Genomic DNA, 70725 nt, shown 5'->3' on the forward strand with positions numbered 1-70725 from the left:
CTGTTGGCTGAGTCACTCATTGATGAAAGCTCACTGACAGTTTCTCACTTGTGGACAGGGCCCACTGTGGCACCAACCAAGGGCTAAGCAGAACTCCTGAAGGTCCCGCAGTAACTGTTGCTGCTAACAGGGTGTGAGGTCTTGGCACACAGCAACAACCTGTGCTAAGGGCTGCACTCAGCTGGGCTATATTACAGTCACTGTATTATACTCAGGATTTTTTTCCCCTACAATGTTGAAATGGTGTGAAAAAACTAGAGAAACAAAGAACATCAAGACTATCTAAAAGTTTTCCATTTTTCTACAAGAAAAAGTATCTTCATGACAGTCCTTAAACAATGAAAGAATTGGAAAAATCTCAATTCCTTCATGTTTTCTATGCTTGCAAGAGTAAACATTACAAAGCAGGCTTAAATTTTAGAAAGAGATAGTTTTGTGGTATCAGTACAAGGGTACACAAATATGGAGAGTGGCTGCTGAGGGAATGTCCCTGTCAGTGGCAACCTTCAGAACAGACCAGGTGGCCTTTAGTATCAGTATGGCCTAGTCCACTGGAAGACAGGAGCTCCCAAAATTACATGACACCCCCATTTTCCAGTTCTGTTATGGCAACTCCACGTGGTTACCTGCCAAGCTGGGTCCTCCCTCTGGCACTCGTGTCAGAGCCTGACCTCTGAGCTTTGGCTTCTTGTGCCTTATTTTTGCAGTTAAGGATTCTCAGAGTTGTGAAAGGCTGACAAAGTCTAGACCAAAAGTTACTAATAAATTATATCTATATTCTTTGCAAACCTGTTAAAAGACATTTCTTCACTTAATGAAAACTTATGAAGGTATAATTTACATACTATAATACTCACCCAGTATCATTGTCTGCTTCATTGATTTCAGTAATTTACCAGGCAGTACATCCATCACCATAATTCATTCATTTGTCTTTAATTTCTTATTTCTTTGGGTTTCTTCTCCCAAGGCTCTGGCTCTACCTCTTCCACCCTAAGCTTCAGCATGGCAGTATCTCTCACCACTTTCTCTGGTCCGAGGACAGAAATGGGCATCCTGGAAATCAACCAGTGCTTGAGCCCCCAGCTGGAAAAAAGGAAATAGGACTTTTAGAAACTCACAGAGAAATTCCTCATGTCCCAAGCTACTGTTTACTCCCTGGCCAACTAGTCGCATACAGTAAGTCCTCAGGGTCACAGTCACCATAGTGATAAAAGATTGTCCATCTTTCCCCAAAGAAACTAAACAAGCTCCAGACTTTCTTTTCCCTCCTTCATCAAGATAATCTCATCCTTACTACACTCCTAGAAAGGTAGAAACAGGTACCTTACCCCCACTTTGCAGAGGATGGAGACACTGAGGCACAAAGGAGTAAAGTTTGCCATGAGAGTGTAGGAGGAATAGAGGTTAAGATCTCATTCAGGCACTAAACTTTCTTTTCTCTCCCAGGAATACATTTCAGATTCTATAAACATATAATATAATATCAGATTCTATAAACATATAATATAATGTCATTGTTGACTTAAACGTCTTAGGATTAATTCAAATTTTTGCAGCTCATCCATTTGCAAAGCACTGTATTAGTTGCATGAGGGCAGAATGAAGTGATAGGATATCCTGCCTACCTTAAAGGAACTTAAAGCTGTCTGCTCCCAACTGAACCATATAAATTGGAGATGAGAACACTAATAGCAGACAGCGAGGGAAGTCCTGATGTCTGGAGCAAGATCCTTTCCCCATATATGTTCAAAAAAGACATTCCTCACACTCTTGTGAGATTGAGGGTATTTCCTGGAACTCAGAGGCTCCTTAACACCTTTGCTGTCTCTCCCTGAATATGAATTTGTAGACAGCAAGCAAGTCCAGGATCTGAACTTTGAGACACATGGCCCAAATGAAAATGATGCCAAGTGGAGGAGACCTCCAGTCCCAGGAATGGGCCAGGTCAGTGAAGAAGCCAGCACTTCATGCTCCACAGTCAGCCTTCACATTTGAAAATCCACTGGAGCATCTCAAGCCTGTTCAAGACTGAGAGGACAAATGGAGCTGTCATGACTGAGGAATGAGGGAACAAGAGCACAAGAGGGACAGGGATATAAGGGGAGGATTCTTAGTGACACTGAAGTTGTTTGCTTTCAATTTTCTATGATTATTTTTCAATAAACCTATGGGGGATAAAATTTTCTATCCAACTTACTGACATGGACTAAAAAGTTAAAATTAGCTCTCGGCCTTAGCACCATCTTTTGAGAAACTTCTGCACCATGTGAGTGAAGTGGAGGAAGAAGCAAATGTGCAGGCTGAAGCACAAAAGAAGATGAGGCAGAGGTCCAAATGAATTTGTACACCAATGCAAGCCACAGAAGCAGAAACAAGGGAAGCCAGAGGCCAGGGATGCTGGTACAAATTGTGGACTGCATGCCTACTATCTAGAACTTGTCTCAATGGATCTGGGACATCTAGGACCATTTTGATTGCCTCAACCACCATTGAGAGATCCACCTTGCTCGTATCAAAGCTGTCCCTTTTGGTCCTTTGCCCTGGACCTGTGATACTATGGACTAGTTCTCTTCTCAGTTGTGGCTGAAAGTAATGTCTACAATAAATCATCTATTTTGTTGTCTTACATGAAGAAAAAAAAGTTTAAATTAAAGCCTACTTATCAAAGAAGTGAAATGACAAGCACTGGAGTATGGGAATGTAAGGAGATTCTTTCTTTATATCTTTTATTGTTATCATAATACAGCTTCTTTGAAATTGTAGAAAGAAGGATACCATCCAACATCTTCATGAAAAGATAGCACAGTGCAGAGATTAAGAGCCTGTGTCCTGATGCCAGACTTCTGGGTTCAAATCCATGTTGTTCATCTTCTCTGTGCCTCAGTTTCCTCATCTGTAATGGTAACAGGAGTAGTATCTACCTCCTCAGGGAGTGGTGATGATTATAGGATGATCATTCTCGAAAATCTACTAGAATAGGGCCTTGGCAAACACAGTGCATTAGTCCTCCTTCCAACCTAACACAACACCCTTAGCATTTGAGCACATGTCTTTCAGGCTTTTTTTCTCTTCACGTGCACTTTTGCACAGAAGTATCCAGATAAATTTTAAAAACTTCAAAATATTAAGGGAATTACTGAAACTCAGCATGGGGAAACTATCAGCCCTACAGTCCCCAGAGCCTTCCCAAACACATAGGGAATTCCTACTCTGTGACCAGGTTCATATTTTCCTTAAGAGGCTATGAGGCTTGGTAAAGTGGCCCAAGATTTGGAGTCAGAGCTCAGCATATGTGAATTCTGACTTTGCTTCATTCCGGTTGAATCACCTCGAGTTATTTTACCCTCTATGAGGTTCTCTATCCCCAGCTCTAATTTGGGGAGAATCAAATGCTAGTAGCTGGGAGGCTGAGGAATCAGATGTGGGATTCCCTGCGTGGAACCTGGTACCCAGGTGATATCCGTCCTGGGGTGGCCCCTCCTTCTCCCTTGAGGGTGGGACCACAGCAGCAGGGCCAGTTTTCCTTGAGACAGTGTCTCTGTTTCCCCCAAGTATGAAGAATACAAGGACCTCACTGAATCTGTGCTGGAGGAGAAAGTGCCCTTTGAGGAGGTGGAGTTGGTAGAGAAGAGGAGACTGGCTACACGGCTTGGATTAGGAGGAACCTGTGTGGGAAAGTATGTCAAGTGGGGAAGCCCAGGGCAGTAGAATACAGAGTGAACAGAAGGGCAGAAATGTACACGCAGGCACAGAGCTAGACAAAGACAGCCTGCGAAGCTGTAGGAACTGATGGAGGACTAGTTAGGTCTCTGGATTCTCCCTGAAGTTATATACGAATAAAATGGAGTCACATGCCTGGGTTGGAACACTAGTAATGTAGCTTCTAGCTGTGACCTTGGGCAAATGAACTCAACTTTACTGCATCTCAGTTACCTCAGCAACCTCATCTGTAAAATGGGAACACCAACAGTATTTACTTCAGAGGGTTATCAAGATTAAATGCATGATGACCAGTGGTTAGAACCATCTCACACACATGTGAAGCTCTGAACAAATATTTGCTTAATTATAATACTTATTTTTACTTTTTTATAGGTGTGGTGATTGTCTTCTTTTTTTAATATTAGATTTGGTTTATATTGTAGAGCATATACAAGGGCAAAGTGTTTCTACACAACTGCAAATCACATTTGGAAAGTAAGCTGTGAATAACCTGTTACTGTGTCAGCTATGCAGTCCCGACTCAAGGAATGCATGGTGGGAAAACAGTCCTGGCTCCTGAGAGGGGCTTCCTGATGGTGGCTGCCCCAGGTTATCCTGTCTCAGGCCTGGGACTTTGTAAGACTAGGCCTCTGGGGAGTGGCAGCAGGGGACTGGGAGGACCTCTGCTCTTGACAAGCCTGAAACTTGGCCATGGCTGGGAAAATACACTCCTAATTTCCAACATTCTCAAGTGTCTTTCTTGATAATAATGTTTCTCTGGAACATTTGATTTTTTTTTCTAAGTGTCAGACTATAAGGAGTGTTAGCTGGTAGGGCCATTGACTAGATAGATAATTGAGCAGCTATGCCTAGACAATGAATTATTAATTTGAAAGGACCAGCATTGCCCATCCTTGGAGAGTTTCAAATAAAAGGTATTAATAGATTGTGGCATTCAAGACATCTTTTAACCTTGGTTGAAGTGAAATCTGAGCAGCTCAAATGTGAAAGAGTCACTAAAGAAGAGATACTTGATTGAAGGAAGCCTGCGTCTGGAGATCCTCTTTCTCCCTAGTCTCTGCCTTCACCTCCTCTGACACTTTATAGCAACTCTAAGGAACAGAGACTCAGACATGAATTTGAGCAAACTTAGTAGAGGACAGAGGAGCCTGGTGGGTTATAGTCCATGAGGTCGCAGAGAGTCAGACAGGATATAGTGACTGAACAACAACAAGAAATAGAGTTCAAAAGACAATCTGTAGAAGATCATTTACTTGTGAGGCAATTCAGGCATCAGATAGGTTAGATGACTGTCAATCTTTAGTCTACCATTTTAAGATTACGTGGTTCTAAATATTAACTGATTGCCTACTCGGGCGTGTATGCTGTACTGTGTACTGTAAGTTGGGTCATATGACACTGTCATTAGCCTCACAAAGCTCACATTCTAGTTGGATATCTATGAGAAATATTTGTACAATAATTACAAAATTATGAAATCCCACAGAGTGATGCAATTATTACTCAGAATTTTAATTACTCTTAAGGGCCTCCTTACTACTATGGTTTATGTTCATGTCATTCAAAACAATGCTCTTCATCTTGACAGACACTGATTTTTCTTTTCATCCTTTCAATTAATACCAGATGTACCTGTCCAACACTTCTGTACCTGGCTTCCCCCCTGCCTAGGGTTTCATAGATTCACTCTTTATTGGTGACTTTAAAACAGAAGAGGGAATTAAAGTGCAGAAAGGTAAAGGTGGTGCCTGCTCAGTTGTGGGTAATTCATTGTGACCCCCATGGACTATAGCCTGCCAGGATCCTCTGTCCCCTGAATTTTCCTTGCAAGAATACTGGGGTGGATTGTCATTTCCCCTTCTAGGGGATCTTCCTGACCCAGGGATCAAACCCACATCTCCAACATTGGCAGGCGGGTTGTTTACCACTGAGCTACCTAGGAAGTCCCACAGTAAGGAAAAACAAGCAGTCAAACACCAGCTATTTAAATCCAGCAGGGTCTCCTGAAAGAAGAGAAACTTCAGAGATGGGGCAGCCTGCCTCTTCATCTAGTCCTGTAGCTCTCCTTGTGATTCTTTGAAACAGCTGTCTTTGAAGTGAATGCCTCAGGAATCAGTAAAAATATCACTCACTTGGGTTACAATTTTAAAAGAAGGTGCTCACATGACACCTGCTGTTCACCTTGTATTCTGGGGACCGTGACAATCTCCACAGACTGGCTGGGGGCATGTACAGTAGAGAATACACGGGGCTGGAGGCCACATTATTACAACTGCCTCTTTCATCACAAGCTTTTGGAGCCCTTCTGGAATAATTCTCCCAGAGCATTCTGAACAAACATATAGAGTATTGTGTCTGTGGTCAGATAGGCCGTTGTATCTGTAAAACATGAAATGGGCCCTGCTCAGTTACCCACCAGCTCTATTTTTGGTTCACAGAAAATCACCATGATAAGAAGGGTGAAGACAGACAGGAGTCACTGGCAGCCAGGTAACTCTGAGTGATGAAAGGGCTGATCATAGAGTGGTGAAACCTAGAGAGGAGTCCAGAAGCAAGAGACCCAGAGGCCAAAGGTCCCAGATCCAGGAGAAACCAGAAGTTGCTGATTATTCCTATTTCATTCATTCATCATACAATGATGTGTCCTTTAATCCATGTTATCTGTTCTCATTGAAGTTCTTGTATTGGTTGCCATTTCTTAGTAATTCCTCAAGTTTCCTTAAGAGTCATTCTGAACTAAAGGTAAACTGAGCAGAGAACCCTAGTCTCTATTTTCTAAAAACCTAGTTAAAAACCAAAGTGAGATGCTTACCTTATATTCCTGCACATTTGTTCTAATGTATGTTGGGAGATGTTTCATAGTCCAGTTCAGTTCAGTCGCTCAGTCGTGTCCGACTGTTTGTGACCCCATGGACTGCAGCACGCCAGGTCTCCCTGTCCATCACCAACTCCTGGAGCTTGCTCAAACTCATGTCCATTGAGTCGGTGACGCCATCCAACCATCTCATCCTCTGTCGTCCTCTTCTCCTCCTCCCTTCAATCTTTCCCAGCATCAGGGTCTTTTCCAATGGGTCAGTTCTTTGCATCAAGTGGCCAAAGTATTGGAATTTCAGCTTCAGCATCAGTCTTTCCAATGAATATTCAGGACTGATCTCCTTTAGGATTGACTGGTTTGATCTCCTTGCAGTCCAAGGTAAAGTCAATCATTAAATATTTAAAGAGAGAGAGACCTAAAAGCTACAAGAGCCCTAGGAGGTTATTCTGTCAGGAGACAGTATTCAATGGACCCTTTCATATACTATTGCATAAAATTTGTTCACAGCATTTTAATGTCAGTATTATAGGTCTCTATGTGTCCTGTGTGTTGGAATATATTTTAGAGGAGACATTGAGTCTACTTCCTCATCCATGTTATGAGATCAGTCCACTGAACACATATTGCTCTCTCCCCTACCCCAACTGTGGGCACACCGAAACACCAGTCAGAAGTTAATTGTTTGTGTTTTTTTTCTCTTTGAGAGAATGACCCCTTTAGTTTCTGATGTCTCTTCCATGAGCTTCAGATGAGCACCAGCTGTCAGGCTGTGGTTTCAGGGTGCCTTATCTTCATCTCCTGTCTTGTCTGCTTCCTTCTCCATCCCCACTCAGGCTCAGCATGGGGCTCCAGGAAGAAGAAGCAAATGAAGTCCTAGAGGATTCACTAGATGAGAAGTATCTGATGCATTCCAGTCAGCATGACTCCCACAAGCCTCCCAGCAGCAATGCCTGTGTGTGTGATGTGCAGGACGCCAGCTCTGCTGTGGACAGAGCCAGTGAGTACTCCCAATACAAAGAGAATAACCCCCAACAACTAGAAGACTGAATAATAAAGCTCTGGTAGCTGCTACTTGCTAACCACCTCTGTCTAGGTTAATTGAGATAATTTATGCAGGCAGAACCTAAGAACTAAGCTTGAAAAAGTAATTAGGCTGAACACAGCTCTGGGACCAAGTTTCAAGTAACAATCCTTAGTGGATCTGTTCATTTGCATTCTTCCTGGTCCACACCTCACCTCCCTTCCTCTGTCCCTCTCTGGCAAATGCAAGCTGAGGAACCCCTGGTAAACCAGACTGCAGAGAGTAAATGGGTCATAAGAAACTCTCTGCCACCCTTCAGCACATGTACAGAATCTGTCTAATAAACTTCCTTGTTTAAGATGAAGCATCTTAGCTTTCCTGAAATGTTCTTGCTAATTACAGCTTCTGACAACATCTTGGATTTTCAAGTTTCCAAGACTGTCAGCAGTCCTGCCCATATTCAAAGTCCACTTATCACGCTTCCTGTGTTCAAATATCAGTGTCCATCCTCCCCCAGGTGGCTTCTCTCCCATTAAGGTTCCATCTCAGTATTAAAATATCAGGTTGTATCTCTAGGCCAAGGCTCTGATCTTGGCAGTTCTGTTTAGTCGCTCATTCAGTCGTGTCTGACTCTTTGAGACCCCATGAGCTGCAGCATGCCAGGCCTCCCTGTCCATCACCAACTCCCAGAGCTTGCTCAAACTTATGTCCATTGAGTTGGTGATGCCATCCAACCATTTCATACTCTGTCATCCCCTTTTCCTCCTGCCCTCACTCAATCTTTCCCAGCATCAGGGTCTTTTCAAATGAGTCAGCTCTTCGCATCAGGTGGCCAAAGTATTGGAGTTTCAGCTTCAACATCAGTCCTTCCAATGAACACCCAGGACTGATCTCCTTTAGGATGGACTGGTTGGATCTCCTTGCAGTCCAAGGGACTCTCAAGAGTCTTCTCCAACACCACAGTTCAAAAGCATCAATTCTTCAGTGCTCAGCTTTCTTTATGATGCAACTCTCACATCCATACATGATTACTAATATATGCTTCAGGTATAAATTGTTTAAATGTTTAAAAATGTCATATCTATATAGATATATACATGGGTATGTCTATAAATATAGATGCATTTAATATATGCATCTAGATTATATATATATATGAGTGAGAGATTAAGAATTAGGTGTGTGTGTTGTGGTACTGTTATCTGCCCCATTCCAATTAAAGTTTCTAAATTGCACTTTGGTTCTTACTACCTGGAAGTTTCTCCTGATTTCTTTGCTTTTGTTGTTTCTGATGGCACTGAATTTCTGAAGAAGACAGGCTAATCATCTTGTTTAGTGTCCTACATTCTGATCAAACTAAACATTTTTTGAAAAATCAGCACATAGTATTTTTGCTTCCTATTGCATCTTGTCAGGACCAAGTTGTGAAAGAACAAAGCAACTAAATATTGTGATATCTTATATCAAAAATATTAAAGGAAATGCAGATTCTCCCAGCAAAGTTAGTCTGTGTTTTGGCTGCAGTAACCCTGGCTCCAATCTAAAAGTGCTGCATCTGGCATCTATCTGGACGTGAAGTGATACATCTTTCAGTTTGCTTTTAATCTCAGCACCAAATGTGACTCTTATTTGCAGTCAGAGAGCAGGAAAACCTGCAGCAAACAAACCTTGAGCTAGGCTACTGGAAACCTTGGACACGCCCCATGCTCAGAAACCACCCCTCAAAAGTGAAATGGTTCTCTCAAGAAACCTTGTCTGAAGCTTCCGTTAATGAAATGGTGCTGACACAGCCATGTTTTCTAGTTGAGGTATTTACAATATTAGTGGGCTTCTGCGGGGGAAGGAGGATGAGCTTAGTGTGTTTAAAATACGCAAATCAAAACCCTTACACTGTCAAAATGAGTATTATCAAAAAGTCTACAAATAACAAAGGTAGGTGAGAAGGTGGAGAAAAAAGAACCATTGTACACTATTTATTAATGGAAATGTAAATTGATGCAACTATTGTAGAAACAGTGTGGAAGTTCAACTAAAAATAGAACTACCATATAATCCAGCAATTCCACTCCTGGGCATAATCCAAAGAAGATGAAAACACTGGTTCTAAAAGATATACATACATCTCAATATTCAAAGCAGCATTATTTTACAATTGTCAAGATATAGAAGCAATTCACATCACTCAATAGATAAATGTACACATACACACACACACACACACACACACACACACGTCACTATGGAATAGTTCTCAGTCTTAAAAAAAGAATGAAGTTTTGCCATTTCCTGGGTATGAAGGGTATTACACTTAGAGAAATAAGTCAGAGAGCTTATATGAGACAGACACTGTATATTATCACTTATATGTGGAATCTAAACAATGAGATGAATGAATATGACATAACAGAAACAAACTTTCATATTTGGAAGATGAACGAATGGTTACCAGGTGTGAGAGGGAAGGCAGAAGGAGCAAAGTAGGGATAGAGAATAAAGAAGTACACACTACTATATAAAACAAATAAGCTACAAGTATATGTTGTGTAGCACAGGGATTATAGCCAATATTTAAAGTTTTAAGTGGAGTATAATCTATTAAAATATTGAATCATGGAACTTCCCTGGTGGCCCAGTGGTTGAGACTTCACCTTCTAATGTAGGGTGGTCCAGGTTCAATAGCTCCTGTCAGGAGACTAAGTTCCCATTTTTTTTTTTTTTTTTTGTTGCCAAAAAAACAAAATATAAAAAACAGAAGCAATATTGTTGCAAATTCAATAAAGGCTTTAAAGATGATCCACATTTTAAAAATAATTTTTAAAAACATTTAAATGTTTAAAAAGTATTAAATCAAAAAAAAAAGTATTAAATCATGTTGTGTACTTGAAAGTAGTATAATATGTAGTTCAACTACACGTCAATAAAAATAATATTTATAAGTTCAGGGGGACTTTCCCAGTGGCCCAGTTGTTAAGAATACACCTTGCTGTTGGTGGGAATGCAAACTAGTACAGCCGCTATGGAAAACAGTGTGGAGATTTCTTAAAAACTGGAAATAGAACTGCCATATGACCCAGCAATCCCACTTCTGGGCATACACACTGAGGAAACCAGATCTGAAAGAGACACGTGCACCCCAATGTTCATCGCAGCACTGTTTATAATAGCCAGGACATGGAAGCAACCTAGATGCCCATCAGCAGGTGAATGGATAAGGAAGCTGTGGTACATATACACCATGGAATATTACTCAGCCATTAAAAAGAATTCATTTGAAACAGTCCTAATGAGATGGATGAAACTGGAGCCCCTTATACAGAGTGAAGTAAGCCAGAAAGATAAAGAACATTACAGCATACTAACACATATATATGGAATTTAGAAAGATGGTAACGATAACCCTATATGCAAAACAGAAAAAGAGACACAGAAATACAGAACAGACTTATGAACTCTGTGGGAGAATGTGAGGGTGGGATATTTCAAAAGAACAGCATATATACTATCTATGGTGAAACAGATCACCAGCCCAGGTGGGATGCATGAGACAAGTGCTCGGGCCTGGTGCACTGGGAAGACCCAGAGGAATCGGGTGGAGAGGGAGGTGGGAGGGGGGATCGGGATGGGGAATACGTGTAAATCTATGGCTGATTCATATCAATGTATGACAAAACCCACTGAAATGTTGTGAAGTAATTAGCCTCCAACTAATAAAAAAAATTTAAAAAAAAAAAAAAAAAGAATACACCTTGCAATGTAGGAGACTCAAGTTCAGTCCTTGGTCAGGGAATTAAGATCCCAAATGGTGCAGAACAAATAAGATCATGCACTCTGGAGCCCATGCGTCACTAGAGAGAGCCCATGGGTCACAAGGAAACAGCCCACTTGATGCAGCAAAGATCCTGTGTGCCACAACTAAGACCTGCCACCAGCAAATAAATAATTTTTAAATAAAAAATTAAAGCTTAAAAATAATGTAAAATCACTAGGATCAACAACATCATCTTCTTTATCCTCTGGATTATTTACTGACAACCACTGGCCTGTTGGTTTTTTTTCACTTTAGTCTTGCATCTTCTAGAACTTCATGTAAACAGAAGCATAGCATATGTATGCCTTTGTGTCCAGCTTCTTTTCACCATGTCTCTAAATTTTATCCATACTGTTGAGTATATCAGATACTCCTTCCTTTTTTGTTGTTCGGTGGTATTCGTTTGCTTGGATATACCAAGTTTCCTTACTCTTCACCTGATAATGTACATTCCAGTTTTTCCAGTCCTGGTTGTTGTAAATAAAGTTGCTTTGAACATTCTTTACACAGGAGATTTTGTGCATATGTTTCCCCTTCTCTTGGAAAAATATCTAGGTGAAGAATTACTGATACCCAAGCAAGGTATATGCTCAAGTTCATAAAACACACCCAAGCATTTTCCAAAGCAGTTGTTATCAGTTTATATCCCCACCAACATTGTATGAAAGTTGTGATTTTTTTTCACATCTTTGCCAAGATTGAGTGTTTTTTTGTCTTTTTAATTTTAGCCATGCTACTAGGAATAGTGGTCTCACAGTGTGGTTTCAGTATTCATTTCTCTAATAGTTAATCATATAAAGCACACTTTTATGTGCTTTATTGGACATGAATATATCTTCCTTTCTGAACTATCTGTTCAAATCTATTATCTCTTTTAATCAAGGCCTAGGGCCTGGGGAAAAACTTTGGATATTCCCCTGAGAAAACCATTCTGCACCTGTATTGTTTTCATCCTTAGTGGAAATTCTTTGCTCCCATCCTCCCAATGCTTAGAGTAAAAAATTCCCCATAGAGTTCTTTTTGATGCCAATATTTTACTCAAATACCATGCATGTTTTCTTGTTTGTTAAGTCTGGACCTTGCTCTTCACAATCCTACCCTTTCCTGTTCTCTAAATGAGATTGGATAAAAGAGACCAACCTAAAATGAGATCCTCAGCTCCTTCAAGATCTTAGTTTCCAGACAGTCTCAAGGTGGTGGGGTTAGCCTGTCCTTTGCACTTTTTCCCTGGCTCTACCCTTAACTTCAGCTTTTTCCCAGGCCTGTCCCAGAAGCTTAGGGACACGTCTGAGGACTGTTTGGGCTGCTCCTCTGAGTCAGGAACCCCACACATCCCTGTTCAGCCAGCAGAGAAGCTTCAGGCAGTGCTTTTGGGGGTCTGTCAGGATCCCCTTAGGTATAGGTGCCCAGGGGTCCAGGAACTGAGTCTGTGGTTCCTTTGGTGCCCTTAGCTGTTCCCAGTCCTGTAGGGGAAAGGGCAACCACTCCCTTTATTCTGTCTAGAAGAGATGCCAAAGTGTCCTCCAAGGCAGGAAGAGAATGAATCCTGTTCCCTGAATGGGTGGGGAAAGAGGGAGATAGATCAAAGAGGGAAGGGAAGTATCAGGAAATTTTCTGATTAAGCTATCATGACATCTGCCTCACCTGGAACTGTCATTCCAGTCTCTGGTGTGGCTGACAGAGTCAATTCCTGTCCCATTTTGAGCCAAAGCAGAACAACACTGACCTTGAGGACAGGATGTTCCTGTTCCTGCCTTGGGGGATGAGGGGTGAATTTTTTGAGTATGAACAATTGAGGGAATTTATTATATGAAGAAAAGCTACTGCTGGGGACTTCCCTGGTGGTCCAGCAGTTAAGAATCCACCTGCCAGTGCAGGGGACATGGGTTCAATCCCTAATCTGGAAAGATCCCACATGTCATCAGGCCCATAGCATGAAAGAGTAACCTGGCTGCCAGCAACTAGAGAAAGCCCCAGCACAGCAACGAAGACCCAGTGTAGCAATGAAAACCCAAAGCATCAATAAATAAATACTTGGGTTGGTTTTTTTTAAAAGGAAAATCAACTGATGGGGGAAAAAAGAATATGGCTCAACCAGCTTTTATTTTTAACTTCATGTCAAAAACTCCTTAAGAAGAAAAAACATTAATATCTTTCAGCAAAGGAAATGCTTTCTGCTCATGGTCTTTTGCTGTGTGGAAAACGTGGGAATTTTTCAGATACTACCTTTCTCTGAAAACTGACTCTTTCTCATGGTTAAAATCCCACCTCATGACCCGCTAAGCAGGAAAATTAAGCAGGCAAATAAAACGAAGTTTAATTTCTAATAGTTGAAATCAAACTGCCCTTTTGAAAATAATCTCAGAAAAGAGGCGAGATTCTGTGATCTGAAATCTGCACTGACTTTTCCAGGATCTTCAGGCAGGTCCAGAGCCCCTAGCGCTTCTTGAACAGTCTGGTGGCCAGAGCTTCAACTGAATTCAGTACAGGCCTAGAAAGTTTGATCGGCCTGCGTTGATGTTCCGCGTCAAAGAGCCAAAAGCCCTAAAGCAGAGCCTTTGTTACAGTACCTGCTAAAACGTGAAAATGGGATTAAACAACAGGACTCTAAAAGTCGACTGGCATACACCACAGCAGGACCGGGGCGCCCGCAGTCCCACCCCCAGGCCTCTGCGGGGAGGACAGCGGGTAAGCCCAGCGGGGAAAGGGCTTGCGAGTAAGGAGCCCGCGGGTCAGGCGCTTCGAAGCAGAGGGAGAGCGAGAACAGCAGGTCCTACGGCTCCCGGGTGGATTCGAAACATCGATCATTTCCGAGGGCGCCGAAAAGGCCGACTCCCTGCGCGGTGAACACGGTGGCGCCGGCGCTGGTCCACAGCACGGGAGGAGCAGCGTTTACACTGCTGGGCAACCGGGTCACCCGGGTCTCAAACAAAGCCAAACCCCCCATGCCCACTCCTGTGGCTTCCGGGAGCTGAAGCGTCCGCAGAGGCGACCCCCGCCCCCGGGTGCATAGCAGCACAGCTGGAGACTCTGTACTGGGTGTGGGATCCGGAAGCCAGACTCTGAGGGGCCCGAGGGGCCCGGTTTCGGGGGTGGGGAGGAGCCCTAAAGCAGGGGCTCTTTGGGAGCCGCAGTCTCCTCGCCTGAGATTGGTGGTTCCAGGTTCATTCTTCTATTTGAAAGACTGGTGACCACGAGAGTGCAGGCAGGACCTGAGGTTTTTCAGTGGACATAGGGTCAACTCCAGCGCGGACCTCGTTTCTGTAGTGTAGTGGTTATCACGTTCGCCTCACACGCGGAAGGTCCCCGGTTCAAAACCGGGCAGGAACAGACGTGCTCTTTTCCCGAGATTTACATTCCCATTCAAGACACTGAAAGGGGGGGCAGAAGGTGTAGCAGTAGTGGGTTCTCTTGAATTTTCCTTGGCCCAAAAAATATGGGAGGAGTTCCTTGCCACCTGAAAGCCCCATCGGCCCTAGAACCAACCCTGGTTTCTCTGCTTTGAGTCACACTGTAGACCAAGCCATAGTCAGTGAATCCAAGGAGGGCACAGGACAAGACTGGCTTCAGGATACCTTTGCCGTCTGAAATCCCCACACCTTCTCATCTGGGGCCTAAAGAGCCTCTACCCCTGACACCTACTATGTCTCTGAAAACCAAGAAGTTCATTCCTTGTGAAGACACTTAGCTTTCCCTCACCCCAGCACACGTGAGAGACACCTAATTTGAGTCACAGAACAAAAGAGAACGAATTCAACTCTACACCGCCGGCTGGAGCCAAAGACGCACGATGAAGAGCATCAGGCTCTGCGGATTGAGCTGATCGCGGAGGAAAAGCAACCGGTCCTCTTGCCATTATTAGGGGAGGCCCTGAAGTAGGTCAGAGATAAGGGAGTGGACGGACCCGCTCATCACCGGCTGAGAGCCAAGTGGCCCCTGCTTCACAAGGAAACAGGTTCAGAAGGAGAGCTTGATCTCTCACCAAACCTGGATTCCAGGTCTTCCCCCAAGATCTGCCGCGCCTGCTGTATCCGCACCTTGGATGACTCCAACTTCCTCGCGCTCAGACCAAGAGTAGTCTCTGATGCAGGGCTTTCCTCAGACCCCACATCCAGTTAGGACTTTGTGTTTGCTTCTCGGCCCATGTGGACTTTGGCCTACACAGGCCCTCTAGTTCTAGACTCTGGATTTGTGTAAACGACTTTGCTGATCAAGGCGGGAAATCAGTGGAACGCTCGGCTCCCTCACCCTGAAGCTCAGGTGAGGATGGTGGGGGCAGTTGGGCGGCCGTTGGGCTCCATGCTGGGCGGCTTCCTTCTTCTGGGCCCGGCCTCATGGGCAGGGGCAGGGCCGGGTTCCCTCAGCGCGCTCCCCTCGCGGGCTCAGGAGCCCCCCGCCTTCCCTTGCGGATGCAGGGAACCGTGTGTCTGTGGTCCGTCGGACGCCTGTTGTCCCTCTGCCCCGTCCGGAAAACGACCACCGACCCCCGGTCCAGTAGACGTGATACGGTAGCGCCGCCGGGGGCGACAGAAAGTTGGCGAATCCGTTCCTCTGGCTGAACGCGGAAGGTGAAAACTAGGACCTGCAGGGGAGGCAAACAGGGGAAAGCTCATGAAATGTCCTGATCTAAAGCTGTTTTGAAGTCCGCCTCTTTGGGGACTCAGGCTCCAGCGCTGGTGAAGATGCTGCCGCGCGGTCGCACCCTCGATTGCAGTCGGAGTCCAAGCGGAACCAGAGGGAGACCCGCGCCTTGGGGGCCGGTGCGCCGCGGCCCGCGCCTTCCCCAGAGTAGGAGCCCCTGACCGGAAGAAAAGGCGGTGACTGCCGCACTAAGAAAAGGAGAAAACCACTGCCGGAGAAAACGGCACATGCACCTCCAAACTTGTTGCCCTTCTAAAGGAAACCAGAGACAGACACACAGACAACCTTGCATTAAAGTCTTTCAGCAAAAAGAAACTGCCTGCTGTGAGGTGAACACGAAAACCCCTCCAGACAGAACAGGAAAACCCCTATTTTCCGGGGAAACAGCCTTTATCTCTCCTCCTAGGTTAAAATTCGAGCTCCAAGACCTGTTGGAAAATATTATAGAAGGCAAATAAAAGGCGTTTCAGGCATTGTAAAAGGTAAAACAAAGCTGTCCTTCAAACAGAATCTCAAGCACAATAAGGTGGGGATGAACAACCATGAAATCTATGTGGACCGAGCCTGGCTCCTCCGCGGCCCTATGCAGGGCCTGGTCTGCAAGCAAACTCAACACAGGCTGGGAGGCCCGACCCGCGTTCTTGTTCGGTATTTCCAAACAGACAAAAGCCCTGAGCCGTCAGCCTTTGCTGCGCTTCCTGCTAAAACGTGAAAGTGTGACGAAAGACATGGACATAAACTTGACTAGAATAAGCCACAGAGGCAGGAACCTGAGGAATCCCCTTTCCCAGGGACAACGCTGGAGAAGCGAGGCTGTGAAAGGGCTGCGAGGAAAGAGCGCGCGGGTTAGGCGCATCGGAACAGAGAGGAGGGCGGGTCCTCCGGTTCCCGGGTGGCTTTAAAGCATGGATCATTTCCGAGAGCCGAGCCCACTGACCGCCGGCGCCGTGAAAAAGGCCACCGAGGCGCGGGTCTGCAGCCGGTAAGGGGCTGTGTCCTTCCTGCTGAGCGTCGGGATGGTCTGGGTCTGAGAGGCACCTAAAGCCCCAGGCTCCTGCGGCTTCCGGGAACTGGAGAGTCAGCGAGGGCGAGCCCTGCTTTCCGGTTCGTAGCTGTACTTTAGTTGCAGGATCCCGAGGTTAAACTGTCGGGGGTCCCCGGGGACCTCGCTCCAGAAGCGAGGAACCCTAAACCAGGGCCTTTCAGAAGCTAGTCTCCTTATCTAAGGGATAGCCTGTGCTTCCAGGATCCCCTTCCTTCGAAAATTTCTGAGGGCCACTGTGGTCAAACAGAATTCTTAGGTATGTCATTAGGGATCTGCATCCGTGTGGTTTCCGTAGTGTAGTGGTTATCACGTTCGCCTAACACGCGAAAGGTCCCCGGTTCGAAACCGGGCGGAAACAGCTTTGCTTTTTTTCCCCAGTTTCAGATTTACATTTTAAACACAAAAAAGAGGCCAGCGGCGTGGAGAGAGACCTCGAATGTTGCTGCATTTTCCATCCCCAAGAAACAGGAGTTCCGTGACAGCCTGAAAGCCTGCTCCGCACTACAAACCAAGCCTCCTTTGTCTGAGTCACTGTGGACTCCAGCGCACAACCAGTTACTCCAAGGAAGGCACAGAACAAAACTTTTACCTCCGGAAATCCCCTCAGCTCCTCTGGCGCCTATATTTCCTCTACACCCTGACACATTATGGCTCTGAAAACCAAGAAGTTCATCCGTCTGAAGCACGCTTGGCTTTTTCCCACCTGAGCACACTTGGTTTGCATGAAAGAGCAATAGAAACCGGGGGCTGGAGCCAAAGACGGGTAGAAGAGAACTCTGCTCAGCTGAGCTGTCCGGGCATGAAAAGGTGCCCATACACGTGCCATTAGCAGGAGAGGCACCTGAGCCAGGTCAGCAATCAGGAAGTAGGGCGATCCACCCATCACCCCCTGAGAGCCAGTCAGCACCTGACTCATAAGGACAGCAGAGGTTCAGAAAGAGCTTGACCTTGGCTCTGATGCATTCAGAGCTAAAGCTAGACCAGGATGGAACCCAGCCTGTCACCTTTCAGCCTGGCCCCAGAGCCCAAAGTATGGCCCAGGAGAGGAGAGGGGAAGGGTAATTAATGAACAGCGGGGCACAAGCTGGGAGACTTGCACAGCTTTATTCAGCCCTGGGCCGCTGGGAATCGCCTCCTTTCCTGCTCTCAGCAACTATGGAATATAATATTTACTTTAGTTTTTACGTGGAGACGCTAAATAGGACACTTTGTGAGGTTCCCTGGTGGTCTTGTGGCTAGGATTTGGGGCTTTCACCACCACAGACTGGGTTTGATTCCTTTTTGCCGGCATTCTGATTTGTAGTTTGTATTGATTTCACTGTGTCTGTGTTCATTCCACTCTGTCCCTCCCCAAAATAAAGTACTGATACAGCTTCTAGGTTGAGAATTCCAGTGGATAACATCCAAGGAGTTTTTGTTGAAATTTCTCACTGAACTGTAACTCTGAAGAAGAAAAAAACAAAAAGTTTAGCTTTATTTTATCATAGAAACAAATTAGTATGTACCCTAGTGTGCTAGTATAATAATTCAAGTCGATAATAAGGATAAATCTCAAATATTTTTAACACTATAGAAAATTATAATAATTGATATGTGATCGTACAGAAATTGTTGTACTTCTAGAGAAGACTCCTTGTATGCATCACACCAGTTTAGTAATTTAGGTCTAAAAACTACTTTGTTTTCCAAATATTGTAATAATATGGAAAATATTGGTAGCATAGTATTCTAGTTTGCACAAGTCTTGGGTTTATTTTCTCTTCAAAATTCTAATAACACTGAACTGCCTAAATTTTCTATACTGGTTTTACTTGTTTATCAAAATTTTTAAAATCCAATAAATATTTATGTTTATAAAAGTTAAAATTATGTGTTCCAGTAAATTAAGTATACCATATATGCTAAATGGAGATTGGTGTTATAATTCTAGAAATCATAGTCACTTAATTATTCTACTTAAAATTTAGGGTATCATTTACTGTATGATTCCAACATACATTTCTCTATTATATGTCAGATCAACTTTTGATGTTAAGGTCTATTTTATCTTTGAAGTGTTTGACTGATATTAAATTCATTGATGTGTAATCTTTGCCTGTATAATGTATAACTGAGATAGAAATGAGAAACACTGTTTTACTTCAATGCTGCCTCCTATGTTTCTAGATTGTAGAATGGCCATATGTGAACAGGTTAAGAGGAGGCTCAGGTACCTTTTATAAGTAGGTTAGTGACTGTGTCCCTCAATGTCACTGTAAGAATTGTGGAACACATGGAATGTCTGCTCCAGGAAGTGGGGTGCTGTCACTGAAAGCCTGCTGTTTCCTTAAAGTGCTTGTTTATGTAATAATACTTTTAAAAAAGGTTTTGGTTCTTGGTTTCCTGCCTTCTAAATCTGAAGTCATCCATCCTAGTGCTATCATCTTCATTATGCTTCTCTTATCTCCATCACTGCTAGAACCCTAGGCAGAGATGAGCAGATTAGCCTGGGAAAAACACACTGCCAGGAACCAGTTCTGCTCCCACTACACTGTCCCTTTTCGATGCCTCCAGATGTGTACTCACCAGGGCAGAGACCTTGAGTTGACTCAAAATGCAGCATTTATCTCCCCCTTCCCCCACAGCAGGGCTGGCATCTAATAATTGCCTGAGTAGTGCTCAGTGATTAAAAGCAATCTAGTGCAATGGTGAAAGAAAAGATGAAAAGGAGAAGAAATGAGGTAGATTTAGGGAGACCTAGAATACGAGGAACAGAGGATGACAGACAGACAAAGACACAGAGAGAGTAGAGAGAATCTCCAAGAGTTAGGTTTACTTTGTGAGACGCTAAGAGCTCATGAGTGCTCATGAGATTCAACAGAAGAACTCAGGTCTGCACAAGATGGATTGCCAGGTGCAGAATCCTACTGGTCCCAACAATTTGCCTCAAATGGGATAATTTTTGCAGAAACAGCCAAACACTGTCAAGGAATCACATAGAGACAGTGATTGGCCTGTGAAGGTAGCCTTAAATAAGAGGTCAACCAGTTATTAAATGTGTGCATCCAGATGGCAAAAATATATTCATGAAGAAAAGGGAAGAATAAATGTCTGAGATCAGTGTTCTCCCCCTCCTATCAATAAACTTAGTGTGAAGCAATTTGGAGTCATTCTGGTCAATCTTCTCTGGACTTGAATAAGTAGGTCACCACCAGAATTAATTAGAGTTATTGGAAGGCTTTCTAGAAACATCTTGGAAGTTTAGCTGCTGAACATATGCAACAGGGTGATGTCCACTTGGACTTTTGTTGTACCTCTAGCTTAGTTGAATCAGGAGGGTACCACTTCCCTTGTTAGAGGATCATATAGACATATATCATGTTTGTCATGATGACAAGAATATGAAGAAAAAATCTGTTTCATGGAGTTGGAAAAATGGGAATACAAATTGGCACACCTGCTATTGAAATCAAGCTAAGAACACTTAAAATGCCTTCAGCTTCTTACAAAGGTGGAGTGAAAAAATCAGATTTACCCTCCAGCCTGAAATCAGATCTCACCCTCCCCTTCTTCCTTGTTCCCAAAGGAAAAATAAAGAAAATTATATAATATCAGTTTCTAGAAACAGAAAATCAGGCAAAAGGTGACAGAAGCCTCTGAGAGATGATGAGAGAAACAAGGTGAGTCTTGCCACTGGCCCACATTAATGCTTTTAAAGAGTGTCCAGGTTGGTCAAGAGAAGGAGAATCTGAGACCAACTCTTTGGATTGTCAAGGGGAAGCTGAGTTTTGCTGGAGATTAAGGCAGCCAGAGTTCAGAGAACAAAGGTCCAGTGATGAGAAATCGATCCAGAGATACAAAAAAGTCTGCCTTAAGTAGTAAGCAGAGTTCTAATAAAAGTAGGCTTGTGGAGAGATGCCAAAGACCAAGAAAAGAAATTTTGAACAAGATCGTAGAACAGTGCTTAATGTTCATCTAGGACAGGCAATTGTACTCACTGTTGTCAGTCAGACTAGACTACTGATATAACTCATGAACCTTGGAGAAGACCACAGCTCTAGAATAGTCAGCCCTTGAATGACCTACCCAAAAAATCATAAAGCAAAATCCAAAGAGATCAAACAGTTTACAAGTCACTTAACTGTACCCCAAAACAAAACTCAAGGTAATTCATAGAAATACCAAAATAGCTAGTATCCAGAAGGGGACTTTTGATGATGTCTGGCATCCAAACAACAACAAAATGTCAGGCATGCAAAGAGGCAGGAAAATATGATGCAAAAGAAAGAATATAATTAATCAAAACTGAACCAGAATTGATATGATGTAAAACTCAGTAGAGAGGACTTTAAACAGTTACCATGACTATGTTACATATGATCAAAGAGTTTATTAGAAATGTGGAACACAAAAATGGCGTAAAAGCAAGCTTTAGAGATGAAAATTATAATATCTGTGAATCAACAACAGATTAGACATTGTAGGAAAAGGTCAGGGAATACTAAGCCTTGAACAACTAAAAATGTCTAAAATTAAATGCCAGTAATTAAAAAAAAATGAACATAGCACCATTGAAAGGTAGAACAACTTTAAAAGGCCTAATATAGGAGTGGTTGGAGTCTCTGAAAATCCAGGAGAAATTTTTTGAAGAAAAAAAACTTTGAGGAAACAAACAGAAAATACTCCAATCATAATGAAAGTTATGAACCCACCAATCTAAGGAGCCAAATGAACTGTGAGTACAAGAAACAGGAAGAAAACCATACATTATAATTAAACTGCTCTAATCCATTGAAAATGGAAAAAACAACAACAACACAATGCAGCCAGACAGAAAACACACAGCACGTTCTTAAAACAAAAATAAAGTTTGTGTCAGATTTCTCATCAAAAGAAATGGAAGGGAGAAGTCAGTGAAGCAACATTTTTAAAGGACTGAGAGTGGAAAAAGTCAGGGTGGAAGTCTATGCCTACTCCCTACCAAAAAAAAAAAAAAAAAAACCTGAAATAAAAGTCGAATGATGACATTTATAGACATACACAGGCTGAAAGATTTCATTACCAGCAAATTCACACAGCAAGAGAAGTTAAAGGAATCCTTCAAGAAGAAGGGAACTCACATCAGATGCAATTCCTGATGTACACAAGGAAATGAAAGAAAAGAGACATGGTATATGCATGGGAAAATACATGCTTTTTATTATCAATTAAATCTCGTTAAAAATATGAAATAAGGAAAAGTAATAACCTTGAATTTGGGGTTCATAACATGCAAAGTAAAATACCAGACAACAAAAGCATAAGGGCAGGCAGGGGAGAAATGTGAGGAGACGTGCCATCCCTCAAAGGCAGACTGTGCTGAATTACAGATGTATGCATGCTATCACACCTAAAGCAATTGCTGAAATAACAAGATATTTATAGCCAATAAGTCAACAAAGACAAGAAAAAGGAATCACATACAAAACCATGTAAAGGCTGCGATAGAGCAATCACTCTTCCAGGATTCTACCCTGTCCCCATGTGTACAAGAATGATAACTGTCAGAAGAAAAGCGTAGAACCAAACCTCAAAAGTACATGGAAGGGGTTAAATAGAAACTACTACAACAGTGGGAAAGCTTCATTGGTAAAAGGAGTTTACAGAGTAAAGAAAATAAGCCTACTCCTTCATGAATTACAGGATTCCCAGTGACCTGTTTTCCTCCAGAGAGGATGAAGGAATATCTGGACATAAGTCCTTGTGTGTATGTGTGTGTGTGTATACAAGACACAGGGGGCACTTGGGTAGTGGGTTTGGGAGAAGATGCGCGAACTAGAAACAACCGTTCATTATTTACATTCTAAAAGAGTGACACGCGTCCCTGGGTGGGCTTGAACCACCAACCTTTCGGTTAACAGCCGAACGCGCTCACCGATTGCGCCACAGAGACACGAGAGGACACCCCTCTCTATTCTCACCGAAAGCAAGCCTAACTACCAAGCTAGGCGGAGCCACCTGTCTCTCACACGACAGCGGCTTCTGCTCCAAGCCTCGGACAACCATGGAAATGGAGTCCACTCAGCGCGTCGGATCCCGTGGGGAAGCCGGGCGATGCCGAAGGCAGAAGGGCAGCCGAGCGTCTCCGCCCCGCCTTGCTCCTCTCCCGCCTCAGATGCAGCGCCGGGAGACGCCCGAGCCTGAGCCGAGGGGTGCCGGAGGGAAGCGGAACGTCCGATGGGCTCAGTGATGCCTCCTTGTTTGCTATGCCTTTCCTCAACCACTTGCGCCGCTGGGCAGCGGTTTAGTAGGTGAGGTCCGTGTGGCCGCCGCTGGAAAGAGATCAGATCCAAAGAGGAAAAGTGAAAAGCAGGGAGAACAAGAAAAGGCATGAATGAAACAAAGAGACCTCCCAGAAAACCTGTGAGGAAATTCGGGCCAGATCCTGAGAGAGAAAAATTACTTTTATCAAGTAGCAGAATAGGGAGGGAGAATCGGAGAAAACATCAAAGAGAGAAAAGCACGAACTTCTGTTAAGTGTCATGAACGAAACAGCAAAGACCTTTATGTGGAGACCTGGTCTGTGCAGTTATGACTGCAGTTATGCAGGTCTGTGGTGCATTGGGCTCGTATAGTGTAGGTGCTGCATTGTAGCAGCAGCAGCCTCGGTTCCGATCGAGGCTATAGCAAGGTAGTGTCTATAACCTGTCTTTCCATTTGCCTTTTTTCTCTTTTTCAGTTGACTTATAGTTGACTTACAATGTTCTGTTAGTTTCAGGTATACAACAAAGTGATTCAGTTATATGTACATATATGTCTATTTTTTTCAGATTCATTTTCCTTGTACATTACTACAAAATATTGAGCATAGTTCCCTGTGCTATACAGTAGGTCCTTGTTGGTTATCTATTTTATATATAGCATGTGTGTATGTTAATCCCAAACTCCTAATTTATCCATCCCTCTTTTTCCCTTTAGTAACCATAATGTTTTTTATGTCAGCAGGGCCATCTGTTTTGTATACAAGTTCATTTGTATCATTTTTTATTTTGTGTCTTAGATTCCTCATGTAAGCGATATCATATGATATTTGTCTTTGTCTGGCTTACTTCAGTTAGTGTGACAATCTCTAGGCCCATTCAAGTTGCTGCAGTTGGCATTATTTCATTCTTTTTTATGTCTGAGTACTGTAACAACTGTTTGCTTTTAATTCCAGCACCAGCTATGTCCCTTAGCAGTGGTGGGAGAGCAGAGTTTGCCACTGGCCTTGCTGTGATACACAATGAGAAGAGGAGTAAATCCCAAAGCGCACAAATCTACTGGTCAAAGCAAAACCTAGGACAATTACCTGTCTCACTGTTAAGCAGAACACATCCCCAAAGTTGAAATATCGCCTCTCAAGGAGACTTGTCTATAGTTTGCACTAACGAAATAACATGGTCATTGCTGGCTTTTTCTGGTAAAGCTATTTCTTTTTGTTTTGTTTTTAAATTTATATTTAATTTATTTATTTTTAATTGAAGGATAATTGCTTTACAATATTGTGTTCGTTTCTGCCATACATCAACATATATCAGTCATGGGTATACATATGTCCCCTCTTGATCCTCCCTCCCACCTCCCACCCCATCCCACTCCTTTAGGTTGTTACAGAGCCCCTGGTTTGAGTTTCCTGAGTAATACAGCAATTTTCCACTGGCTGTCTGTTTTACATGCAATAGCCTATGTGTTTCCATGCTACTCTCCATTCCTCCCACTCTCCCCTTCACCCCTCCCCCATGTCCATAAGTCTGTTCTCTATGTCTGTGTCTCTACTGCTGTCCTGCAAATAGGTTCCTCAGTACCGTCTTTCTAGATTCCATATATATGTGTTAATATACAGTATTTGTTTTTCTCTCACTGAGAGTGAAGATATTTCTGACATCAGTGAGGGCTTTTTTTACACTAAAGGAAAACAAGTATTTAATAGCTTTACAATAAATGCAAACTAGTCCTCCCAGTCTATCTACAACAACTTGTCTCCACTCACTATTACTGATTTTTATGGAAACAGTAAATCATTGAACTATATTTTACATAGTATAATAAGTACACACCTTTAGTTCATAGGCAGTTTGTTGAATTTGGGCAAATGTAGTCATCACCTGGATCAAGTTATAGAAAACTCCCACCATCCTAGAAAGTCATTTGAGCCCCATTTCTAGACAATCCCTATACTAGATCAATTGCTAATTATTATTGTGAGGTCTATTGTGAGTAAGCAACAGTGTGCTGTTGAATGAATGCACGTTTTTTGGTAACTTCTATTTTATGCAAAATTTTGTTCATTAAACATATTCATATTATTATGCATATCACATTAATTTTGGCATTACTGGAGTAATTTTGGTGGGGATTTTCTGGTGTCAATTGGTGTTCTTGATGAATATTCTTAGTATTTTGATGGATATTCCATAACAGACTTTTTGTGTACGTGTACATTCACAGAAGTTCTGCAATTGCTGGGTCATGGAGTAAAAGATTAACTTTATTAGAAATTGCCAACAGTCTTCCAAAATTATATCAAACCAACTACTTCAGATGCAATTGCTCCACATATGTCAGCATTTGATGTACAAATTCTTTTAAATATAGTCATGCTGGAGGGTGTGTAATGATATCTCCTTATAGTATTAATGTTTATTTCCCTAATGAGTAAAATTATTAAGAATATTTTGTTACAACTCCTGGTCATTAAAATATCTACCTTTGTGATCCAGGAAGACCCTGGCTTAGGTTTCCCAGCAAAAGGAAAAGGGGTGCTGTGATCTATCCCCGCAGTGCAGACGGATCCTCCAAAGTATCTCTGGTAGACAGAGATCCAAGTTAGAGTTGTTCCCAGGGGCCACTGGTTCACATCCAATGACTGGCCCAGCAAAAGCAAATGCTGCCCACCTCCCAGGTTTTTGTCATCTCCACCCACTTGTCAGTTGAGCAGGGTGGAATATATTTTTAAAATACTCTCTTTCAATCTATTCATTCACATTCATTTCCCTGAGTAATTGGAATTTCCAATTCATCTCACTACCACAAAGAAAAACCTGTTACTGGTGACATAAGCAGACAGTTACTGTAAAAATCAACACCAAAATATCATTGCTGAGGCCCGGGGCATCTCCAGGTGATCTAGATAAATGCCCTGACTCTCCAGATGCTGCTGTTTGGAATCCCCATGGTCTCTACCAGGCAGTGGGCACGTTTTCCCTTTTCCCTTGGACACTTGCTCAGAAGACCTGTTAGGACAAATGTTATGTCCACTGTAGGGCAAGAGGTGAGCGAGGGAGTGGGGCTGGTGTATGAGGGGCGGGGGGTGTGGACCAAGCCTGCAGAGGCAGCAGTGGAAGAGACAGCACAGTGGCTGTGGGTGTGTGTGGGTCTGGAAGAGCTGCTGAAAGGCAGTCAGGCTGGTGGGTGAGCGTGTGTGCTCTGCCTGTGTGGGGAGGAGCAGGAAGATTGGGAGATCTTTGCTAGAATTACTTTGCAGAGAGGGATTTAATAAGGATGGAGGGGAGGAGGGTGACCCTGAAAGAAAGACGGTGGCTCATAGGATACCTGGCAGCAGAGATACTGTGATCTTGAAGGGGCTTTATCCAGGGCAAAGGCTTGTCCATTGCCTTCATGTGGTGCTGAACTCTGTGATTTCCTTACTACTGGGAAACTCGACTTCAGAATTTCTGCTTGATAATCCCTAGATAGTAAAATGTGTATATTCATTTAGGTGAGTTTGAAGAAAGGACAAGCTTAAACTGTGGAGTGGCCATCAGAATAGCTTAGAGTAGCAGGGGATGGATAGGCATTACCTGGAAAATGTATCGAAGGGCCTCATCCATGTATCAAAGTGTATCATCCATACTTGGCTGATAAAAATTTTCTACATCTTGATCCTGGTAATTATTTCACATCGAATAGCTGTTCATTTGTGCATCTTGTTCTGTGATTACACACCTTGATAATTTCCTTTTTGGATAGAACTGGCGGTCACATTTCAGAGAACCCAGTGTAGACCATTACCGGGTTTTAGGGGAAAAGGGAAGCAGATAACAGGTGTAACCTAATGCCGTGACTCGGATTCGAACCGAGGTTGCTGCGGCCACAACGCAGAGTACTAACCACTATACGATCACGGCGCGCCACACTCAAAGCTACAACTGGCTTTGATCTATGTTATTTGACTTAAAATGATTCCAATCATTGCGCCGCTTTATTCTTGGAAACTGCAGGTATTCTTTTTCTCTCTTTCATCTCCAATCCCTGGTTTTCCCTCTCTTCCTCTCAATCCTGATACATGATGAGAAAACGAAACCAAACCGAAAACCAATTCTCACCTCCCCAGATCTGGCACGCTCTTTCTGGGAAGTCTGGCTGTCTTCGTCCCCACCTCGCCAGCTTCTTTTCTGCCTCTTCGCGTTTGTCCCTTTGGACCGACCTTCCCCACCCGCTGGTTCCAGCTTTTGCCCCACCGACCGCGGCCGATCGGAGCCAGGGCAGCGCTGGCGGCGCAGACGGCTAGGTGAAGGCGGAGTAAAGGAAGAACCATTACGAGCCCACCCGGCGTTCAGCTTCCCTCGGGCCCCCCCCGGCTTAGGCCCGGGGCATCTCCCGGGCGCTGCTTCTGCGGCGGGGACGCTCGGCTGCACTTCTGCCTTCGGAATCGCCCGACGGCCGGCTTGCCCACGGCTTCTCCGGCTGTCCGAGGCTTGGATCCGGCGCCGCTCTCCCAGGAAAGGCGGGTGGCTCCGCCTGGCGTGGAAGGAGTGATCGCTCATCCACGGGGATGAGAAGAACCTGACGTACGCGTATCTCTGGGGCGGAATCGGTTTGCGCGTTTGGTTGCTAAGCAAAAGATTTGGTGGTTCAAACCTACACAGGGACGCCTTGCCTGTGAGCACCTGTAAGTACTTAAAGGCTTTGTGGTTTCTACTCCTCGCATCCTTTCCGGGAAAGGCCAAAAACGCCTCTTCTCCTACCACCCTCCAGCTCCAAGAATGAGTGCAAGGAGCAACTAACTATCTATTCACATTCCTCCTTCACTGTGCATGTTATAAACCCCATAACTCACCGTTGTTTTAAAAAATTTGTCCCATTAAAAAGAATTCATTTGAACCAGTTCTAATGAGATGGCTGAAACTGGAGCCCATTATACAGAGTGAAGTAAGCCAGAAAGATAAAGAACATTACAGCATACTAACACATATATATGGAATTTAGAAAGATGGTAACGACAACCCTTTATGCAAAACAGAAAAAGAGACACAGAAGTACAGAACAGACTTTTGAACTCTGTGGGAGAAGGTGAGGGTGGGATGTTGCGAAAGAACAGCATGTATATTATCTATGGTGAAACAGGTCACCAGCCCAGGTGGGATGCATGAGACAAGTGCTCGGGCCTGGTGCACTGGGAAGACCCAGAGGAATCGGGTGGAGAGGGAGGTGGGAGGGGGGATCGGGATGGGGAATACGTGTAAATCTATTGCTGATTCATGTCAATGTATGACAAAACCCACTGAAAAAATAAATAAATAAAAAAAAGAAAAAAAATTTTTGTCCCATATTTCCAAAGAGATTTAAATAAAAAATCTTGTATTTTTCCCAGGCAGATGTCATCTCTCTTTTCCTTCATCCCTGTGTGTACATCTAGATTTCCACCTGGTGGTGTTCTTCCTGGAGGGCTACTGTAACGTTATTTGAAATGTGGGTCTGTTGGTGATAAAGTCTTTCCGCATTTGTATGTCTGTAAAGGTCATTATTCACCTTCATTTTGAAAGACTTTTAGGGGTGGGTAGTGATAGAATTCCACCTTGACTTTTTAGGCTTCAGTCCTTTAAAGAGGTTGCTCCACTGTCTTATCACTTCTATGCTTCTCTCTTTTTTAAATCTTTGTTGGATTTGTTACAATATTGTTTCTGTTTCTTTTTTTTTTTTTTTTTTTTCTTTTGCCACGAGGCATGTAGGCTCTTAGCTCCCCAACCAGGGATCCAACCCACAACAAGGACCATCAAGGAAGTCCCTCACTTACATGTTTATGATGAAAAATCTGATGTCTTTATTTTTGCTTCTGTAGATACTGGTCTTTTTCCTCTGGTCTCTTGGGGATTGTATTCTTTTTCAAAGGCTTTGAGCATTTTAATTATGATGTGACTAGACATGGTTTAGTTTAGCACTGTTGTGCTCATTTATTTTGTTCATGTGGCTCCTTGGATCAGTGGGCTTATAATCTTTACTACAATTGGAATTATCTGACATTGTTCCTCCAAACACTATTTCTTGTCCCTGGGTATTTTCAGAAACATTAATAACCTATGTATCATCTCTTTTAATGTTGCCCTACCATTAAGTGACACTGTTTTCATTAAAAAACATTCTATTTTGGCCTGAGTTTCCTTTTGGAAACAACTGTCCTTGACTTTGTGTTCCCTAATCTTGTTCTTTTTTTTTTTTTTTGCAATATCTAATCTGCTGTTCAATCTGATTGTCTTGGATATTACAGTTTTCATCTCTTAAGTTTGATTTTTGGCCATTTTTGTATATTCCACAGTTCTAATCAACTCTGGGGACATATACACACAGTCACAATAACTGTTTAAAGTCTTCTCTGCTGATTTTTACATCATGTCAGTTCTGGTTCAGTTCTGGTTGATTAATTGATTCATTCATTCATTAGGAGATTTCCTCCCTATCTGTTTTCCTGCCTCTTTGCATGACTGGCATTCTTTGGTAGGAGGCCAGACATAATCTAAATTCCCCTTTCTGGACACTGGCTATTTTGATATTTTTATAAATCTCCTTGAGTTTTACTCTGGGGTACAGTTGAGTGACTTGTAAATGGTTAGATTCCTTTGGATCTTGTTTTCCTGATTTTTTAGGTAGGTCAGTCTAATGCTAATTATTTCCATCACTGTAAAAAGAGTTTCCTGACCAATGGTCAATGAACTACAAGTAGTCCAGACTGTCTGGGGGGATCTATTATTCTGACAAGGAGAGTAGTGACCTACTGACTCAGCTTATTGGGAGGTACAATGGAAGGACAATGTGGGCATTACCCAGAGATACTATGTTGCACATGTGCCGGGAGCCAGCACACGAGATCCTACCCATGACAAAGTCATGAGGGAGAAAACCTGACGGGCAAGGTGGATCAGGTTTTCAAGGATTCCAAAAAGGCTAGCTCACGAGATCCCACCCATGACAAGGTCATGGGGAGAAAGCCTGACGGGCAAGGGGGGTCAGGCTTTCAGGGATTCCGAAAAGCTGCCCCAAAGCTGCCCCTGGCTCTCACCTTAAAGATGATATCTGTCTTTCTGATGCCTGCCTCAATGGACTACTCCCTAATTTCTCTGACACAGGCAGGAAGGCCTTCCCCGATCTCTTTCCAAATAAGAATTAATTTAGAACTTTAATCTATAAGTTTTTAGGGTGGTGGTATTTTATGAGATTATTTAGGGTGAAAGGAGTGTTTTAATTTGAGCTCCTTTGCTGGTAGTTTGTTAGTCAAATGCATTTATGCCCTTGGTACTAATATGCATGATTGCTTATGATATTTTAATCATAGAATAGCATAAAGAACCTGATTATATAAAAGCCCTAATAGATATAGAGCATTTTTGAGGGATGAAGGAGTTTTATTAAAAAATATAAGAAAAATTATTATAAAAGTGGTTATTGGGTTAATGTTTGCTTGCTGTGTTTTTGCTTTTAGTGTGTTAAAGCTGTGCTATGGTAACCATTGTTAATATAGTTATAGATCTAGAAAAATAAGAGCTTAGCCCTAGTATTGTAACAATGAAATAGTTGTTAATTATTAGCCAGGAGTGCTAGGCAGAGGCCGTCTTATTAGAGTCACAAAGTCTGTATGGGGTAAAACTTTTAGATAAATTTAATTGACAACTTTTGCAGAAGAATTAATGTTGTTATTAACAGGGTCATATTTTTATTATGTTGTGACATGCTGTACTGTTGCCCTATGAGACTGTAACTTTTCTGTTAAGGTCACCACAGAAACAGAAAACAGGCCTACATTCACCTGACTTACATAAAATGTTAATAAGCCCTAAGGCCAAAAGATAATGTGTAAAGATTTATTATAGAAACAAAATACAGAAAGCATCTTGTTCTTCCTTAAGGACAAACTGACGTAATGTAAACTAACCCTGTATAGACATGAGTGAGCATCTTGTATCCTGGATACACTCTGAGTGAGGGTATAAAAACTGTTGTCAAAAAATAAAGACAGACTTGGCCCTATCAAGGCTGGTCTCACGTGTCTTCTATCTCTCACCGACGCCGTTCATCCTGAGGGTACCCCCGGATCCTGCTGGGGCTGGACCCCGGCACACATGTTCAGCAGCTTAACTTCCAAGATGTTTGGAAAGTATTTCAATAACTATAATTGTTTTCAGTGGTGACCTACATAATTGAGTCCAATGAAAACCAGTCAGAATAACTCTGGAAAGCTTCTTGCAGAGCAGCTTATTGATTAAAGAGAAAATAAAACAAAATCCACTGGTCCCAGACATTTATTCTCTTCCCTTTCTTTTATGAGTTGCATTTTTGCTTTGGTGGGATGCACACAATCTAACGAGGGGTCTCCCTCCAATATCATTTGCATGGCCATGACTGTCTTCATAAGACACCTTGACAGTATGTGGCTAAATCTGCAAAGATTATCTCATTTGAGACAAATTGTTGCAACTGACAGAATCCTGCACCTGATGATACATCTTGTGCAAACCTGGATCCTTACAGAGTTATTGGTTCACCTTCCACTGATTCCTCTGTTGAAGCTCATGAGGAAACAGGAGCTCTTTGGATTTTCTGTACTCAATCTAGGATGTCTCTAGGTTCTAGGGCATTTCTCTCTGCCTTTCTCTCTCCCTCTTGGAGTGTGTGCCCTTCTGTCTCTCTCTGTCCCTTATACTCTAGGCTGCTGTGGATCTTAATCACTTTCTCTCCTCCTTGTCAGTTTTCTGGGACTGTGCATTAGGATTCCTTCAATAAGCAAGCACTTACTAGGTGCTCACCAGGTACCAGGCCCTTCTCCAGGAAAACCACTGTATCAGGAGCAAAGTCAAGGTCCCAGTCCTTGCTGCCACCCATACTGGGAGGCATCAGAAGAAGAATCACACATACACACACAAAATCACAATGGGAGCACAATCTGTCACGTCTTTTCCAGATTCATCCACCTTCCAGGGCCTAAAGGCCCCAGCAGTGAGTAAAATAAGAATTTCATAGCATGTGAAAATGGGTGACTTGAGATCTATAAGATAAGTAACCAAGAATCGAGATTTAAAAAAATAAATAAATGAGTACCTCAGGTAAACAACAGGTCCCAGGTCCTTACTTCCCAGCTTAGAGAGTCTATGTGTTTTACACTTTTTCAAGTAACATTATGGCTACATTCAGGAAATTTCCTAAAGGTAGCCACACATTCTCTTAATCTCTTAACCTATGACCATTCTATAATTTATAAAAATATGAGGCAGCATTATATTAAAACAGTATTTTATTATTTCTACCTTAATTAGAAGTTCTTCAGACAAAGATTATACATTAATTAAACCAATTTAACATCAGTCAAAGAATTTAAAGTTAACAATAGATCTTAAAATCACAAATTGAGCTGAACTGTAACAGAGAAATGCAAGTTGGAATTACATATTAGATGATACTAAAAACACTTACCCTTAAATTTTAAGTGGAATAATTAAGGCACTATGATTTCTAGAATTATAAGACTAATCTTCATTGCAAAGATATTATGTGGTATATTTAATATACTGGGACACATAATTTTAAATTTTATAAATGTAAATACTTTTTGGAATTCAAATTTGCTTAAGGGAAACTAAAACCAACATAGGAAATTTAAGTACCTCACTTTCATGAGGATTATGAATAGAAAACAAATCCAAGACCTGTAAAAACTAGAATACTATGCCACCAATATTTTCCACATTGTTAGAAAATCTGAAAGTCAACATGAAGTCATTTTTAGACCAAAATTATTAAACCAGTGTGATGCATACAAGGAGTCATCTCTGGTATTATACATAACAAATATTTTCTATGCAATTAATTATACACCAATTATTAGAATTCTCTAGCATGTTAAAAGTATTTTGATATTCATCCTTATTATCAACTTGCTTTTTTTTCTTGTACCTAGGATGGAGAGCACTAATTTATCTAAAGCAAAACCTTTTTTATATTCCTGAGTTACATTTCAGCAAAACAGAAAGTTCAAGGAAAAGAAAACAAACCCACATGGTTTCTATCCACTGAAATTCTGGAAATAGAAGGTGGATCACTACCCCACTTTGGAGAGAGGCAGAATATGTGTGGTAAAGCAGGGTGCCTCTGTGCTTGAATTCAGACTGGACCTGGGACTGGGTCAAGTCCAGGACAACACAAGACTAAGCATTATTGTCATGGGGCAGCACCCCACCAGACAGCAATCACACAATAGTTCTGGAAAGCTCTTGAGGATACTCCGCCTCCCTTTGCAGCATTTCCCATCTGGTTCTCTCATCCTCCAACCACAGGGAAGGATTCTTCACCTCTGTGTCCTGACAGAACATTTTATGCTCCCTGCAGGGCACAGGGAGCCAGGCAAGAGCCAAGGGTTGCACTGCCTCAATGGGTTTCTAGCAAAGGAGCGCGGAAATCCCATGGACAGAGGGGCCTGGTGGGCGAGAGTCCAGGGGTCACAAAGAGTCAGACAGGACTGAGCAACTGACCAAGAACATGAGGCGAATCTACTGCTCAGAATAACCGAAGATGCCACGGCTGACCAAGGCAACCAGCAAGGGGCCGGAGGGCAGCCGGTGCTGTGGAGGGAGGGAGACGGAAGCCTAGAAGGGCTCCTACAATCACAGGGCAAGACTGGCCTGCACTTGGGAAATAGGCAAATACAACACTGCCTGTAGCCTCTCTGCATCCTAAAGAGAATGGACTCCAGGTTCCTGAAGGGGCAAGAGGGTCCTCTTCCAGAGGACAAAGCTATCCCTGACCTTCAAAATCCTGTCCCACAGAAGTTACTTTGAGAGGGACGCCAGAGGAAAGAAGCAATCCCAAGGTATGGACAAGTTACTATCAAGTGGTGTCATAATTCTTATTTGAGGAGAGAGTGTGATAGCAAATATGGGAAAATGTTAACTGTGCACTTAGGTACAAAATATACAATATTATTATTCTTGCAACTTTTCAGTATATTATAAAAGGTTTTTGTTTTTAATGAATTTTTTGAAACTCAAGTTCCAGATTCTCCTTGGATGAAAACTCTGTAAGATTCCAGGTTTGTAACATGCCAGGAGAAAAGAGTGGAGATGCCAGCTGACCAGCCCAGGCTATTCATGGTATCCTACTTCCAACAGTCAGCCTGAGGTCAAGGACCCCTAGGCCCTGATGTAGTGGCATTCAGAAACTCAGTGCAGAAGCTCTTCTGCATTGGACCCTGAAGCAAAAGACAATTCCAATCTTGGTAGAAAGAGGACAACTCCTACAAGTGCAAGAACTAAACCCTAGCCACAGCTATGAAAGCGCCAAATCCTAGCCACTAGACCACCAGTTCTAGATCACCAGGACAGAAATAGTATGGACCTAACAGCAGCAGAAGATATTAAGAAGAGGTGGGAAGAATACACAGAAGAACTGTTCAAAAAAGATCTTCATGACCCAAATAACCACAATCGTATGATCACTCACCTAGAGCCAGACATCCTAGAGTACAAAGTCAAGTAGGCCTTAGAAAGCATCACTAAGAACAAAGCTAGTGGAGGTGATAGAATTCCAGCCGAGCTATTTCAAATCCTAGAAGATGATGCTGTTAAAGTGCTGCACTCAATATGCCAGCAAATTTGGAAAACTCAGCAGAGGCCACAGGACTGGAAAAGCTCTTTTTTCATTCAAGTCCCAAAGAAAGGCAATGTCAAAGATGTTCAAACTACTGGACAATTGCACTCATCTCACACACTAGTAAAGTAATGCTCAAAATTCTCCAAGCCAGACTTCAACAGTACATGAACCAAGAAACTCCAGATGTTCAAGCTGGATTTAGAAAAGGCAGAGGAAGCAGAGTTCAAATTGCCAACATCCATTGGCTCATAGAGAAAACAAGAGAGTTCCAGAAAAACATCTACTTCTGTTTTCTTGACTACGCCAAAGCCTTTGACTGTGTGGATCACAATAAACTGTGGAAAATTCTTAAAGAGATGGGAATACCGGACCACCTGATCTGCCTCCTGAGAAAGCTGCATGCAGGTCAAGAAGCAACAGAACAAGACACAGAACAACAGACTGGTTCCAAAATGGGAAAGGAGTACGTCAAGGCTGTGTATTGTCAACCTGCTTATTTAACTGATATGCAGAGTATATCATGTGAAATGTCAGGCTGAATGAAGCACAAGCTGGAATCAAAACTGCCGGGAGAAATGTCAGTAACCTCACATATGCAGATGACACTACCCTTACAGCAGAAAGTGAAGAGGAACTGAAGAGCCTCTCGATGAAAGTGAAAGAGGAGAATGGAAAAGCTGTATTAAAATTCAACATTCAGAAAACTAAGATCATGGCATCTGGTCCCATCACTTCATGTCAAATGGATGGGGAAACAATGGAAACAGTGACAGGCTTTATTTTCTTAGGCTCCAAAATCACTGCAGATGGTGACTGCAGCCATGAAATTAAAAGACTTTTGCTCCTTGGAAGAAAAGCTATGACCAACCTAGATAGCATATTAAAAAGCAGAGACATTACTTTTCCAACAATGGTCCATCTAGTCAAAGCTATAATTTTTCCAGTAGTCATGTATGGATATGAAAGTTGGACCATAAAAAAACCTGAGTGCTGAAGAATTGATGCTTTTGAACTGTGGTGTTAGAGAAGACTCTTGAGAGTCCCTTGGACTGCAAGAAGATCAAACCAGTCAATCCCAAAGGAAATCAGTCCTGAGTATTCTTTGGAAGGACTGATGCTGAAGCTGAAGCTCCAATACTTCAGCCGCCTGGCATGCTGCAATCCATGGGGTTGCAAAGAGTCGGACCTTGGACCGCAGCATGCCACGGTTCTCTGTCCTTCACCAACTCCCGGAGCTTGCTCAAACTCATGTCCATCAAGTCAGTGATGCCATCCAACCATCTCATCCTCTGTCGTCCCCTTCTCCTCCTGTCTTCAATCTTTCCCAGCATCAGGGTCTTTTCCAAGGAGTCAGTTCTTCGTATCAGGTGGCCAAAGCATTGGAGCCTCAGCTTCAGCATCAGTCCTTCTGATTGGCAGGTGAGTTCTTTACCACTTCCTTATTATAATACTAATAGTTTTATATGTATCAAAAAATATTTTCCTCTTCTTTCTCATCCCAGTACAGGCTAATATAAAATGTGTTGATAGGAGTTAACTTTTTTTTTTGGAGTTAACTTTTAATCTCAGTATTTTAAGTTAGAGGATATCTATAAGTTAGAATGAATGTGACTCAGAAGAAGAATGAAAATCAAAGACAGAGACTTCATCCTCTTTTGTGGAAGGGTTAGCATGTTTTCATTGTTTGGAGTAAGCATGCTTTTGCTATTGTGTTTATTTGGAAGTTAAGAATGGTTTCAAAAGAAGGAGGGGTAGTGGGAGGAAAGGATGCAATTATATACATACACACATGCCAAGCCTACAAGCAGCAGATCCTGGTAGATCTGTGTCAAGGTTGCTAAACTGGAAGCAAATTTCCCAAAGTTTCCATCCCTGCATAGTTCTGGGTTAACTTGGGCCATAGGAAGGTACTGAGATATGGAAAGCAGAAATTGAAGTGGCTGTGATATTGGTTTGGACCCTGGGCAGGCCATGGGAGGTCACCAGCATACACACGCGTATGCACTCAGTCGTATTCAACTCTTTATGACCCCATTGACTGTAGCCAGTCAGGTTCCTCTGTCGATGAAGGATTCTCCAGGCAAGAGTACTGGAGTGGGTCTTCAGGGGATCTTCCTAACTCGGAAAAAACCTGAGACCCAAGCACTGGCAGGCAGGTTCTTTATCACTGAGTCACCTGGGAAGCCCCATTGTCCCCCATAACATAACTTTTAAAATCCCACCAAACCCGACACATCCATTCAGTTGTCTAGTTGGGAAAACCTAAAGATTTCAAAAATATAATTGAGCCAGGTAGCTGCCCAACGTGCCAGGAACCACAAGCATCCCCTCCCTGATGCTGGGAAACGGTTATAGCTCCCACCAGATCTATTCCTACTGTTTCACAGCCCGTGGATCTTTAGTTGTTTTGTTCTTTGACAAAGTGCAATAGGGACATTCCTATTTTTAGGGTTCAGAAGTTGGATGCAATAAGAGACTGAAGCAGGTTCTAGCTGTTTCTTGGGGGGCTTCACTTCTCCATTAAGACCTCGCAAGCGTCGGCTCAGCATCCTAGCGAAAACTTTGTCGAATCTAACCCAATGTAATTTTTCTTTTATTAATAATACAACATACCTGGGAACTTCCAGGACACACGTTTTAACAACTCAAAACTGTGTGAAGTCTTAAGGTGGCACAGAAAGTGAAAGTAATCAAAATGGAAGCTATAACAGTAAAGTTAAACGCACATGAAGAAGTGCTTAAACAATTTGTGGCAATAACGTACAATCGCGCACGACTTATCAATCAAATCACAACAAAATGATTTCACATTAAAAGCTAAATACATACGCAAAAACTACTGGCAGCACAAGAACACAACCAACACTCCCCAAAATACTGTGACTAGTTAATCGGGTTCTAAAAAAACACTGGGTTAATAGCGAAAGTAATGAAACAGATTAAGCATTCAGTAACACAGTAACAAGAAACAGAAAAACCTGCAATAGATCTTTCGGTGAAAGAGTCTGGCGCAACATAGCCATAGAATTTCTGATATACACTGACAATCAATAATCAAGCCGCTGTATCATACCTCTCAACTGCTATACTTGCACACACATGAACAAAGCCAAAACAACTCACCTTTTCAGAGCGTTTTTGCACACACACACACACACACACACACGAAAAGGGATACCATGAACGCAAGAACCCCTAGTCACAAGTTAGGCACTCGAATTTCCCTCTCACACTCTGAGGAGTTACACTAATCAACACAGTCGAGCCCTGATGGATAAAACTCAACGTGGCGGAAAAGAACCTAAATAGCCTGGTCGAGTTCTCCTTATGCGCTGCTAGTTTCAATTGCCTATCCCACCTCAACCGCATACGCCCTGCACTACACACACGCTCACTTGACTCCCCGCATCCCCGAGCCTTCTTCGACTTTCCACACAGCGCATCCACGCACTTTCAAGCAAAAAGTCCTGAATTCTTTCCCACGCCACAGGAGACCATATCGTGTTTAAGCACCAGATGACGGACCAGCAGCCCCTGCGCTCAGATATCTACATACGACACGCCCCCTTCCGTGACGGCAACGGGAACCCGCCCTTCCCTCAAGTCCACGCCCCGCCCTAGTCCCCGCCTCCCTCCTCCCACGCTGTCTGGCCAGGCCAACCGGCAGGCGAGCGCCCTCTAGGGGAAGTGACGTCCGCCTCCCGCTCCTGTTCTCCCACGCACTGGGTGTTGGGGCCTCGCGCGCCCGACTGCCTGCATAACTTTTTGTCCTGCCCAGCATCGGTCTGGCGGTGGGCTGAAGCCTGTGCACCTTTTTCAAATAACGGCGTTCAATGGGGAGAACAGAACATTTAGCAGTCCAAGGGAAACCGGTTCCTTTCAAATCCAGTTGTCTTTGTGATGTAGTATTGTGTGTATGTCTGGTAAGACGCATTAAGCGTCGCGACTGGCCGTGAACTCAGTTCCATTCGTGAAAATTGTGTCATTCATCAAAAATTTCATTTATTTTATTTCCAGCTTCAGGTGTGGTTTTGACTCTGAACAGATTTTAACACCTGTCTGTATCCTCTGTCTTATTGAGACAGGCTGGGACCTGGGACCCTTTGCTGCAGGGTTTGGACCTGGACACACTGAGGCAGGAATTTGATGGGCCCCAGGGTGAGCAGTGCAACCTATCCCCTGTAGACAGTTAACTCCAGGCTAAAAGCAGGGACTTCCCTAGTGATCCAGTGATTAACTCCATACTCTGGTTCAGTCTCTGGTCAAGGAACTAGATCCCACATGGGACAACTAACAGTTTACATGCTGCAACTAAAGATCCTTCATGCCTAATAAATAAATATTTTGTATAAAGATAAGATGCTCCAAGATAAGGATATTAGGAGGAGCAAGAAGGAGCTGAGTCCTTACTGGATAGAAGATAGAGACCACCTATTTTGCATTCTTGAGGTCCAGGAGACCTTCACAGACTACACATGCTCAGAAAAGTTCCTCCCAGATTAAAAAGGAGGGGAGGAGCCACCCCGTAATTGGTGGTGTCAACCTCCCAGGAGGCCTCTGTGCTACAATCCGTGTTAGCAAAAAAATTTCACATGCATGTCAGGAAGGGCCCCAAGAGAGGTCAGGTGTGGAAAAAGAGATGAGATAATTGGCCAAAAGTAAACAAAGGCCTGGAAGAAATGCTCTATATAAGTGATTTGAATCACCTCTCTGATGCACTGCTCCTCATTAAGGAGGACACCCACACCCTTTCCAAGTGTGCATCTCTGCCTTACTTCTGTCTTAAATAAGCTGTATATCTATGTGCTCTCTGACTTCTGTTGTGGCTCTAATAATGAACTTTGTACCTACTTTTACAGCTTTTGCCCCTGAGAAATTCATTTTTCAGTAGCAACCCGTGCTTCTAGCCCTAGCTCCTAACGGAATGGTGGCTAGGATTCCTGGTTTTCACACAGGCTACCCTGGTCCAATTCCTGGTCAGGGAACAAAGATCTTGCTTCAAGCGACCACTCACTGCTTGTGTCCTCAAGATCAAAATGTATCCTCCAGCAACAAAATGCAAAGAAACAATAGGGACTAAAAACAACTGCATGTATGCAGTTGGAGAAAATTATGGACAAGATACAAAAAGACCAAAAATTCAAGTGTCATCTATGAAGAGCTGGTGGCAAAAAGAGGATCAGTTCAATTCAGTTCAGTTGCTGAGTCATGTCCAACTCTTTGCAACCCCATGGACTGCAACACGCCAGGCTTCCCTGTCCATCACCAACTCCCGGAGCTTACTCAGACTCATGTCCATTGAGTCGGTGATGCCATTCAACCATATCATCCTCTGTTGCCCCCTTCTCTACCCACCTTCAATCATTCCAGCATCAGAGTCCTTTCAAATGAGTCAGTCCTTCGCATCAAATGGCCAAAGTATTGGAGCTTCAGCTTCAGCATCAGTCCTTCCAAAGAATATTCAGGACTGATTTCATTTAGGATAGACTGGTTGGATCTCCTTGCTGTCCAAGGGACTCTAAGGAGTCATCTCCAACACCACAGTTCAAAAGCTGGGAGCAAAAGCAGAATACTGAACATTCCCCTGGCACACAACACCACCAAACTCATAGGTAAACCACCTAAGTCAACTTTAAAGCCTGACCCCTCTGTAACAGGAGGGAAAGGGGCAGGGCAAAACTTTTGAAATAATGACATAGCCCAAGGACACAACATAAACCAGTTTTAGAATCATGGGACCAAGATGCGACCAATCAATGGGACCAACTTGGCAGACAAGACTAGACCTTGATCCTCAATCAGCAAGTGAAATGACACACCCAGAGGTGCCATGACGGTTCCAAGGCAATGTTAAAAGACCAAGGAGTGGGTGGTGGCCCAAATCCTGGAAATCTCCACCCCTTCCCCAAAACAGTTGGAATAACCCTCCCACTCATTAGCATACAAAATTACCAAACTTACAAAAACTAACCAAGCCACACTTTGCTGCCACATTCTTTCTCTGCAATGGCCCACACTCTGTCTGTGGAGTGTGCTTCTCTTGAATCTGAATAAATCTACTTGTTACTTACCACTTTGTCTCTCACTGAATTCTTTCTGCGGAGACATCAAGAACCTGACCAGGTACCATGGGTTCTGGCTGGGTTTGAGTCGCAAAGCAAAAACACCCCGTTGTGGGTGTCACTAATGTTGAAAGAAAAGTCCAATGCTGTAAAGAGCAATATTGCATAGGAACCTAGAATGTTAGGTCCATGAATCAAGGGAAATTGGAAGTGGTCAAAGAGGAGACGGCACGAGTAAACATCAACATTTTAGGAATCAGCGAACTAAAGTGTACTGGGATGGGTAAATTTAACTCAGATGAGCATTATATCTACTACTGTGGGCAAGAATTCCTTAGAAGAAATGGAGTAGCCATCATAGCCAACAAAAGAGTCCAAAATGCAGCACTTGGATGCAATCTCAAAAACGACAGGATGATCTCTGTTCGTTTCCAAGACAAATCATTCAAAACCACCGTAATCCATGTCAATGCCCCAATCAGTAGTGCTGAAGATATTTCATATTTGAGCAATGAAATCTCCCGCTGTTGGGGAGACAGAGTAGAATATTCTACATTCAATGACCTAGATGCTCGATCCGCATCCTGTGTGCTTTTTGGTTAGTCTTCTTTGGACCTACCCTTAAGCATCACCTCACTCCCACGCCCACTCCCAGCACCTCCTCCGATCTCAGAGGTTTCTTAGGGCTGAGAGGATCTACGAGTGCTGTCTCGGAGGCAGCCACAGAGGGAGGACAGTCCTTCCCGCCATGGTCCTGCCTTTTCTGTTTGGCCCAGTGGTTTCTATTTGCCAGGAGGACTTTGTGAATCTGAGCACAACACATCCTGAGAAAGGGGTTGGCAAATAGCCCACAAAACTATCGACAACTCGGTCTGGGGTTTTCTTCTAGATTGTAAATGTTTTCAGATAGGAAGAAAAGGAAAACAACTTTTGACCGAAAAAAAAAAAAAAAAAAGATACGATTTCTACTGCCATTTAATGAGAAGGGATGTTAAGGAGGTTGCCTAGTTTGCCAGACTACTTAATTAAGCATTCAGGTGCACATTCGAGGCTGAAAAAGAGGTACTGTTTTCTGGCTGGGAAGGTAACAACAGAAGGCCTGAGAGAAAAGGCGGGGGTGAACAAAGAACTGGATCGAGAAATATGAAGAGGCCCCTTGGGGTGCGAAGGAATGAGTGGGATGCTATCTAAATAGTATCTCCAGCAATGACTAAAGCGTGTAATAAATAAGCAAGGTAGCTAACCACGCAAGAAATGAAGCCTCTGGAAAGCAGGACACTGCTGGGAAAATGGCTAGTTACAGCCTCTCTCAAGATGGGCAGACGAGAAGTTCGTCAGGCGGCGCCTCCTGACTTTTCCTACGACTTTGTGTGTTTGGCCCCGGTAAGGGTCTCTCTGGTTGTATCCTGCGCACCAGGAAGCCTCCCCTCACACAAAAACTTCTCACGAATAAGCTTAAAGGAGCGTTCTTGAAGGACCCAGCCACGTGTGTTTCTTCCTTAAGCGCCGACTGTAAGCAGGACTCCCCACTACAAGTCCCTCCCTCCTTCACTCACTCAAGATGGAGCTTTACATGATTCTCATAACCCAACAATACTCTAACGTACCAACTTCTCTGAGCTTGGCGTAAGTAGGGAACATCCAACAGACATCCAGCCTTTCTAAGGTAGGCGTTTTAGCATTTACAATCAGCAACACATTCACATTTATGACATAAACCTCCTCTTACTTTTCCACACAGAGAAATCAGGGGAAAGCGCGAACGCAGTCCCCCACTACCACAAATTATGCAGTCGAGTTTCCCACATTTGGGGAAATCGCAGGGGTCAGCACATCCGGAGTGCAATGGATAAGCCTCGCCCTGGGAAAACCACCTTCGTGATCATGGTATCTCCCCTGCCAGGTAAGTATGAGTTGCCAGCCTGCCACCCCAGCTCAACCTCATACGCCCTACACTGTACACACACGCTCACTTTACGCCCCGCGTCCCCGAGCCTTCTTCGACCTTCCACACAGCGCATCCACGCACTTTCAAGCAAAAAGGCCTGGATTCTCTCCCACGCCACGGGAGACCATATGGTCTTCAAGCACCAGATCACGGACCAGCAGCCCCTGCGCTCACATATCTACATACGACACGCCCCCTTCCGTGACGCCAACGGGAACCCGCGCTTCCCTCCAGCCCACGCCCCGCCCTAGTCCCCGCCTCCGTCCTCCCACGCCGTCCGGCCCGGCCAACCGGCCGGCGGGCGCCCTCTGGGGGAACTGACGTCCGCCTCCCGCTCCTGTTCTCCCAGCCTCTACGTGTTGGGACCCGGCGCGCTCGGCTGCTGCCTGCCTGCCTTTTGTCCTGCCCAGCACCGGTCTGGCGGTCGGCTGAAGCCTGTGCGCCTTTTTCCAAATAACGGCGTTCCATGGGGAGAACAGAACATTTAGCAGTCCAGGGGAAACCGGTTCCTTTCAAATCCAGTTGTCTTTGTGATGCAGTATTGTGTGTGTGTGTCTAGTAAAACGCATTAAGCGTCGCGACTGGCCGTGAACTCAGTTCCATTCGTGAAAATTGTGTCATTCATCAAAATTTTCATTCATTTTATTTCCAGCTTCAGGTGTGGTTTTGACTCTGAACAGATAGATTTTAACACCTGTCTGTATCCTCTGTCTGATTGAGACAGGCTAGGACCTGGGGCGCTTTGCTGCAAATGTTTGCACCTGGGCACACTGAGGCAGAAATTCCATGCGCCCCACGCTGAGCAGCTGGAATCTGTCTCCCGTGGACAGATACTCCAGCCTAAGGACAGGGGCTTCCCTAGTTGTCCACTGACTAAGATTCCACACTTCCCAATGCCTGGGGCCGGAGTTGGATCCCTGGTCAAGGAACTAGATCCCATCTGGGACAACTAACAGTTTTCATGCTGCAACTAAATATCCCATGTACCTAATAATTTTTTTTTTTAAAGCTTCCTTAACGTAAGATTATGAGGAGGAGCAAGGAAGAGCTGAGCCCCGCTTGGACAGAAAATAAAGAGACCACCTATTTCGTATTTTTGAGGTCAAGGAGATCTTTGCAGACTATCCATACTTACAAAGCTTTTTCCTGGGTTAAAAAGGAGGTAGACAGAACTACCCCTTAATAGGTGGTGGTAACCTCCACCAGGCCTCTGCGCTACAATCCTTCTTGGCAAAAAGATGCACATGCATGTCAGGAACAGCCCAAGGACAGGTCAGGTGTGGAAAAAGAAATGAGAACTCATCCAAAGGTAAACAAAGACCCGGAAGACATGTCCCACGTAAGGGATTTGAATCTCCTCTCTGATGCACTCCTTCTCATTAAGGAGGACACACACACCCTTTCTCTCGGAGTGTATATCTCTGCCTTGCTTCTGTCTTAAATAAACTGTGTATCTGTGTGCTGTCCGACTTGTGCTGTGGCTCTGATAATAAACTCTGTACCTGTCTTTACAGCTTTTGTTGCTTTAAGAAACTCATTTTTCAGTGAAGGCACTAGTCAGGCCAACTTTGCTTCTAGCCCTAGCTCTTGATGGACTGGTGGCTAGGATTCCTGGTTTTCACACAGGCTACCCTGGTTCAATTCTTGCACAGGCAACAAAGATCTTGCTTCAGGCCACCACTCACTGCTGTGTCCTTGAGATCCAAATGTCTTCTCCAGCAACAGAATACAAAGAAACAACAGGGGACAAAAAATAACTGCATGTATGCCTGTTGGTGGAAATTGTGGACAACAAGACACGAAAAGACCAAAATCCCAACTGTCATCTCTGAAGAGCAGGTGCCAAAAACAGGGAACCCAGAAAAAAGCCGGGTACTGCAATTTCCCCTGCACACAACACCAGGAAACACATAGGCAAACCACCTGAGCCAGTCCTATAGCCTGACCCCTACCCCGACCCCTATCCTCATTCCGTGTAAGAAACCAGCACACCACCCTTCCCGGCCCCCCCCCTCCCCCCGCCCCATGGCAAACAAGGGAAGCTGTTACTTGTTTTGCTGCGGCAGGGATCCCAATGAAGCCTTACCTGAGTTTCTAGTCTGTCCTCTTATCAATTTCTGTTGATTAAGGAAGGCTAAGGTGGTGGTTTAGTCACTAAATCGCGTCTGACTCTTGTGACCCCACGGATTCTAGCCTGCCAGGCTCCTCTTTCCAGGAGATTCTCCAGGCCAGACTCCTGGCGTGGCTTGCCATTTCCTTCTCCAGGGGATCTTCCCCACCCAGGAATCGAACCCAGTTCTCCTAAGAACCCTTGAAAAATAGATAAGCTGAAAGCCATCAAACAGCTAGTCTGGACTGGTTGATCTGGTGAAGATGACTAATCAGGTAAATATTTGTGGCTATGTGTGAATGCTCCAAAACTTCACGAAAGTTTAGTAGTGAAATAAATGTGTCAAATTTCCGTGTGTCATACCTGCCAGAGTCCTCCCTTTGACACCTCTGAGATAGCTAAGCCTGATTGAACTACTTTCCTCATCAGGATTTCTCAGTTTCATATACCACCCTCTTCCTTGGCTCATAATTGTTTTTTTCATCCGTAATTAATTAATTTCTTTTATTTTTGACTGTGCTGGGTCTCTGCTGTGCGTGGGAGTTTCTCTAGTTGTGGCAAGCAGGGGCTACTCTGTAGTTGCAATGCTCCGGCTTCTTTTGCGGTAACCTCGCTTACTACAGAGCACAGGCTCTAGGCTAGCGGGCTCAGTAGGTGTGGCACACAACACATGGAACATTCCCTTACAAGAGATGAAACCCGTGTCCCTGCCTTGGTCGGCAGATTCTTAAATATAATTATTATAGTTAATTATTCTTAAAATAACCCTTCATTTTCTCTTTGACACAGGAGTAACAGTTGAAAGTCAACTTAATATAATGATTGTGAGCAACACATAAATAAGTAATCAGCTATCTGATTACTGGTGAAGGAAAGCCAAAAGTCTGAGGAAAGCTAAATAGCCCAATAAATATTTCAAATTTACTTTGCCTCCTAGCCCAGGCCAAAAGAAAAGGAGAAGTATCAACATCACATTAGCCATAACCAAGTGGTTTTAAATGTTTGACAAAATGAGGAATAACATGTGTAAAGTTCAAAGAGTACACGCTTCCAAAACGATTACCAGTGTCCACCAACCTGAATAACTAATGAAGCATTCCCAAAGATCTAAGGTATGATAAATCACCAGACCACAAAAGGCTTCCTCATGACTTCCATGAAAGAGCTCAGAGTAATCACATACACACACACCCCTCCGAAGAACTGGGTTTGTTTTTTTGGAAGGCGGGGTATGGGCCTGACTTCTTTCACTCAGCGGAACGTCTCTGAAATGTAACCACAGTTTTCAGGTAGTTCTTTGTCTCTGTTGTGTTCCTTGTAAGAATATGTCTCAGTTTACTTATCTACTGCTGAACATCTGAGTTGTTTCCAGTTGAGGATATTCTGAAACGGTACGATACAAACATTCTTTTATGACCTTTCAAGGAAATACACACTTCTCTAGGGCAGCCCATTCCAATAAAATAATGCTAGCGTTGACCTTTAAAATAAAAATTTTAGGATTTTCTCCCAAACAAAGTGGGTTGATTCAGAAGTAGCAGGGGGATCACAAAGCAGGACAAGCAAGCTATGGCAAAAGCATAGGCAGATTGCACACAAAGGAGAAGAAGGAACATTCTTTGAGAGAGAAAGAGAAAGAAGCTGAGAGGACTTCTTTTGAAGCAATGGACACTGGAAAAAGTGAAAGTTCAGGGTGGTGACAGCTTCTCGTTGCCTGAGTTGCTGATATCTTTTTTTTTTTTTTTTTTTGCTGATATCTTGCAGGACATACAAGGTACATCTTTTACTGTCCGGGCCTATAATTGATTGTTCTTTCCTATTGATGATTCTTCTGTTTAGGTCCATGATTGACAATTCCTCCTGTATTTGAACTCCAGTGGTAATCCATGAGAGCTCCCCCTTCTGGTCTCCTGACTCAATTTTAGTGAGGTTTCCCATTATTAGCATTAACACCAGTCACCTGGAATTTAAAGTCTTCAATTATCATCTATTTTAAAACTTTGTGAGAATTACTGCATTAAGAAAAATCTCATCATTACCACATGTGACACTAGAAACACTACAAGCGTTCAGTAGTTACCTGTGACTTCTACCTGTCACATTGGACAGCACAGGTCAAATATATAGCACAGACGAAAAAGTACGATTTCTGGACCACAGCACATGATAGTGTAAGTATGACCCTTAGCTGATGCTGCCAAATTCCTCTGCGACTTTGTTGACCTTACTAACGCTCCTTTTAGAAATGAAAAAGAATTTACAGTGCTCTCCGTCCTGTGAAATGTTGGTATTGTTTGCCTTTTTACTCTTCCTTCTTAAGTTTATTGAGGTGTCATCTACATAGTAAAATTTGCCAACATTAGACTATTTTACACTCTTTACTATGATATCATATCTCTGAAAAACTGGATTTTGGTAGTTGCTATGATAGAAAGCAAGTGCCACACACAAAAAAATGGATGCCTAATAAGAAATGAGGTGACGCTTCGAGAAAGTTTGAGAAGCTGTGCAGCACACAACGTTAAGGTTATGATTCTGAAATGTCAGAGCACTGAAAACAACAAACCATTGCACCGAGCTTTCGTCAAGGGAACAACGTAGTAATATGCCCAGCATCGGCCACACACGAACAAGATATAGACCAGTTTGTGAACGACAACAACAGCATTCCCCAACTAAAGCGGTATTTCTGCTGTCAGCCAATCTACCAGGAAATTAGGGCAAACGGGAAGGACAAAGAGAGAACAAACTTGCAGGCAACGAAAGACGATTCATTCACTAAATCAATTTAATATAGTCAAAGGATTAAAGTTAACTATAGATCATGAATCTGTCATTTAAGCAGACACATGTTGGAACACGAGAATGTTGAAATCATATATTGGTATATATGGAATCACATATTACAGGACACCTAAATATATATGCCAAATATTGTAGGGGGAATGACTGAGTCTGCTGGTGTCTAGAGTTGTAACGATTCATTCCCCTTTAAAGATATTAGTATATTCAACCTACTTCAAGACATAGATTTAAATTTTTAGAAGTTTAAATACTCATTGGCTATGTTGGCTTATCTGAGCCGTAAAACTAATATAGGAAACTTAGGGAGTCCAATGTAATTCAGATTTTCAACCTAAATAAACCCAAGACTTCAATATGAATATATTATACCATCATTATTTTCTACACCTTTATAAGATAATCTGAAAATACACATAGAGTTGGTGTTAGACCAAAAGGAGAAAAACAATGTCATTTTTCTGAGTCGCTTCCATGAAAAAAAAAAAAAAAACATGAATAAACATTTTGAAGGCCATTATGTACATTATTTAAATTGTTTAAAAGTATTAAGAACACTCTGTTATCAATTTCATTCCTTCATGGTTGCTGTTCCAAGTAATCAAGACCATTTACTCAATCTACAGTTAAATCTTTTTTTTCCTTGTCACAAATTTAGCAACAAAATTTTCCTTATATAAATACCACATGGGCTTTTCCGGTAAGCGGCCTGAGCTGACCCTTAAAAATGGTGCGCTATTCACTCGACCCAGAAAACCCCACAAAATCATGCAAATCAAGAGGTTCAAATCTTCGTGTTCACTTTAAGAACACTCGTGAGACTGCCCAGGCCATAAAGGGTATGCATATCCGAAAAGCCACCAAGTATCTGAAGGATGTCACTTTAAAGAAGCAATGTGTGCCATTCCGTCGTTACAATGGTGGACTTGGTAGGTGTGCACAGGCCAAACAGTGGGGCTGGACGCAGGGTCGGTGGCCCAAAAAGAGTGCTGAATTTTTACTACACATGCTCAAAAATGCAGAGAGTAATGCTGAACTTAAGGGCTTAGATGCAGATTCTCTGGTCATTGAGCACATCCAAGTGAACAAAGCCCCCAAGATGCGGCGCAGGACTTAGAGAGCTCACGGTCGGATCAACCCCTACATGAGCTCTCCCTGCCACACTGAGATGATCCTTACTGAAAAAGAACAGATTGTTCCTAAACCAGAAGAGGAGGTTGCACAGAAGAAAAAGATATCCCAGAAGAAACTGAAGAAACAAAAACTTATGGCCCGGGAATAAATGCCGCAGAAAATAAATGCAAATAAAAGTAAAATAAATAAATAAATAAATACATACATACCACATGGAAGCATAAACAGTAGAGTATTTTCCCCAGAAATTCTTCATTTTTTAATTTTACATTTATGGAACTGATTATTACCTTCCTTAAGAGAAGTGACACCTTTAAATTTTGAGAGGCCTAACTTGTCTGTTCTCCCCAGAGTGAGAGAAAGTCTATTGACTTGTTTCTGGGAAAATATATTTAAACGGGGGATAAAAATACATCAAAGCAGTGGGCCTTGCTTGACTTCCCTGGGGGTACACTGCATAGGAATCTGCCTGCCAGTGGAGGGGAAACAGGTCCGATCCCTCGTCTGGGAAGATTCCACATGCCGCAGAGAAACTAAGCCCTCGAGCCACCGCTACGGAGCCTGTGAGCCGCCACTACTGAAGCCCATGCACCTAGACTGTGCTCTGAAACAGGAGAAGCCCCCGCAACGAGAAGCCTGCACACTCCAGCTAAAGAGAACCCACACAAAGCAACGAATACAGGGCAGCCAAAAATAAATAAAATAAATACATTTTTTTTAAAAATTAGTAAGCCTAAAAAAAAAAAAAATTAGTGAGCCTTACTGAAGGTGAAAGCAGAGTCAACGATGTATATTAACAACACTTGCCAGTGTGGGAAACAAGATGAAATATACTTAAGCGATATTGGAGGAATCTCACTGAGGAAAATAGGAATTCTGTACTACACTTATGAGTCCCCAGTGTATAAAACTGTGCTTGAAGTCATCGCTAGTCCTTCCTTTTTCTTGAGGGCTGAACTTGCTTACAGTTCTGGAAGGATTCGATCTTGATTTGCAGGGTTGTCAGAAGTGCTCACGTTGCTGACTTCATTGCTTCCTTGCGAAGATATCAGTGTCTTTTCCTCTGCATTCTGTAGTCTGATTTCAACAATCCTTACCTCACTCGTTGAATGTTTTCAGCTATTTAGAAACTTTCACATACCAGTGAAAGAAACACTCTGTTCCATGCGAAAAATCCAGTATCCTTCCTGTGTTAATCTCGTCTATTAATCTTGAGTTTCTCATGAGGGGAGGATGCATAGTAAGATGATCCTTCCGTAGATAGGCCACTTGTGCAGTGCTTGACGAGTACAGACCGGGCCCCGTGGATTTTACCGAACAGAGGAAAGAGGAGAAGCGGACGACTTCTCACCGCTGCCGTGTCACATCCCAGGGAATACCAGAAGCATCAAGACAAGCAGCAGTGAAAAAAGCCTCGTGGGCCAGAGTAACTGTCATCGTCTACCTCACAGCGAATGGACCCCTGTCAGCCACCACTCAATGTGGATTATCCCCAGAAGTTCACTTCCTAAAACGAGACCAGATTCCCACACGGATAGGAGAAATTGCTTCAGTCGAGTCCAACTCTGTGCAACCCTATGGACGGTATCCTGCCAGGCTCCTCTGTCGGATGGGATTCTCCAGGCGAGAACACTGGAGTGGGTTGCCGTGCCCTACTCCAGGGGATCTTCCTGACTCAGGGATCGAACAGCGTGTAACTGACCTCTTCTGCAATGGCAGGCAGGCTCTTCACCACTAGCGCCACCTTATCAGTGATGAACAAATCAGAGAGAGAACATCCGTTCAGTTCAGTTCAGTTCAGTCGCTCAGTCGTGCCTGACTCTTTGAGACCCTATGAATCGCAGAACGCCAGGCCTCCCTGTCCATCACCAGCTCCCGGGGTTTGCTCAAACTCATGCCCAACGAGTCGGTGATGCCATCCAGCCATCTCATCCTCTGTCGTCCCCTTCTCCTCCTGCCCCTAATCCCTCCCACCATCAGGGTCTTTTCCAATAAGTCAACTCTCCTCATGAGGTGGCCAAAGTACTGGAGTTTCATCTTCAGCATCAGTCCTTCCAATGAACACCCAGGACTGATCTCCTTTAGGATGGACTGGTTGGATCTCCTGGCAGTCCAAGGGACTCTCAAGAGTCTTCTCCAACACCACAGTTCAAAAGCATCAATTTTTCGGCGCTCAGCTTTCTTCACAGTCCAACTCTCACACCCATACATGACCACTGGAGAAACCATAGCCTTGACCAGACGGCCCTTTGTTGGCAAATTAATGTCTCTGCTTTTTAATATGCTATCTAGGTTGGTCATAACTTTCCTTCCAAGGAGTAAGCGTCTTTTAATTTCATGGCTGCAGTCACCATCTGCAGTGATTTTGGAGCCCCCCAAAATAAAATCTGATACTGTTTCCACTGTCTCCCCATCCATTTCCCATGAGGTGATGGGACCAGATGCCATGATCTTAGTTTTCTGAATGTTAAGCTTTAAGCCAACTTTTTCACTCTCCTCTTTCACTTTGATCAAGAGGCTTTTTAGTTCCTCTTCACTTTCTGCCAAAAGGGTGGTGTCATCTGCGTATCTGAGGTGATCGATACTTCTCCCGGCAATCTTGACTCCAGCTTGTGCTTCTTCCAGCCCAGCGTTTCTCATGATGTACTCTGTATATAAGTTAACATATTTGTCCCCAAACCACACGGTACAGAAACGTCAAAACGCACAGTCTCTGCGCATAAGACTGAATAGAAGAACAGAGCAAACAGGAGCCAATAGCTCTAAGGGTCCAGGTCTGAAGCAGGCGGCTGTGAGGGGCGGGATTCCGGGGGCTCCCACGACATGTCTTGGATGGGCTAATTTTTATCAGTTCAGTTCAGTTCAGCTCAGTCGCTCAGTCGTGTCCGACTCTTCCAAAAAATAACCAAACCAAAAAACTGTCAAGGAATAAAGTGAAGGGGGTGTTCCATGGTAACCCCCCACTTTATAGGAGGAGGGACAGGCATCAGATTTTTTTCCCTCAAGTTAAAAGTGTGACCAAAGTTTGTAAATAAAAGAAGAAAGGAGAGAAGGGAAAAGCCTCTGGGATCAGTGAGATTTTTCTCTCTGGATAAGTTGCTCGGCAGAAAGAGGTCACCCTGGCCGTCTTCTCTGGACCCGGTTGACCAGGTCACCAGACAAAACAATGGACAGTTACTGGAGGGCTTTAAAAATGTTCAGTGACTAACTCTCCACCATAAGCGATAGAGTATCTCTGTGTAACGCCTCAGCGTCCCCCTATTGCCTTTCCCCGTGGTTGGGTCGGGAGGCCACGGCTCCCTCTGTTAGTTAGGAGGATCATAAGGAGATGTACACAAAGATTGTTGTGCTGCCAAAGTAATCGAAGAAAGAGACACCGAACGACCGGAAAATAATTTGAAATACGATTCAGTCCCACTTCTGTGGAAGGCAAACTTGCAGGATTTACCAACTTAAGAAGCATATAAACACTAAAGGTAGCAATTGCACTTCCAGGCTTCTACACTGTGGAAATAAACACCTGCACAAATGGTCAGAAGTGTGAGTACAATAATGATGGTTGCCGCATATGTGTCATCATCACACCATGAAAGCAAATAATACACGAACCATGTAGGAAATGCCTTTCTAAAAAAAATAATGCAGAGGCTGCTGGGGATGGTGGGTTCACTGGTAACACTACTGACAGAACAATTGCTAAGTGCTGGCCTCCTTTCACAGGTGAAAACCCTGGGGCACAGAACACTTGGGGCACTTAGACCTGTCTAAGTCTAGGTACTTGGCAGAATAAAGGCTTGACCGCACCCGAAACTGGCTTCCTTGATCTCTGTCAGGAGGTCCTGCGTCAGGCGACTGTGCGTGAATAGGAATACACTTGCACTTGCAAGAGTATAGGGCTGCAAAGGTGAGGTGGCCCAGACCGGCCGGCAGCAGTCCGGAGGTGACTAGGACCCCCGAGTGCAGGAGAGCAGATTTTTCGTATGGAACCGCTTGAATGGTCGTCGGCACGGAACACCTTGAATGGGTTCTAAAACCTCCACCGCCCGTCCCTGGGTGGGCTCGAACCACCAACCTCCCGGTTAACAGCCGAACGCGCTAACCCATTGCGCCACAGAGACAGCACCACACCGCGTCCGTCCACTCTTTGTGCTGGAGACAAAGAGTGCCTCCCGCTCCGCCGAGAAACGGTGCCAGTTCCAAAGCCTCGGGAAAACGCAAAGATGAGAACGGTGAAATCACGTTGGACCTGAGACTGGGTCAAGGCCAGGAGAAGGCTACACAAAACGCCATTATCCTAGGGCAGACAATTCCGGAAAGCTCTTGAGAATACTCCCCCTCCCTCTGATGCATTTCCCACCCCGTCCACTCATCCTCACACCACAGGAAAGAAGGCTTCCCCTTTGCGATCTGGGCACAGAGAGCCAGGCAAGAGCCAAGGGGGCAGCTGCACTTCCCCATGGGTCTTCCCGAGGGAGGTGGTTCTAGCGCTCAGGCTGACCCAAGACCCCACTGTCCACCAAGACGACCCGGCGGAGTCTGGATAGCACAGGGTCCTGGGGGTGGGGGATTCCTACAAGCGCAGAGCGTGCCTGGCCTGCACGTCCTGGAGAACCGAACCAGACTCCCCCTGAAGCTTCTCTGCATCCTAAAGAGAATGGATTTCAGGTTTCCATGGAGAGAGTGAGAAAGCAAACGTGGGAAAACGTGAACTGTGCAGTTGAGTACAGAATACACGATGTTTCTATTCCGGTACCTTGGATGTATGTTTTGGAGGGTTTGGGGTTTGGTTTTGAATGAATCTTTGGAACTCGAGTCCCTGATTCTCTTTGGATGAAAACTCTGTAAGGAAGGCTCTGGGGTTTCTATCAGGCAGAGAGAAAAGAGTGGAGAGGAGAGCTGGGCAGCCCAGGCTGTTCACTGCACACGGGGAGCCTCCTCCAGCCTGCCGGATGTCAAGGACCCTGAGGCCGGGACTCACTGGCATTCGGGACTCTGTGCGGACGCTCTTCTGCATTGGACCTTGAAGTAAAAGACAAATCTGATCTGGGCAGGAAGACTCCGAGGAATGGAGAAGAAAAGAGCTTTCCCTGACCGGGAATCGAACCCGGGCCGCGGCGGTGAAAGCGCCGAATCCTAGCCACTAGACCACCAGGGAGCCGTACGGAAACACCGCCTTGGCTGTCCAGGAGATAACTGAGAGTGGAAAGATGAAACCAGAGATGCAGAGAACAGGAAAGGAAATCTCCCAGCGCCACTATGGCTGTATGCAGCTGTGCAAGGCTCCCAGCCCTTGACCCGCTGCTCATCGCCCTTCAAATGCCCGTTCCTGGGCGACGCTTCTCGTTCTGAGACCAGGTCACAAACTATCCTGTTGGGTCCCTTCTTCCTGGTCCAACTCTAGCGCTGTGTGCTGCCGAGCCCAGGTCATGCTCTCTTTGTGAACCTCGGTTTTCCCTCGAGTCAGGCGCTGGCTTGGCTTTCAGCGGGTGATGAGCAGATCCGTCTACCTCCAGATCTCTGAGCTGGCCTCGGGGCCTCTCCTGACGACCGCACGGGTACGGGTTCCTTTCCCTCCGCGACCGGCTGAGTTCGCGGAGCCTTAAATTCTTCACGCCCGTGTGTTTGGCTGGAGTCCAGTCCACGGTGAGACCTGGGTGCTGTCTCTTTTCTTCTACCAGGGAGACAAAACTGCTCCTCAGGTGTTCCGAGGTGGGGGAAAGCAAGTGAGCGTCACGGGAGTGAACTCCATGGTGTTCAGAGGCAATCTGTGAACACGTGGAAGAGACCCAGGCGCCCGACAGGGAGCCGAGGGGGTTTCCGGACGGAAAGGTGACTCGAAGTCAGCCTTGTCCTTCCCCGCCCCACCCCCCGGGATGAACTGGGCCTGGACTCACAGGGACTCGGAGCAGAAAAAGGAGGGCTGCTTCCTAGTGCAGAGTAGAATTCCAGGTGGTCACCGACTCCTCCTACAGCTGCGGTGGTCTGCTTCACCCGGAGCCTTTGGAACCTTTTGGTTTTGCCAGTCAGAATGCACATCTCGGGGCGGGGGCGGGGGGGAGCGTGGGGGGGCGGGGCTGGGGGTGGGGTGGGGGGGGCGGCGGGGTTGGAAAAAAAGAAGCAGTCTGTTTCCGCCCGGTTTCGAACCGGGGACCTTTCGCGTGTGAGGCGAACGTGATAACCACTACACTACGGAAACAGGATACCAGCCACGGCCTAACACTGTATCCATGAAAAGCCGAGGTCCCGCCATCGGTATCTAGACCACCAATTTCTAAACACTCAAACAGGAACCTTGAAGCCCCAAGCTCTCTCAGGCACGGAGACGGCGGCTCCCGAGGGCCCTGCTTTACGTTCCTCATCTCCCCTCAAGTGAGGACCCTCGGGCCCCCACAGGCTGCCTTCGGGGTCCCGCACCCAACGCAGTGTCGTCAGACCCTCAGCTCCGCACCCCATCGCAGGGGTCGCCCCCCCCCCCCCCCCCCCCCGCCGACTCCCCAGCTCCCGGAAGCCGCAGGGGGTTGGGGGTGCGCCCTCCTCTGCGCCTGACTCCTGAGCTCTTTCTCCGCAAGCCGGCTCGCCGCAGCACTTCTCCGGTGTCCCCTTGGCAAAAGGGAGTCTCTTTGGTGTTCTCTAAAATCTCACCCCCACCGTCCCTGGGTGGGCTCGAACCACCAACCTTTCGGTTAACAGCCGAACGCGCTAACCGATTGCGCCACAGAGACAGCAGCACAGGCCTTTTCTGGACTCTGTATGGAGGAGACACTCACGCATTCCCGGGGGAAGTGCCCTGCCCCCAGGGATACGCTGCCACGTCCTTGCCCCTACCCGCCACAGATGCCAGCCCCCTCAGAGATCCCGGGATCCAGGGCTCGGACCCTCCGGGCCTGAGCCGGATGAGATCCAAGGACAGCTGAACACCCCCGGTGCGCTCCCATGATGGCCCTTCCTGTTTCCTGGCCTACACCCAATGAATGAGAGTTTGCCCACCCTGGCAAAGGCCTCCGGGCCGAGGTTGTGCTTAGGTTCCCTGTGTCCACCAGGCGATTTCCACCAGGGCAGAGGTCGTGGGGATGGTCGCCCTGTGTCCGCACGCCCAGGACAGGGACTGGCACTCAGCGGGACGCTCTAGGACTTGGATGAATAGATTCTCGTCTTTAGCCCTTGCCCCATCAAGACCCCTGAGACCGGAAATACCGAAAAGTTTTCCAAGAGCGAAAAGTTCGAAGGGAGGGGAAAGCTGAGAGAGGAAGGCCAGGGAGGGGAGAATCATAGCATTTGTGCTTCCACCCGTCCCTGCTCCTTCTCTTGCCTTCCCTCTTCTTCTTGCTCTTCTTCCCCAACACTCCAACTGTGAAATGTTGCCAGGGCCACATCTGAGAAGACAGACCCGACCAACCTGTGCTCAGGAGCACAAGCTCTGGGTTGTAAAAATGGTTCTGCCCTGGGTGGCCTTGAACAAATAAAGAAAACTTGGGGTATCTCCCTACTTTCTTGTGCAACATGGGAGCAATAGGAGCATTCTTCTTCATTCTGCTCTTGTCAGATGTGCCTGGGTTTAGAAACTACTGGATCAATAATGCTATAGGCAGCAAAATCATAAATGCTGTCATCACAATCCTCTGAATCTTTTGACAACCACTGTCCTTGGTTATTTCCCCTGAAAGTAGCTTTCTGCCTCTAGAAATTTCTGTAAACTGATTGCTCTTGCGGTTTGCTCGACTGTGGCCAGGCCACCCTCTTCATCGCCAGTTCTCTGCTTGCTAGACGGGGACCCAAGTGCAGGTTGGAGGAAATGGGAAGAGCACAGAGCGGTGGGGAAAACGGGCCTCTGTGCACCCTTTGGAGAGGCCTCTGGGACCGGTGGGGTCCTCCCGCTGCCTTCTTTGGTTTCAGGGGAGCTCCGGGAGGGCAGGGATCTGGTGGCGGTCGCTCTTGTGTCCCCTTGCCGAGAACAACTTGAGGGCCTCCTCACTCAGTCTCCCAGAGACCCTCAGAGCGTCCTGCCCAGAGAGCAAGGTACTGGTGCTTCCTGGCATGGTGGGAAATATTCCCGCATCTTCCTCCTAACCGTGGAAACCGGAGGTGGTGGAGGAGCACTAGCGACAGAAGGAGAAGGTCCAGAAAGACAGGGTGGAATGGGAGGGGAAGGGGCTGCAAAGGGGGGATGAGGAGAAAGAGAGCCAGGAAGAAGGGGAGATGAGAGTGAGGTGGATGGAGCCCTACAAAGGGAGGCAGATAGAGTGGGAGGACCAGCGAGAGGGAGAGGGCAGTGGAGGGCAGGGGGGAGGAGGCGGAGTTACCTCCCCAGGGCAGTTCTGTTCACTGGCCCCCAGCACAGGCAGCTCCCACCACATACATCCCCACAGGCTCCTTGGCTCTCAGATCCAACACCCAGGCTTTCGTCCGTCACAGACGGTCTCTCCACCCGTTGCAGTTCTAACCTCATTTGGTTTTCCTCCCTGCCCCTTGTGAGAGCCTGGTTCTCCAGGTTTCCTGGCCATTCTGTGATCTGTCAACATACTTTCTGTGCATTTCTTCTCTTCCTATATCAGCCAGAGACCATTACTGATCCTTGCACTCATAAACTTTGACCGACCTCCAGGGGCTCCTGGAGGGGCACTTGGTGGTGTTTGTCACCCCTCAGCTTCTTGATTTTCCAAAAGGAAGTTTCATCTTCTCATCTCGGGGCTGCGTGCGAACTTCCTCCTCCTAAGAGGCGCCTCCCCTTTGCCTCCTTCCTCCTGTGTCAACCTCTGTCCATCCTCTGGGAACACAACACGGGTCTCCAGGCAACACTGGCCACTTTCCGACTCCTTTCTTTGGGCTGCAGCTCTCTTCTTCAGATGCTGTTTTTTTCAGTTCTGTGTACTGGATGAGGGAAGAAATGGCTTTGCGATAGAATGAAGAAGTAAAGATTATTACTTGGAGACATCAGGTGGACTTATTATACATGTAAATATTTAGTGTGGTGGTATTTTGTGTACATAAATACTGTCTACACTGTAAGACAACTTGGATACATACCTTCTAAGTAGGTGTGCACGCTTCTTTGTTAAACTGTGCAGTTTCTGGATACGTTAAGAAATTGGAATGAAACTGACGTGACCAAGCTCTGACAAGAGTCTGTGACTGCCTACGTGTCAGAGCCCTGCCCCGTGGGCTCCACGACATGTGGCTGATCTTGAGCCACCCCCAGGTGCTTTCGGCCTGGTCTGTCTGAGGGTTTTGTGTAAATGTTCATCTTTCCTTATACTGTAAGCCTGACAAACTTGGGGAGAAACGCTTACCCCCCGCCCCCAATCAGAACTGTATGGAGAAGAAAAGGAGAGTTCTCCTGCCTCCATTGCCACTCCACACACTTTATATGTTACACATAGGAGGTGGTGGTGGTGGCGGCTTTGGAGTGTAATCGGTGCTACAGGAAATCCAAGGGACCCAGGGGATCCCACCTCCTGCCCTGACGATCATCTGCCCTCTCTGAGCTCTGGGGAAAGGGTGAAGGCAAAGGAAAGGAAAACAACACTCTTATTTGCAGAAATTTTACCTCAGCATGGGACACTCTGGCAAACCGAGGCAGAATATGCGGTTGATGACGGTGACTTAAGGGGGCCCTTCCCTGACCGGAAACCCAGAGTGGAAAGTTTACTTCATTTTCTGAGGTGCGCTGTGAACTGAGAGATGTCAGTCAAACGAGAGGAGCAGAGAGAAACCAGAGAGGGCTGAACATCAAAGCGGGTCATCCGTACTCAGATCTTGTCGGGTCCTTGGAAGAACTGCCCTGAGATTATGGGTGGGACGTATGGAGCCTGAAGAAGCGGGTACCGTTCTCTGGCGACGGAAAGAAGTTGGCTTTCAAAGGGGTTCCATGGTGTAATGGTGAGCACTCTGGACTCTGAATCCAGCGATCCGAGTTCAAATCTCGGTGGGACCTTTCTGTTTAATTTCAAGAAGGACACGTTTTACTCCCCTGCTTTCCGGCTCCCGCGCCCCCCAGCGGCGTGGCTCACACGGACACGGCGGACAGGTGTGGGACCGAACGGGACCGGGGGCGTCCTCGCCGGGCCCGGACGGCTCCGCCCATCCCTGGCCGTCGGAGGGCCGGCGCCTGCCCTGCCCTCCCCCTCCCGGCCAGGGGCGCAGCGACGCTCGTCGAGTGCAGCCCCCTGGTCGGGTCCCCTGGGTCTCGGCGGGTAAAAGGCAGAGGCTGCGCCCACCGACTCCCGCCCCTCGAGGGGGCTTCGCACCGCACCCCTTGTAACCGCACGGTTGTCCCGGTGCGTAAATGGTGGCGGGGAGGGGCTGCGATGTCGCTGATCAGCCAGGATGGCAGCCTGGACCAGGACGGCAGGTCCAGGGTTCCAGACCTGACTGGGATGAACTTTATTCATGCTTTATTCAGGTTCTCTATTATTCCGAATATTAATTGATCTTGTCCCAGTTTATTATGATTTTATTCAGAGTTTCTCGCTCCTAAGTCTCCGCTGGGCACGCAAAGCCGCTGTTCGGCCAAGGTTTGAACCTTGACTTCTGGAAATCGCGTCCTTTGGTCCCAAGCTCAGCCCGAAAGAGGAGCGCGGGCCGCGGATTCCGGCGTCTGAGGAGACCCCAGGTCCCCGGCCCACGGCCGCCCGGCCAGGCTGCTGCGGGGCCGAAGGGGAGACGCGCCGCTCGGAGTCCGCACCCCCGGCCGGGCCCCCTTCGTCCTGCCGAGACTCTGCCCCACCGAGAAGACACCCCACGACGTGAGCGTGGGGTGGACACCCCACTTGTGTCCTCCACTGCTCGGGAGAAAAATTTGGATGAGGCCCGTGATGGAGTTGAAAAGCTAGTTAAAATGCTCCCTTCGCGGTGCTAAGGAGCATCTTTCTGACGCTTGTATTTTGGATCTTTCAGCGGTTACAAAGGACTCAATGACGCAGCTGTCTTTGGAGGACGGGAAAAGAAAGGTGTGAGGCCGGCGAAAAGATCCGAGGAAGGGCAAGGGCAGGAGAGAACAGAGGATGAGCCCGAAGGGAGAAAAGGACTGGAAGGGAGAGGAGCGGGCGGGTGCCGCGGTGGGGACGGTCGCTGGGTTGGGGCGACCACAGCGAGCGCCTCACTCTGGACCAGTTCCCACTCTTTACTGACATGTCCGGGAACCCGCTTCACCCTAAATTGCAAAGCTGCTGGCCTGGCATTTGTCCTGGCCAAGTTTCCTTCGCGGGTTCCTTCCGGAGCGGTGAGGTGGGCTCTGCCAGTCTGCAGGTGAGTGGAAGTCCTGGCGGCTGCCTTGGGGATGACTGGCGGGCAGGGAAACGCACACACTCCACTTTCCCCCTTTGCAGGCCGGTCTGCAGGGCCTGGGATGGGAAACTGGAAAATCCAGCGTCAATATTTATTTAGAGATAAGGCGATAAATAGCCAAACAGTTGGTTACCTGACCTGAAAGTGTTTATTCGTGGAAAAAAAGAAACGTGGGATCGGATCAGGGTCCACTTTCTCCCATAACAAGTTTTGGGGCATATGTAACTGAATATATATATATATATATATATGTATATGTATGTATGTACATATATTACTGCATCTAATGTATACATATATATTGTATGAGTAAAACTCACTGCTTGTGTGTCCAACTTAAATTTTTATGTAATTATATGTATCAAGCTTTAAAAATTCTGGGTCTAGTGTCATGTGTAGGAATGTTTTCCACTGTAAAAATGTAAAAAAAAGAAAAGAAAAGAAAAAATGGGGGGGGGGAGCATTCTCGAAGCAAGCAATTGGAACATTATTCCCCCTTTGATGGGCTGATCACACGAGCTAGTAAACAAACTGGCAGATCCTCTCAGCCCAGGAGGTCACTGCTTTCGTCTCTCTAGGAAGGTTCATAGTCACTGAAAAGTGTCAGTAACAAATAAAATCACACCCAATCTTTATGCAGTGTTGCTCCCAAAATGCAAGAGCTTACACCCAATGAAGACATGCAAAGTGCCATGTGCCCAGGCATGGTCTACAAGTTTTAAATGGGTTTACTCACTTAATCCTTTCAAAAGGCTGGTATCACGTCATCATCCTCATTTCACATATGAGAAACCTGAGACATAGAAAGGTTAAATAACTTGTCAAGTCAGTCAGTGAGTGGGATCTGAAAGCAGGAATTTGAACGGCAGCCTTCCTGGCTCCACAGGATATCCTACCAGTCAAAGAGGAACACAAACCGTAAAAATGCTTGACAATAAATTTAAGTCCGTCTATTTCTTTTGAAAAATCACCCAAGAGGAGTCACGTAACAGGCATTCAGTTCAGTCGCTCAGTCGTGTCCAACTCTTTGCGACCCCATGGGCTGCAGCACGCCAGGCTTCCCTGTCCATCACCAACTCCCGGAGCCTGCTCAAACTCAAAGTCCATCCAGCCGGTGACGCCATCCAACCATCTCGTCCTCTGCCGTCCCCTTCCCTCCCGCCTTCAATCTTTCCCAGCGTCAGGGGCTTCTCCAGTGTGTCAGTTCTTCGCAACAGGTGGCCAAAGTATTGGAGCTTCAGCTTCAGCATTAGTCCTTCCAATGAATATTTGGCGCTGATTTCCTTTACGATGGACTGGTTGGGTCTCCTTGCAGTCCCAGGGACTCTCAAGAGTCTTCTCCAACACCACAGTTCAAAAGCTTCAATTCTTCGGCGCTCCGCTCTCTTTATGGTCCAACTCTCACATCCACATGCGACTAGTGGAAAAACCATAGCTTTGACTAGACAGACCTTTGTTGGCCAGTGCTGAGTTTTCCAAATTTGCCGGCATAATGAGTGTAGCACTTTCACAGCATCACCTTTTAGGATTTGAAATAGCTCAGCTGGAATTCCATCACCTCTACTAGCTTTGTTCGGAGTGATGCTCCCTAAGGCCCACTTGACTTCACGCTCCAGGGTGTCCGGCTCTAGGTCAGTGATCACACCATTGTGGTTATGTGGGTCATGAAGATCTCTTTTGTATAGTTCTTCTGTGTATTCTTGCCACCTCTTCTTAATATCTTCTGCTTCTGTTAGGTCCATACCGTTTCTGTCCTTTATTGTGTCCATCTTTGCATGAAATGTTCCCTTCGTAGCTCTAATTTTCTTGCAGAGATCTCTAGTCTTTCCCATTCTATTGTTTTCCTCTATTTCTTTGCATTGTTCACTGAGGAAGGCTTTCTTATCTCTCCTTGCTGTTCTTTGGAACTCTGCATTCAGATGGGTATATCTTTCCTTTTCTCATTTGTCTTTTGCTTCCTCTCTTTTCTCAGCTATTTGTAAGGCCTCCTCAGACAGCCATTTTGCCTTTTTGCATTTCTTTTTCTTGGCGATGGTTTTGATCACTGCCTCCTGTACATTGTTACGAAACTCCGCCCACAGTTCTTCAGGCACTCTGTCTAAATATATATATATAGATATGTAAGAAAATAAGCTGCCACCCGTAGTCCCAACCCCCGGAATTAACTACTGTTATTCTAAATTTTGGCAAAACATATATATGCTTAGTTTATAACATTCAAATGATGCAGAAAACACAAATATGTAAAATTTTGAGACATGTTAAATTCAAAAATAATTTCTGTTAAGGTAGTTACATATTGATGGAGTCATTTCGGTATATCAACAAGAGAGGAAAGAAATACATTGTAGCTCAGTTGGTAAAGAATCTGCCTGCGATGCAGGACACCCGGGTTTGATTCCTGGCTCTGGAAGGTCCCCTGGAGAAGGAAATGGCAACCCTCTCCAGTATTCTTGCCTGGAGAATCCCATGGACGGAGGAGCCTGGCAGGCTACAGTCCATGGGCTCACAAGAGTCGGACACGACTTAGTGACTAAACCACCACCATACTCTTATAAAATAGAGCTCTTATAGATTCTATTTTTATTTTTAAGCATTCAACTTAATAGTGCATAAATTTAATGGAAGAAAAATGAAGAAGTTGTTGAACTTTCAATCAAATTGTTTACACGAGAGATGCTTTTCTGAAAGGATCCCCTAAGGCTAATAACAATAATAATAATAATTTAATGAAGACATTACATTTTGGAATGATTCTTCTCATTACTTTCTTAAAAATCAGATTTCTTAAGGTATAATTTGAAAATAATACAACACATCCATTTCAAGTTTGATGACTTTTGACAAACAAACGCCCGTACCCACAGAACCACTATCCTGTTCAAGGAAAAAGAATGTCTCCAGTACTCCAGACTGTCCTCTGTGCCCCTTTGCAGTCAATCCCCCTACCGCTCCCCGACCCAGGTAATCAGTGCTCTAGTTCCCGTCTCTGTGGATCAATTTCTCAGTTCTCGAAATTCACATAAATGGAACCACAGAGCATGTACTTTTTCCCTCACTCAGCACGGTGCGCTTGAGAGTAACCCGTGCTGTTGCCACGTATCAGGTATTTGTACCACTTTAGCGAGGAGTAGTGGTCCTTTGAATGAATATGTCACAATCATATGTATCTATTCATCTCAGGATGGACATTTGAAATGTTTTCAATTTGGGGACTATTATGAACAAAGCTGCTATATAAGCAAGTCCCTTTCGTGGGCTTATCCTTTGTAAATTCCATTTACATTTTAAAAAATTCTTTAATACGAATTTACTTTGTGAATGGATGTCACAAAGACAATTTATTGAAGACTTACAAGCTCATCTTTGATTGTTTCCTATCAGGACATGCGTACTATAAGCCACAGGTGTATTTTTGGTTATCCCATTTAATCTACACAACAACTTTATGAAGTACTTTATGATTATCACTTTCATAGGACACTTGCAAAATTGGCCTAGCAGATGGGAGCCGGCCCAAGGCCAAACCGGAAGGCCAGTGGGGGCCACAAGACTGAAAAGGAGGCCCCACCCCGCACCCCCCAGAAGCTGCGTTCCTAACCGCAGACCCACCCCCCGACGTCTTCCTAATAACCTCGGTGTGTCTGACAGTCCTGGAAACCAATATTCAAGCCGGTCCTCGTCACGGTATTGCTTACTGACCGGCTTCTTTTGGTCAGAAACTCCTCCATCAGCGGTCCAGAGCCTAACAGCGTGGACAACCTTGAGGGCGAGGGAATCACCCTGTTAAAAACTCCAAAACCGGTTTTCTCATCAGTAAGCCACTAAAAATTAACCTTGGTCTTGTTGCAGATATTTCATATTTGAGCAAGGAAATCTCCCGCTGTTGGGGAGACAGGGTAGGATGTTCTACTTTCACTTTCAATGACCTAGATCCTCGATCCGCATCCTGCGTGCTTTTTGGTTAGTTTTCTTTGGCCCTACCCTCAAGCATCAGCTCACTCCCAGCGCCTCCTCCGATCTCAGAGGCTTCTTGGGGCTGAGAGTGCCGCCCCCGAGGCAGCCACGAGGGGGAGGACAGTCCTTCCCGCCATGGTCCTGCCTTTTCTGTTTGGCCCAGTGGTTTCTATTTGCCAGGAGGACTTTGTGAGTCAGAAGGGAGCACAGCACATCCTGAGAAAGGGGTTGGCAAATAGCCCACAAAACTGCCGACATCTCGGCCTGGGGTTTTCTTCCAAACTGTAGTTCAATGTTTTCAGATAGGAAGAAAAGGAAAACTACTTTTGACTGAGAGAAAACAAAACAAAACAAAACAAAAGAACACACGTTAGGTACGATTTCTACTGCCATTTAAGGAGAAGGGATGTTAAGGAGGTTGCCTAGTTGGCCAGACTACTTAAGCATTCAGGTGCACATTCGAGGCTGAAACAGGGGGTACTGTTTTCTGACTGGGAAGGTAACAAGAGAAGGCCTAAAGAGAAAAGGCGGGGGTGAAGAGAGAACTGGATCCAGAAATACGAAGAGGCCGCTTGGGGTGGGAAGGGGTGAGTGGGATGGTATCTAAGCCGTGTCTCCAGCAATGACTAAGGCGTTTATTACACGCAAGGCAGCCGAGCACGCAAGAAATGAAGCCTCTGAAAGCAGGACACTGCTGGGAAAATGGCTAGTTGCAGCGTGTCACAAGACAGGCAGACGAGAAGTTGGTCACGTGGCGCCGCCTGACTTCTCATCCGACTTCGTGTGTTTGGCCCAGATTAGGGCCGCTCTGGTTGTATCCTGCGCCCCAGGCAAGCCTTCCCCCACGCACAAACACTTCACGAAGAGCTCCTGAGCGAGCCTGCCACGATAGTCGACAGTAAACGTACATCGGAAATCCGCACCCACGCTACTCCCAGCAGGCGCCCGTTCCTCCACGGATGAAAAACGATCCTCGTACTTCTTTCCTCAAGCGCCACCTGCGGCTGTTAGCAGAGTCCACACCTATCGACCCCACAGTCGTGTACCAAAATCTTAAAATGAGTAACTCATAGACTGGCAGCACCCAGACTCCCGCGCCTTCCTGAGACATCTGACCCGCAAAACCAGCAATATCTCCAGAGCGTTTACTCCCTGGGTTGCGTTTAAAAGCTAGCAAATGGACTACCCACATGCAACCCTCAGTACGTCTAACCTCTTTCTATTTTTTTCACCCAGAAAAACCAGGGGAAAGCGCGAACGCAGTCCCCCACTACCACAAATTATGCAGTCGAGTTTCCCACATTTGGGGAAATCGCAGGGGTCAGCACATCCGGAGTGCAATGGATAAGCCTCGCCCTGGGAAAACCACCTTCGTGATCATGGTATCTCCCCTGCCAGGTAAGTATGAGTTGCCAGCCTGCCGCCCCACCTCAACCTCATACGCCCTACACTGTACACACACGCTCACTTTACTCCCCGCATCCCCGAGCCTTCTTCGACCTTCCACACAGCGCATCCACGCACTTTCAAGCAAAAAGGCCTGGATTCTCTCCCACGCCACGGGAGACCATATGGTCTTCAAGCACCAGATCACGGACCAGCAGCCCCTGCGCTCACATATCTACATACGACACGCCCCCTTCCGTGACGCCAACGGGAACCCGCGCTTCCCTCCAGCCCACGCCCCGCCCTAGTCCCCGCCTCCGTCCTCCCACGCCGTCCGGCCCGGCCAACCGGCCGGCGGGCGCCCTCTGGGGGAACTGACGTCCGCCTCCCGCTCCTGTTCTCCCAGCCTCTACGTGTTGGGACCCGGCGCGCTCGGCTGCTGCCTGCCTGCCTTTTGTCCTGCCCAGCACCGGTCTGGCGGTCGGCTGAAGCCTGTGCGCCTTTTTCCAAATAACGGCGTTCCATGGGGAGAACAGAACATTTAGCAGTCCAGGGGAAACCGGTTCCTTTCAAATCCAGTTGTCTTTGTGATGCAGTATTGTGTGTGTGTGTCTAGTAAAACGCATTAAGCGTCGCGACTGGCCGTGAACTTCTATTCTTCAGAATTCAGTTTCACTCATTGAGAATTTCACTTACGTTTAGTTCACACATTTTTTGTTAGTATTCCTAAAGACCTTAGTTTATTTAGTAATTGATGTCTCAGTATCTTATTTTTTTGAAACTACCTAGTTAATTAATTTACTTCCATCAGTTAAATCAGCACAACTCTAGGACTTTACCAAATATCTGGAAAGATCATTTGAAGTAGACATCTCTAAAATATAATTTTTTTAAAGAGCTTACCCAAAGCTCTTATCCCATTTACATTTACTTTAAGCTTTCATCATATCAAGTTATTTTCCTTGCAAAAGATATACTAAGGTCGTATGTATTAAAGCTAGGTACAATAAAGTTCAAAATTGGGAAAGGAGTAAGTCAAGGCTGTAAAATATTGTCGCCCTGCTTATTTAACTTATATGCAGGTACATCATGCAAAGTGCCAGGCTGGATGCCTCACAAGATGGAGTCAAGATTGCCCAGAGAAACTTCAACCACCTCAGATATGCAGATGATAGCACCCTGATGGCAGAAAGCAAAGAGGAACTAAAGAGCCTCCTGATGAGGATGAAAGAGGATAGTGACAAAACTGGCTTAAAACTCAGCTTTCAAAAAAAAAAAAAAACTAAGATCGTGGCATCTGGTCCCATCACTTCATGGCAAATAGATGGGGGAAAAGTGGAAACCGTGGCAGATTTTTTTTTTCTTGTGCTCCAAAATCACTGCGGACGGTGACTGAGAGCCAGAAGAATCGGCGGTTTCGATTTGTGGGTGCTGGGTAATACTCTCGAGAGTCCTTTGGACAGCAAGGAAATCCAACCAGACAATCCTAAGGGAAATCAACCCTGAGATTAACAAAAATATGCAGATGACAATACCCTTATGGCAGAAAGCGAAGAAGAACTGAAGAGCCGCTTGATGAAAGTGAAAGAGGAGAGTGAAAAAGTTGGCTTAAAACTCAACATTCAGAAAACGAAGATCATGGCATCTGGTCCCATCACTTCACGGCAAATAGAGGGGAAACAGTGGAAACAGTGACAGACTTTATTTTGGGGGGGCTCCAAAATCACTGCAGATCGTGACTGCAGCCATTGAAATTAAAAGACGCTTGCTCCTTGGAAGAAAAGCTATGAGCAACCTAGACAGCATGTTAAAAAATGGAGACATTACTTTGTCAACAAAGGTCCATCTGGTTAAGGCTAGTTGAAGCTGAAGCGCCAATACTTTGGCGCCAATACTTTGATGCGAAGAACTGACTCGCTGGAAGAGACCCTGACTCTGGGAAAGAGTGAAGGCAGGAGGCGAAGGGGACAACAGAGGACAAGATGGTTGGATGGCATCACCGACTCAATGGACATGAGTTTGAGTAAACTCCTGGAGTTGGCGATGGACAGGGAGGCCTGGCGTGCAGCAGTCCCTGGGGCTGCAAGGAGTCAGACACGACTGAGCGACCGACTGAACTGAACTAACAAAAATAGACACACTCAAGTAGAATGAACTTTAATGCTGACATTAACAAAAGTATAGGCTCAATTATAATGGCTTCTTTGCAGGGGCGACCTCCTCTCCCCTGTCAGGTCAACAGTTAAGGAAGCCCTTCCAAAGTTAACCTGGCTCCTTCCCTATCTAGGCCCTTTAACGACTATTGTTGTTCTCCTACTTAGCCCTTGTTTAACACTGTTGGCTTAAGCTCAACATTCAGAAAACGAAGATCATGGCATCTGGTCCCATCACTTCAAATAGAGGGGAAACAGTGGAAACAGTGACAGACTTTATTTTGGGGGGGGCTCCAAAATCACTGCAGATCGTGACTGCAGCCATGAAATTAAAAGACGCTTACTCTTTGGAAGAAAAGTTATGAGCAAACTAGACAGCATGTTAAAAAACGGAGACATTACTTTGTCAACAAAGGTCCATCTAGTTAAGGCTATGGTTTTTCCAGTGGTCATATATGGATTCGAGAGTTGGACTATAAAGAAAGCTGAGCGCTGAAGAATTGATGCTTTTGAACCGTGGTGTTGGAGGAGACTCTTGAGAGTCCCTTGTACTGCAAGGAGATCCAACCAGTCCATCCTAAAGCAAATCAGTCCTGGGTGTTCATTGGAAGGACTGATGTTGAAGCTGAAACTCTAGTATTTTGGCCACCTGATGCGAAGAACTGACTCATTTGAAAAGACCCTGACTCTGGGAAAGAGTGAAGGCAGGAGGCGAAGGGGACAACAGAGGGCAAGATGGTTGGATGGCATCACCGACTCAATGGACATGAGTTTGAGTAAACTCCTGGAGTTGGCGATGGACAGGGAGGCCTGGCGTGCAGCAGTCCCTGGGGCTGCAAGGAGTCGGACACGACTGAGCGACTGAACTGAACTGAACTGACACAACATTGAATTTTAATTATAGCACGCATCCCTCCTTGGGCAGCTGCAAACACATCTAAAGCCATCCGATTTTGAATCACTGCCTTTCTCATTTGTATTTGTTCTTCATTTACAGCTTGAATTGCCTTTGCATTGCCCAGGAGGGCCTGTTTCGTGAAGTCAGTTAGAACTTTTATTTTAATCTCACTGACTTTGCCCATCCTGCATGTAAATAAGGGATATTTCCTGGGGCTTGTTGTAAGGATTGCTTAACATTTCCATGAGCAAAGGCAAATCTTAATAGCCTTGTGTGCAGATGCAACCTCCCAATGTGCCAAGAATAGCCAAGAATAACCAGTCTCCCAAGGAGACCATGCCTCCCGGAATACAATTATAGGGGACCACTGCATTTAAACATCTAGAAGTAGACTTCACTAACGTAAATCCATGCTGAGGATACAGACATTTGCTGATAATGGTATGTACTTTTATGGGATGGGTAGAAGCTTACCCCACCAAGACTGAAAAAGCTAACAAAGTGGCCCGATTCTTGCTGAGAGGCATTATTCCTAGGTTTGGGTTTCCACTGAGTATAGAATCAGATAATGAGCCCGCATTTGTGGCTGAATTACTCCAACTGGTCTGCAAAGCAGTAAATACTAAATGGAAACTATATACAGCGTATAGGCCACAAAGCTCAAGAATGGTTGAGAGAACGAACCGGACAATCAAGGTGATTTTGACAAAATGGGTGCAAGAAACTGGCACCTCCCTGGATGGACTTGTTGCCATTAGTGTTAAAGAGGATCAGAATGACCACCCCCCGCCCCCCCCGCCGCCGCCTGGTTGCACGGATATTCCCCCTATGAGATAATGTTCGGGAGGCCTCCCCTACTTATTTGGGAAGTAAAGGGAAATTTATTACAAAGGAGAGGGATGGAGGTGTTGCGGTAACTGGAACAGTTGGGGAAGGTAATCCATTACATCACCCCTTATGTTCAAAAAGAAAGAATTCCCTTTTCTTTAGGTACTAGTGTACACCCATACTCACCAGGAGATTTAGTATGGGTGAAGGATGGGAAACGGCAGACATCATCCCCCACCTGAAAAGGGCCATACACTATTGTACTGACCACTCCCACTGCAGTTCAATTGCAGGTATTACACCCGGCTCAAGACAGCAGCAGAGGGAGAGGGACCTTCCTTCCTAACCCGAAGGAACCACTGAAGACCCATTTCATTTTTCATTGGCGACCACAGATTCAGGATGAGCTGCTGTGTATAATTCTGCTGTTCCTGATCGGCATGATGACCCTACCAGGACTGCAAACTCAGGATAATGTGTTCTGCCAGGGTCCAGCCTCAGCAGGATCCAGGGGTACCCTCAGGATGAACGGTGTCGGCGAGAGAGAGAGAGGGAGAGACAGACAGACAGGCCACACTGGGGGTATGCAGCAGGGTCTGGTGGTGCTTTATTTTTTACCGTAGCTTTTGTACCCTAAGTTAGTACATTTCTAAGGGGAAGATAATTTAACATTACATCAGCTTGTCCTTCACGAAACCAGGGTGTTTTCTGCATACTTCTTTGTTTATGAGAGTCTTGTACATTATCTTCTGGTCTTGGGGCCTATTGACATTTTATGACCTAGGTGAATGCAAAGCTGTTTTCTGTAATCTAGTCTTTATTGAACACAAAGATCAGTTCTTTTGCAGAAGTTATCAGTTAAATTTATCTAAAAGGTTTACCACACAAAGACTTTGCAGCTCCGGTGAGACAGCCCCTGTTTAGCATTCCTGGTTAAAATTAACAACTCTAAACTCTTATTTTTCTAAATCTTTAACTATAACCACTTTTAGAATAATATTTTTGTGTTCTCTAATAGGGCTTCACACCCCCCGAAGGGCTCTGTGCCTATTAGGGCCTTTGTGTGATCAGGTTCTTTATGCTGTTTATGATTAAGGTGTTGTGAGCAGTCATGTGCATTAGTACGCATTTGCCAAGCAGGCTAGAATGCCAGCAAAGGGGTCTAATTTGAAACACTCCTTTCATCCTGGATAATCTTATAGGATACCACAGTCCAGGGGACATGTTAATTAAAGTTCTAAGTTGATTCTGTTTGGAG

The 70725-nt window shown here is 45.1% G+C and overlaps 11 non-coding genes and 1 pseudogene across 11 annotated transcripts; 4 read left to right on the top strand and 8 right to left on the bottom strand.

Annotated features, from left to right (window-relative positions):
• The first annotated feature begins 14627 nt into the window (after window positions 1–14627).
• TRNAV-CAC (transfer RNA valine (anticodon CAC)) lies at window positions 14628–14700 on the top strand. The gene has a single exon. It is a non-coding gene; the product is annotated as a tRNA-Val (tRNA).
• A 2641-nt stretch (window positions 14701–17341) lies between these two features.
• On the top strand, window positions 17342–17414 carry TRNAV-AAC (transfer RNA valine (anticodon AAC)). The gene has a single exon. It is a non-coding gene; the product is annotated as a tRNA-Val (tRNA).
• A 5479-nt stretch (window positions 17415–22893) lies between these two features.
• Window positions 22894–22967, bottom strand: TRNAN-GUU (transfer RNA asparagine (anticodon GUU)). Its single transcript has one exon. It is a non-coding gene; the product is annotated as a tRNA-Asn (tRNA).
• A 4141-nt stretch (window positions 22968–27108) lies between these two features.
• TRNAH-GUG (transfer RNA histidin (anticodon GUG)) lies at window positions 27109–27180 on the bottom strand. The gene has a single exon. It is a non-coding gene; the product is annotated as a tRNA-His (tRNA).
• Window positions 27181–42715: 15535 nt separating this feature from the next.
• LOC133041885 (U1 spliceosomal RNA) lies at window positions 42716–42879 on the bottom strand. Its single transcript, XR_009689434.1, has one exon. It is a non-coding gene; the product is annotated as a U1 spliceosomal RNA (small nuclear RNA).
• A 5643-nt stretch (window positions 42880–48522) lies between these two features.
• LOC133040166 (large ribosomal subunit protein uL22-like) lies at window positions 48523–49140 on the top strand (annotated as a pseudogene).
• A 3866-nt stretch (window positions 49141–53006) lies between these two features.
• Window positions 53007–53080, bottom strand: TRNAN-GUU (transfer RNA asparagine (anticodon GUU)). The gene has a single exon. It is a non-coding gene; the product is annotated as a tRNA-Asn (tRNA).
• Window positions 53081–54045: 965 nt separating this feature from the next.
• On the bottom strand, window positions 54046–54117 carry TRNAE-UUC (transfer RNA glutamic acid (anticodon UUC)). The gene has a single exon. It is a non-coding gene; the product is annotated as a tRNA-Glu (tRNA).
• A 968-nt stretch (window positions 54118–55085) lies between these two features.
• TRNAV-CAC (transfer RNA valine (anticodon CAC)) lies at window positions 55086–55158 on the bottom strand. The gene has a single exon. It is a non-coding gene; the product is annotated as a tRNA-Val (tRNA).
• A 452-nt stretch (window positions 55159–55610) lies between these two features.
• Window positions 55611–55684, bottom strand: TRNAN-GUU (transfer RNA asparagine (anticodon GUU)). Its single transcript has one exon. It is a non-coding gene; the product is annotated as a tRNA-Asn (tRNA).
• Window positions 55685–58821: 3137 nt separating this feature from the next.
• On the top strand, window positions 58822–58893 carry TRNAQ-CUG (transfer RNA glutamine (anticodon CUG)). The gene has a single exon. It is a non-coding gene; the product is annotated as a tRNA-Gln (tRNA).
• Window positions 58894–65444: 6551 nt separating this feature from the next.
• On the bottom strand, window positions 65445–65608 carry LOC133041886 (U1 spliceosomal RNA). The gene has a single exon (XR_009689435.1). It is a non-coding gene; the product is annotated as a U1 spliceosomal RNA (small nuclear RNA).
• Between the last annotated feature and the right edge of the window lie 5117 nt (window positions 65609–70725).

This window comes from Dama dama, chromosome 20, assembly GCF_033118175.1.
Source record: "Dama dama isolate Ldn47 chromosome 20, ASM3311817v1, whole genome shotgun sequence".
Lineage (NCBI taxonomy): Eukaryota > Metazoa > Chordata > Mammalia > Artiodactyla > Cervidae > Dama > Dama dama.